General features: G+C 38.2%; 7 protein-coding genes, 1 long non-coding RNA gene and 1 pseudogene across 10 annotated transcripts in view; 5 read left to right on the plus strand and 4 right to left on the minus strand.

Annotated features, from left to right (window-relative positions):
• Nucleotides 1-8,655: 8,655 nt before the first annotated feature.
• Nucleotides 8,656-11,089, plus strand: LOC149389309 (uncharacterized; annotated as a pseudogene).
• A 1,603-nt stretch (nt 11,090-12,692) lies between these two features.
• Nucleotides 12,693-14,817, plus strand: LOC149389310 (uncharacterized). The gene is made up of 3 exons (XM_089621885.1): nt 12,693-12,945; nt 13,365-13,709; nt 13,848-14,817. Exons 1-3 carry the CDS (start codon nt 12,763-12,765, stop codon nt 13,893-13,895), a joined length of 576 nt encoding a protein of 191 aa, XP_089478011.1. The 5' UTR covers nt 12,693-12,762; the 3' UTR covers nt 13,896-14,817.
• Nucleotides 14,818-27,852: 13,035 nt separating this feature from the next.
• On the plus strand, nt 27,853-34,457 carry LOC149389311 (CDPK-related kinase 5-like). 2 transcript variants are annotated; one of them, XM_089621984.1, is made up of 12 exons: nt 27,853-28,683; nt 30,715-30,845; nt 30,967-31,008; nt 31,093-31,201; nt 31,835-31,913; nt 32,000-32,099; nt 32,157-32,296; nt 32,699-32,811; nt 33,240-33,347; nt 33,447-33,509; nt 33,627-33,794; nt 33,887-34,457. In XM_089621984.1, the coding sequence occupies exons 1-12, from the start codon at nt 28,162-28,164 to the stop codon at nt 34,025-34,027; spliced, it is 1,716 nt and encodes a 571-aa protein (XP_089478110.1). In that variant the 5' UTR covers nt 27,853-28,161; the 3' UTR covers nt 34,028-34,457. The 2 variants fall into 2 exon arrangements, with proteins under 2 accessions (XP_089478110.1, XP_089478109.1); XM_089621983.1 differs by having other exon boundaries at nt 27,854-28,683; nt 32,000-32,296.
• Nucleotides 34,458-38,314: 3,857 nt separating this feature from the next.
• Nucleotides 38,315-41,269, plus strand: EMB2745 (Tetratricopeptide repeat (TPR)-like superfamily protein). The gene is made up of 2 exons (XM_089622947.1): nt 38,315-40,000; nt 40,447-41,269. The coding sequence occupies exons 1-2, from the start codon at nt 38,540-38,542 to the stop codon at nt 41,209-41,211; spliced, it is 2,226 nt and encodes a 741-aa protein (XP_089479073.1). The 5' UTR covers nt 38,315-38,539; the 3' UTR covers nt 41,212-41,269.
• Nucleotides 41,270-41,317: 48 nt separating this feature from the next.
• On the minus strand, nt 41,318-42,936 carry LOC149389313 (PIF / Ping-Pong family of plant transposase). Its single transcript, XM_089622948.1, has one exon. It carries the CDS (start codon nt 42,657-42,659, stop codon nt 41,427-41,429), a length of 1,233 nt encoding a protein of 410 aa, XP_089479074.1. The 5' UTR covers nt 42,660-42,936; the 3' UTR covers nt 41,318-41,426.
• A 7,965-nt stretch (nt 42,937-50,901) lies between these two features.
• LOC149389314 (uncharacterized) lies at nt 50,902-51,792 on the minus strand. Its single transcript, XM_089622607.1, has 2 exons — nt 51,377-51,792; nt 50,902-51,214 (listed from the first exon to the last, which is right to left on the minus strand). Exons 1-2 carry the CDS (start codon nt 51,790-51,792, stop codon nt 50,902-50,904), a joined length of 729 nt encoding a protein of 242 aa, XP_089478733.1.
• Nucleotides 51,793-55,013: 3,221 nt separating this feature from the next.
• On the plus strand, nt 55,014-57,291 carry LOC149389315 (C2H2 and C2HC zinc fingers superfamily protein). Its single transcript, XM_089621604.1, has 5 exons — nt 55,014-55,251; nt 55,475-55,675; nt 56,329-56,413; nt 56,521-56,616; nt 56,796-57,291. The coding sequence occupies exons 1-5, from the start codon at nt 55,243-55,245 to the stop codon at nt 57,125-57,127; spliced, it is 723 nt and encodes a 240-aa protein (XP_089477730.1). The 5' UTR covers nt 55,014-55,242; the 3' UTR covers nt 57,128-57,291.
• A 6,485-nt stretch (nt 57,292-63,776) lies between these two features.
• Nucleotides 63,777-66,279, minus strand: LOC149389316 (uncharacterized). 2 transcript variants are annotated; one of them, XR_016300801.1, is made up of 3 exons: nt 66,138-66,279; nt 65,346-65,450; nt 63,777-64,953 (listed from the first exon to the last, which is right to left on the minus strand). It is a non-coding gene; the product is annotated as an uncharacterized LOC149389316 (long non-coding RNA). The 2 variants fall into 2 exon arrangements; XR_016300800.1 differs by lacking the exon at nt 63,777-64,953 and having other exon boundaries at nt 65,133-65,450.
• Nucleotides 66,280-67,016: 737 nt separating this feature from the next.
• LOC149389317 (uncharacterized) overlaps nt 67,017-67,295 on the minus strand; it is a 483-nt gene continuing 204 nt past the window's right edge. Inside the window, exon 1 of the mRNA XM_089622608.1 lies at nt 67,017-67,295. This exon is cut by the window's right edge and continues 204 nt beyond it. Coding sequence (XP_089478734.1) covers nt 67,017-67,295 — 279 coding nt within the window.

Raw genomic sequence — 67,295 nt, forward strand, 5'->3', positions numbered from 1 at the left:
GGGTTTATATTTTGTTTTGTTGAGAACCCACGTCTAGTTTTTAATCATATAAAAGTATTAGTGTATAACTAAATTACACTGTTGAATGTCTAAAATTTTACAAGTCAATTTACAAATCTCCCGCAGTGACCAATCTTTGTATCCTTCAGTTGATCGCTATGCTATCATGGAAATAAAATCAAATCAAAATAATCTATAATTAAAGCTCCGGACACGAGATATTTGACACACTATTTCTCTCTCTCTCTCTCTCTCTCTCTCTCTCTCTCTCTCTCTCTTTTCACATAAAAAATCCAAAATTACATTAAATTTTGGTTACGACCTAAGTTTAATCGCGTAATTCAAATACTCGAAGGGCAATTCACTAAGTAGCTCGCCGCTTTGATGTCGCATCTTCGTGGTATTTTTCAACATTAATTTTAATACTCTTAAATTTATTTCAAAGGACTTGTAATACTCATAAATTTGATATTCAATGTATTGTGTTGTAAGATGTTGATATATATCTCGATGGTTGATAATATGTTTTAGTCTCGTTCGTGACTCCTATATACTAAATTTGCAATATAACACAAACCCTAAAAGGCCCTGGATTTGAATGAATTGCATTGTTTATTTGTTTTACTTTCAAATATTGGAACTAATTATTTTTAAACAACCTCTTACAAAATTAAAGAGAGAGTTATACATGTTTTATTTAGACTCCTACGTTAAAATGAGCTTATATGACACATTATAAGTGTGGCGAATGATTTGAGCTATATTTTAAACATTTAAATCCTTGAGTTATAATTTTAATACACGTTATAATATATATTAAACCAGCTCTTACGATTATTAAAAGGGAGAATTAGACATGATTTATTTAGACTCATACATTATAACGTTAGTTTAATTATCTGATGATTTAAAAAAAAATATACATCTTCACCTTATGTGCCACACTATAAGATTGCTTAAATAATCTTAGCTACATTTTAAATATTTAAATTGTTGACTTATAATTTTAATTCACGTTATTAGATTGTCACTCGAGTGGCGCAGTTGTAACTTATGTTCCTGTAATGCAAAATTTAGCCGAAACTTGATCCTCCTATTCTGACGCTTCTTGGTCAAACTCAAAGATGCTTTTAGAAACTTCAAATTAAGTTTCTTCAATATATGCGCCAAGTTGATTGAATGAATCACATCTACTTTCCACTAGATCACTTGTAACAAAGGAGAAAAATAATATTGCTCCTCCTCAGTCTAGAGTATAATCGCCTTCTTTTCTGTCATGTTCGAAGGATAGTCGAATTTCTTCAAAGGATAGTCCGTCAAAAGTAATGTTTGTTAGGTTTACAATATATATATATTTTTTTTGAGGGAAACCAAATTTTCATTAAAAAAGGGTAAAAAAACCCATCAATACATGAGAATAACACCCTAGTACATGGAACACCAAGACCTAAGTCGAAGTGAATCTGACACTAAGTTCCGGTAATCGTACGTTTTGTGCATGCTTCCGACAATGGTAAGAACGACGAACACAAATAGAGTACACATGAGGCTCGTTCAAACCAAAGATGGTCGATGGACAAATCCAATCAACCTCGGTCCGATGACCACGAAGAAGATGACTCTTCAACCTGCATAGAACAAAATCTAACAGGACATCCACTACGGGATAGGGGACGACGGATAACCCGACTCCAAAACAAACCAAAAAAAGCAAAACACAACAATAAAAATAGAGGTTCATGACAACACCGAAAATTAAATAAACTAAAATGAACGTTAAATGAGCAACCGAGATCTGATAAAAAACACCAAGATGATGGACGAAAGATGAACAAGAGGGGTCCCGTCGCACCACCGTCGCCGACGAACCCAGCCGCACTGCCAACGTCGCCGAGCCCAGCTGCACCTCCATCGTCGCCGAGCCCAGCCGCACCGCCATCACCAGCGAGCCACTCTGCGTCACCATCGCCGACGAACACAACCACGCAGCCACCGCCAGCGGGCCACTCCGCACCGCCAAGGCTGACGCACTCGGCCGCGCCGCAAGCGTCGACGAGCCACACCGCACCACTGTCGCCGCCAACCGTAGCAACGCCGTCGCCCGAGGAATCCGGCAGCGCTGCCTCCACTGTCGTCTCCGTCGCCAGCGATGACCCCAAACAAAGACCCCATCTTCCATCAAACTCGGATATCTCTTCTCTTCCATCAAACTTGGCTAGTTTATGCGTGAAATTTTTTTTGGCTAGTTTGTTAAGTTTATGGAAACTTTAGCTACTTTACAATATTGAAGTTTTAAGTGGTTTAACCCATCTAATTTTTCATGGATTTTAGGTTTAGCTTAATATAAAAGTCATCAACGGTAAGGGATAAGTTTAAATGAGCACGATATCATTATTTTTTAATTAGGAATTATTCCTATAAACTATAACTTTGACATCCTCAATACTTTTTTACCAAAATCTAATATATCAAAATTAATCCAAAAGTATGACTTTTTTATATGGGCAGTGTAGCAAAATAGCAAAAATGAAACTATGAAATTTGTTTTTAGCCCATGTTTCACAACTTTCAGGGAAATAGCTAACATGTTTATGTGACAATAATTAAGGTATGTTTTGCCCTTATTTATTAACAAATTCGTAATTTTTCTCTCTCCTATTTTTTTCCTACACTTTTTTTACATAAAAAATTCAAAAAACCATATCTATCTCATATGAACTCGAAATTGAGTGATTCCAAATCCTACGGATTCATGACGCCGAGATCTTCAAAAATAGATCCATTGTGTTTGATGAAAAATCATGTTTAATACCATAGATGTAGAAAAATCACATTACTACATTAAATATGGAAATAACTGAAATTTTTTGAAATTATCAAAAAAATAAATGGAAACGTAAATATGATGCATTAAACATAATTTTTCATCAAACACAATGGATCTATTTTTTGAAGTTTTGATGCAAAAAAAATTATTTGAAAAAAATAGGAGAGAGAAAGTGACGAATTTGTTAATAAATAAGAGTAAATCAGACTTAATTATTGCCACATAAGCTATTTGGTTATTTCCCTAAAAATTGTCAAACATAGGCTAGATCCAAAATCACATGTTTAAAGTGGCTTAGTTAGTTACAAATCTCTTCTTATATTTGTTTGTATAAAACTACACTCAATGAAATATCTATTTAACTTTTTTTTTTTTTATATTTCGTCAACCTAGTTTATTTACATGGTCATCAATAATCTATAAAAGCAAAATAATATGCGGAATGAATAATTCTCATTAACAAATAAAGGGGTATTTATACACATACAATCAGGAAAACCTAATCAGACTCTAACTAAACCCTAAATAATAAAGCCCATCTAACAATCAGCCTATTGGGCTATTTAATGATAATACACGTTAATAAGCAAGAGAGGAACGAAATTACACAATTAAACAATGTACATTACGTGATTTAACACTCCCCCTCAAGTTGGTGCAAAGATATCTATCATGCCCAACTTGCTTATAAAGTCTTCAAACTTCAGCTTGTAGAGCCCTTTGGTGAGAACATCTGCTAGTTGTTCTGATGTTGGGACGAATGGCATGCAGATTTCTCCCCTTTCTAGCTTCTCTTTGATGAAGTGACGATCTATCTCCACATGCTTGGTCCTATCGTGTTGAACCGGATTGTTGGCAATGCTGATGGCAGACTTATTATCACAGAATAGCTTCATAGGAGTTGTGAACTTGATTTGTAGCTCATTCAAGATGCCTCTGATCCAGAGGATTTCACAAATACCTTGGGCCATAGCTCGGAACTCAGCCTCTGCACTACTCCGAGACACAACAGCCTGTTTCTTACTCCTCCATGTTACAAGATTACCCCACACAAAGGTACAATATGCTGATGTTGATCGCCGGTCATCTAACCACCCGGCATAATCAGCATCTGTGAATACTTCAATCTGCCTCCCCTCACTCTTTTTGAAGAGAACTCCTTTTCCTGGGCTTCCTTTGAGGTAGTGAAGAATGCGATACACTGCCTCTAGATGATCATTGGAGGGGTTGTGCATATGCTGACTTACAAGACTTACTGAGTAGGCAATGTCAGGCCGAGTGTGAGCTAAGTAAATGAGCTTTCCAACCAACCTTTGGTACCTTGCTTTATCTGCCGGATCCTCACCATCTGACTTTGAGAGTTTATGGTTTGGATCAATTGGAGTAGAGGCAGGTTTGCAGCCGAGTAGACCTGTCTCCTTGAGTAGATCAAGCACGTACTTTCTTTGTGAGATTGCAATCCCCTTTGATGATCTGGCAACTTCCATACCTAGGAAGTATTTAAGGCTTCCTAGATCTTTCACCTCAAATTGCTGAGCTAGGAACCTTGTCAACTTGCTGAGTTCAGCCTCATCATCACCTGTCATCACAATGTCATCCACATAAACAATCAATATGGCGAGTTTACCATTTAGAGAGTGTTTTTAGAACATGGTATGATCACTGTGGGCTTGTGTGTATTGCTGATCCTTCATTGCCTTTGTAAATCTGCCAAACCAAGCTCGTGGAGATTGCTTGAGCCCATATAACGCCTTCTTTAGGAAACACACTTTCCCATTTGTATTCTGGTCAAATCCCGAAGGGGGCTGCATAAAGACCTCTTCTTCTAGTTCTCCGTTGAGGAAGGCATTCTTGACGTCAAATTGTCGTAGAGGCCAATCAAGATTCACGGCAAGAGAGAGCAGAACTTTGACTGTGTTGAGCTTGGCAACCGGAGCAAAGGTCTCCTCATAATCAAGCCCATAGGTTTGAGTGAACCCACGAGCAACCAGCCTTGCTTTGTACCTGTCAATTACTCCCTCAGCATTATACTTGATAGTAAAGATCCACTTGCAATCAACCATTTGTTTTCCCTTAGGTAACTCAGTCATCTCCCAAGTCTCATTCTTCTTAAGAGCTCTCATTTCCTCTAAAACAGCTTCCTTCCACTTAGGACTACTTAGAGCTTCATGTATAGAACTAGGAACCTCATCAGTCATAAGATTAGTGGTAAAGGCTCTAAAGGTAGGAGAAAGGTTTTGATATGAGACATAATTAGATAAAGGGTACATGGGAAACTTTTCGGCTTTTCTAGTGGTGCAATTTATGGTTCCTTTTCTAAGTGCAATAGGCTCATCTATGCTTTCTGACTCATCTAGGCTTTCTGACTCATCACTCCTTTCAATGGCTATGGGTGAATTATGGATGATAGGAGATGTGTTACCTTGGCCTGAGCTCGGTTCTGATGATGACAATGCTGGAGTTTCTACTTCATTCTCTGATTGCACTCTTGAGTTAACACGGAAATCAGTACTTGGTTCCTCAATTGAATCAGTTCTATTTTCATTAGATGATGAAATAACATTGGGCACACGTGTAGGTAAAGGTACAGAATTAGGTAAGGTGTGATTTAATTCCCAAAAACATTCTTCATTACCATTTATCTCCCCCTGAAGAGAGTTTTTCTCAAAGAATGGTTTGTTTTCAAAAAATGTGACGTCCATACTTACAAAGAATTTACCCGAGCTGGGATCATAACATTTAAAACCTTTTTGAGTTGGTCAAAAACCAAGAAAGATGCATTTTATTGCTCTAGGGTCCAATTTTCCTCATTCATGATTATGAATGTGAACAAAGGCAGTACACCCAAATATTTTTGGAGAAAGATGTGTGAAACATTTATTTTCAGGAAAATACGTTTTTAGTGTTTTAATGGGAGTATTATAGCTAAGAACTTTGCTAGGCATTCTATTAATTAGATATGCAGCAGTTAGTAAAGCATCTCCCCAAAAACGTTTTGGAACATTCATTGAAAACATTAGAGCTCGAGTAACTTCAAGTAGGTGTCTATTTTTTTCTTTCGGCAATTCCATTTTGTTGAGGTGTATAAACACAAGAACTTTGATGGATTATGCCTTTTTCAATTAAAAACTCACCAAGGATTTTATTAAAGTACTCTCTACCATTATCAGTTCTTAAAATCTGTATCCGGCTATTAAATTGAGTTTCAACCATTTTGTAAAACGTTTTAAACATGTTTTCAGCCTTAGATTTATCCTTTAAAAGGTATATCCATGTGTTTCTAGTATGATCATCAATGAAAGTAATGAACCAACGTGTACCAGTTATATTTTTTACACGTGATGGTCCCCAAATATCACTATGAATTAAGGCAAAAGGTTTTGATGGATTATATTTCAAAGTAGGAAAACTAGACCTTTTGTGTTTTGCTAATTGACAAACTTCACATTGCAAAAGATCAATATTCTTATTTTGAAATATAGAAGGAAACAAATGCTTTAAATAACTAAAACTTGGATGACCTAAACGAAAGTGCCATAACATTATTTCATCAGATACTGAAAATAAACTAGAACAATTTGGTTTCTGAATTTGTTTACTCAAGGTGTTCTCAGATGTGAAGTAGTAGAGCCCTCCATATTCTTTAGCACTGCCAATCATCGTCCCCGAGCTTAGGTCCTGAAAATCATAACAAGAAGGCACAAACGTGAGTTTACATTGTGAATCAATTGACAATTTATGGACAGAGATCAGGTTATAGGCAAGTTTAGGAACATGAAGGACATTTAATAGGGTCATTGATGGGGATAAAATAATTGAACCTTTCCCAGTAATTGCAGCAAAAGAACCATCTGCAATTTTTACTTTTTCATGACCAGAACAAGGATAATATGTGTGAAAAAGATAAGATGAGCCAGTCATGTGGTTTGTAGCACCTGAATCTAAAACCCATGGATTGGAATTTTCTAGGGTGGTTTTTAGGGCTGCTACATGAATACCTTTGTGTGCTAGGTTTGATGAGGGCTGATGAGATGACCATAGCTTAAACAATTGCTCTAAGTTGTCTTTAGAGAAGGAAATCTGATCTTGAGTTGAAGATGAAGCTCTAGGGCTGCCTGGTTGAGACTTTGGCGGCTGAGACCACTCCATGAAATTACTTCCATTCAGCTTATGAGAAGTAATGAAATTAATGGAATGGGAAAGAGAAGAATTTTCGCCTGGGTTGATAGAATTAATTCCACCAGACTTAGAGGAATTTCCAGTAAAGCTGGAATTATTAGAATCGGCCATGAGAGTTTGGTCACGAATTCTAGAGGTGTTTAGGGAAGGGTTTGCGATTTTGTGGCTCTGATACCATAAAAGCAAAATAATATGTGGAATGAATAATTCTCATTAACAAATAAAGGGGTATTTATACACATACAATCAGGAAAACCTAATCAGACTCTAACTAAACCCTAAATAATAAAGCCCATCTAACAATCAGCCTATTGGGCTATTTAATGATAATACACGTTAATAAGCAAGAGAGGAACGAAATTACACAATTAAACAATGTACATTACGTGATTTAACAATCTATCATATTTATTGACATTACAATTTTTTTTTGGAAACTGAGAAAATCTGGATGTAGGTTCAAAATTACAAGCAAACCAAACAAAAATCAACAACTACGCATCCGAATCAATCTCGTTTCGAGCCTCTCTCCATTTATCGACGAAGATTTAGGTTTACTGGTCATGGCTTTTAACTTTCGAGTTTGGGTTTGAGTTTTGGTGTTTTTTTTTGTCATGTTTGATGGAGAAGAACAAGAAATAAATAAATAAGAAGAAGAAGAACATAAATCTTGACGGAGAAGAAGATGAATCAATTTAGAGGCGAAGAGAGAGAGAGAGAGAGAGAGAGAGAGAGAGAGAGAGAGAGATTTATGTCCATATCAGCGTGTTTCACGCTTCCACTCTCTCCAAAGCCTAGTATATACCTAATATTATGAAAAATCTGGGAAACAAAAAATAGACTTGAAAAAACTAGAAATTCGTTTAAAGATTTATTGACATTTTGTTTTTTATTGACATGAATGTCAATAAATCTTCAAACAATTATGAAAAATTCTTTGAAGATTCATTGACATCGTTGTCAATATTTTTTTTTTATATGTCAATAAATTTTCAACAGACCAAATTCTTTGAAAATTTATTGACTTCCAAAAAACTTATTGACAACGATGTCAATAAATTTTCAAAAAATTTTCCAGAATCGTTTGAAGATTTATTGATATCTATGTCAATAAAAAGACAAAATGGCAATAAATCTTCAAACAAATTTCCAAATTCTTCTAACCATTTTTTTCCCGATTTATCAAATTTTCCAAATTTTGTTTTATTTTATTTTTTATTACTTCGCAGACCAAACGAAAAATAATCTCTAACTTTGCTTTTGTGACCATTAAGTAAATACAAAAAAAATTAAAAAAAAATATATTATGAAGGATATTTTTGTAAAAATACATATAAAAAAATGGCCATATGGTGGCAAAAATACCCAAAGTTTGAACATATTTGCATTTTCTTACCTATTGTTTCAAACCTGCGGGCAAAATACCTAAGGTTATATTTCATCAACTCCGTTACTACCTGTGGCGTTAAATTGGATGGGTATTACAGATGTCATCATCTGTGATTTAGTTGTATTAAAAGAATGAAATTCCGAAATATTAAATACATTTTATTAAAAAAGAACGAATTAAGAAAGAAAAAAACAAATAAACATAACGAGACAAAATAAACCTAATTTCTCGTTCAAATTCCCGTTCGAACGAACGAACGATGGACGAGCCTGAGTCGTCTAAGAATCCTGGCGTAGACAAAGATTACATGGCGACGAAGAACAATCCTGAAGACGAGGCTGTCGGAGTTGAAGACTTTGATCTCGCGGAGGAAGAGTTCGAAGATCCTGGGGAACACGAAGAAGACATGGCAAACACGAACAGGCCTTGGTGGCACATAGTCAATGAGGTCTGTCATGAAGGAGAGCCAGGAGAGGCGGGCAGTGACGACTCTGATGAAGCAAGAGACGAGAGCGACTTGGACAACCTTTGTAGCGATGAAGAAGAAGATACCGTGAAGAAGAGTAAGCAACGATACAATCCACGCACAAGGACAGAAGATTTCAAATTTAAAATAGGTATGGAGTTTCCTACAATTGATGATCTGAGGCATGTGTTAAAAGAAGAATTTATAAGGGGAGATAGGGAGTTCAGGTTTATGTTCAACGATAAGAGTCGGCTAAGAGCAGTGTGTAAGGGAAAAGGCTGTCCATGGACATTGTATGCAAGAAGACTTCATTCAGAGTCTAAAACAGTCAGAATTAACACTCTAGTGGATGAGCATGACTGTGGGATTGTTTTTGATAATAAGTTGATTAATAGTCAATGGTTAGCTAATCATTTTCTAGATCAGTTTAGGCTTAACCCCAATATGGATTTCCCGAGCTTTAGGGAAATGACAAAGGCTTCAAAGTTCAAGGATGTATCAAGTACAGTTTTCTACAGGGCAAAATCTAAGGCTAGGAGGGTATTAGAGGGTTCTATAAAGGATCGGTATGCCATTCTTGATAACTACTGTAGGCAGTTGATGGCTACAAATCCAGGAAGCACTGCTATTTTGAAAACTAAAATGGTGAATGGGAAAAGAATATTTGAAAGAGCATATGTCTGTTTAAAAGCATGCAAAGATGGGTTTAACAAAGGGTGTAGACCGTTGTTAGGCTTTGATGGTTGTTTTTTGAAGGGTTATTGCAAAGGAATGTTGCTAGCTGCTGTAGGAATAGATGCAAATAACTCTCAATACCCTGTAGCTTTTGCAGTAGTAGAAAAAGAAAACACTGCTACTTGGGGATGGTTTCTACAGCTTTTGAGTGAAGATTTGCAGATTGAAAACCCTAGAGTGTTCACTCTTATGAGTGACAGGCAGAAGGGTCTGGAAAAGTCTTTGGCCGAGACATTTCCAGGTGCTGAAGGCAGATTCTGTGTTAGGCATCTTCATGCTAACTTCAAGCAAGAGCATGGCGGTTTGTTGCTCAAACAGATGCTCTGGGGGTGTGCAAAAGCTACAACAATAGCTGAATTCTTGAGGAGAATGAGAGAGCTCAAAGAAGAAGACACAGCAGCATATGAGTGGCTAGCTCAGAAGAACCCTAGAGAATGGAGCAAGTCACACTTTAGAGAATACGTAAAGTGTGACATGCTCCTTAATAACTTGTGTGAGAGCTTTAATTCTACTATACTGCCTGCCAGAGACAAGCCGATTGTCACCCTCTTAGAAAAAATAAGATTCTGGTTGATGTGTCGGTTTGAAACCAAACGCCAAGCTGTACTTAAGTGGAAGCATGACGTGGGGAAGAGGATTATGGCCATTATAGAGTTGTACAAAAAATCAGCAAGGTAAATAATCTTTAATGTTTATCTCTTTCTTTTTCTTTCTTTGCAATTATTTTGTAATAATCTGTAATGGTATGGTCTTTATAAATTAGGTATTGTATGCCTACTCCAGCTGGAAATGGCAAGTTTCAAGTCACATTCATGGGTGCTTAATCACTGGTTGTTGACCTCAAAGAAAAGACATGTTCATGTAGAAGCTTTGACCTCACAGGTATGTTAATGTTTGAGTTAGTTAACCTTGTTAATGTTTTGACTTAATTTTGGACTGAATTAACCTTGTTTGGACTGAAGGTTTACCATGTCATCATGCCCTCTCTTGTATATGGTCATCCGGGTTAAATATTATGGACTTCATAGATCCATCATACAAGAGAGAGGCATACATCGCTGCTTACAGTGGTGTCATCCAGCCGATGACCAGTCCTGACAACTGGCCTGAACCTGGACTAAACCCCATCGAGCTTCCTGAAGACCATGTCATGCCCGGCAGACCAAAGAAGAAAAGGAACAGATCTGCTGATGAACCACCCCCTGCAGATGCAACAAAATACCCTAGAAGAGGCCAGAAGAACCACTGTAGTGTGTGCGGTGAAAGGGGACACTCTAAACGAACTTGTAAAAGCAAAACCCCACTGGTACGAAGTCTCGAATATTTTTAGTTGTACACTGAATTATTGTTGAGGTTAAGTAACATAGAAGTTGTTTTATTGCAGGTCAAAGCAACCAAAAAAAGAGGTAGACCAATCAAGGAAAATCCGGCACTGGAAACAGTCAAAAGAATTGAGAGAAGAAAGAGACAACAGAGATCAGCTGTAGAATGATGTTATTGTTGCTGAATTATGGATGTTTTTTTTTATGTTATTGTTGCTCAATTATGGATTTTTTTTATGTTATTGTTGCTCAATTGGTCTGGTTTAATTCACTATTATTGCTGCCTTTGCCTTTTGTGATGTTTATTGGTCTGGTTTAATTCACTACAATTGCTGCCTTTTGTGATGTTCATTGGTCTGGTCAAGAATCGTAATACAATTCACACACAACAGATTACAAACAGTACCGGTCTATCCATTCAGCAAACAGTCGGTCTCAGACTCAAAGATACATTTCCTCAGCTCGCTCCTCAGCTCGCTCCCCAGCTCGCTCGCTCCTCAGCACAGCTCGCTCCTCAGCTCAATACTAACACAAAGCAGTGGTCTCAAACTGGTTTGGTCTCAAAGAATCAGCTATCAAAATACATTTCATTTCAACATATTACAAACCAGTGGTCTCAGATTCAAAGATACATTTCAAGTATCATAATACAGTTCAAACACGAGATTACAAACATTCGGTCTATCCATTCAGGCCAAGATACATTGCAAACACAACACTAATACACATACAAATAAGGCAGCTATCATAATACTGTTGTCGCACGAAAATGAACAACTATTGAAAACCTCGGGCGGTTCGATCCAAGGCCGGACCAAGTGATCGCACCCGGGCCAAGAGTGTGAACTCGATAGTCTCGAGCTAGGGTTTTCTCCGATCAACCCGCCTCTCGGGAGAGGTAGGGGGTGAGGAGGAGGAGTGACCGTGCCTTGGTTGTCGGCTGCCTACGTACCCGTGCGTGGGATCAGGTCAGAACGTAGTTCAAGCGTGAAAGACGCAGTATGAGGCGTAGAACCTCGGCGGAGAAGCGTACTCGACGAAGGAGACGGGGCGCGAGGAGTCCTCGGCAACGTCTCAGAACCTCGGAGATCGCGTATGCGTCTAGCGTGTTAGACGCGCGAGGGGAACTCTAGTCGAGAACCCTTGGGGCGTGCTTGAGCACCGGAGAACGTTCGGTCAGAGGGAGCGACGTCCGGGAAGTCCCCGTGAGTGCTTCGGAACCTCTGAGAACGGGGGAGAGGGAAGAGAATCTGCTTCAGGCCAAATATGGCATCCAGAGAAGCAGAGAAGAGTAAGAAATCGAGCGTGTCGATAGGAGATGAAGAGAATTTATTCGATGGCTTTCCCCTCAATGGGAGGGGGTTTATATAGGCGTTTGAGGGCCTTAGAAGGGTCCTTTGGCGTCCATGTGGGACTAGGAACGCACCCCTCTTCAAGAGGGGGCGCATAACCCGCGGCGCTCAGGGCGCGGCGCACGGCGCGCAACCCGCGACAGGTTTGAAACAATAGGTAGGTATTTTGCCCGTAGGTTTGAAACAATAGGTAAGAAAATGCAAATATATTCAAACTTTGGATATTTTTGCCACCATTTTCTAAAAAAAAATCATACTTTCAGATCAGTTTTGACTTATTAGATTTTGAACACAATGTATCGAAGAGGTTATAGTAAGGTCTCGTAGGTTGAAAAGTAAGGTCTAAGGCGGGCCTTAAATCAGCCATTAAGCTGGGGCCTCAAAGGCCTTAATAAACGACAGTGAAAAGATAAGAAACGACAAGTTGGTGTGGAGAGAGAGAGAGAGACGGGGAGAGAGAGAGAGAGAGAGAGAGAGAGAGAGAGAGAGAGATGAGCGTGTTCGGAGGAGATAGTTGGGGAAGAGAAGCTCAACAACGGAAGAGACGGGTCGAGGATCTCGTGGCCGAAGAAGCCATTGATGAGAGCTCTTCCGTCAAGAAGCTCTCTAATGGAAAGTTCGCTTGTCTCGTCTGCCCTCACAATCCCGTCCTCGATTCTCTTCTCATGTTCTCTGTATGTTTTCGATTTGTATTTTTTTTTTTTTTTTTACTCCGTATCATATATTTCGCATTCGTTCTTGATTCTAACGATTTCGTTGCCACAAACACAAAAATACCTCATATTGGATGGAACCTTAAATACATGGTGTCTATATCCTAAAATGACTTCGAGAGAGTTTTATTTTTTATCTTCGATAAATGGTTGGTTTATGATTGAAATGTTTATCATTGATTTGATTCATCATTGCCTAAAACAACAAATAACATTCAAGAGGCAAAATAAAATGATTCTCATTTTATACAATGATCTGTTGAGGAGAACTTTTATTAGAGACATTACCCAGTCTTGCTGAGCTGATCGATCAGTAATTTCAGTATGAAAAACATCACCATTAAGATAATTAAATTTCTTAATTTTTTTTTTCCATACAGACACATTGTAAAGGATCGCGCCACCGAGCCGCGGAGTCGAGGCTGAAGGAAAGGGAATCGAGGAGAAGAGTCGGACCTTCTTCTTCTTCTTCCAATGTCAATGGCAGTAATCCAGTGATGAAAAAAAGACGAGAAGCCTCGTCGATAAAGCGAGACTATCGTGACGAAAATAGGCGTGGGAGCAGAGAATCGGGCTCGTCGGCGTTATCTCTCGCCGCAGAAACTTCCGGCGAGGGTGTTTCTGGAGAGGATTGGAAGGGCCGGGCATGGCAGGAGAGAGAGCTCAAGTTCACAGCTTCTGGGTGGAAGCGGGATTGCCATGGAGGATGGTACAAGGATGAGAATGTGAGGGTTTTAATTATTACTATTATTGTTCAGTTCTCTGGATTTGAATCTGTGATCTCTGTCAAGAGTTCGGGCTTTACGTGTTTTCTCTTTGTTATAGCTGTACAAGATATGGTTTAATTCATTTTTGTTTGGCAGGTTGAATTTGACTCTGACGAAGAGGACCCAAATGTCTGTCTCCGCTGATGTCTCACCGGAAAACTTTTGCGTGGGAGCTTTGTAACGAAGCAAGACTTTCGGTGAATTTCTGTTCCAAATTTATTTTTAGTGTACAGTTTGTAGGTGGTAAGCTCGAATGTGTCCCGATAGCTGGCACAATTCATAAGAAGAAAAAGTATATGTTCAATGAACTGGTTGGAATCGTGAAAAGAAAAGAAAAGAAAAGAAAAGAAAAGAAATCTCTATATAAAAAGATATTTTCGTTACTAAAGTTGGCAGAGGTATGATTTTTCATATAAACAAGATTCAGAAAACACACGGAAGACCAGATTAGAGCAAGCCGAAGAAAAGAAAACAAGGAAAAACAAAGCTAGAGAAGGTTGCGAAAAAAAAAGAGACACAAGACGGGTTTAAGCAAAAGGAAGATCGTAGGAACAAAAGTATCAAATCTCGCAGAGTTGCGTTTCATGTTTGGCCATTTAAACGAGTCGCAATCCAATTGATGAAGAGAGTCCGTTTGAGAGAAAGCACATAGTTGAACATTCCTCGTCCTAATAATGGCCTAAGGGCAAGCGAAGCCAAAAAGCACGCGAGATTTGGAGATGGAGAGTATCAGAGTAGAGTCGCTCTGGACCCAACTATACCAACGAGCCAAAGGAACCTTTCAGAAACTAATGTCATCCATCACGGGAGCGGAAATGTCTTTCCAAAAAAAAAAAAAAAAAAAACTGTATTATCTGAAGTGCTTTGGTTTGAATAATCTGAGCCCAGATATATATTCCGAACAACCATTCAAGGGTTGCTTTGTAATTGCATCCACACCGGAGGAAGTCGAGCCCTTCTGCGAACAATGACACATACTCGTATTGCTTGACGTAGACTCATTTCTTTTCTTGGGAAATTCTGATGTGGAACTAGAGTTAGTTAAATTAATACACTTCAAAATAATGTACCATATTGATAATCTGATCGAACTTGGAAATATAAACGAATAGTCGCATAGTATATATAGTTGATTACCAAAACCTTCTCATTCTTTAACTAGCTCAACTTTGCATGCGGTGAGACATTTAGTCAGTTAATGTTAGTTAACCATGGTAAATAATCAACTAACCGGATTGTAGTATTGAAGTACACTCTCCAAACTAGATATATATATATTACCGTGAAACTTATAGTTTGTTTAATATTCCATTTCGACAGTTAGTATTAGGAAGAAAACAAAAAAAAAATCATAAATAAATAGGAACTACATGCCGTACGTATGTGTGGATGTGTGTGTGTTTTCTGCGTTGTAATTTCAATGATTAGTCATAATTCCCTACACCAAACATGAATAAATAAAGTTAAGGTCTAAGCTAAAACTAAGTAGGATCCTTTTTTTCTTCTTTTGTCTTCTTTTTCCTTGTTTTGGACTGAGAAAGGATAAGAAAATATGGAAAATAACGATAGGACGTTTTCGTTTTTTCGACTTCGTCAATGAAGTATCATTATAACTGAGCTAGAAATTGCCAAGAACGTTCAGAAGAAAACATACAAGGAAAGATATATTGTGGTACACTGCAACAATGACACAGCGATAGCGTAAGATCGCAATCAAAAAAATAATATACGTATTATTGTGGTGCATGAGAATTGTAAATACGTGACATTTCGAGGCTCATTCGTGTCCATGTTAAAAAATATATTAAAATGATTGCATGGATCGTTGTCAGAGAAATACGGAGAAAAAAAATAATAATAATAAATAGAAGAATAGCACATGTAGAAAACATCCAAATTTGGGTACCTTTTTACTCCATAATACATGTGTTTGATGCAAACTTGAGCTTCCGTTGTAAAAAGATGCTTCTTCTAGACCAGTCACATTTGTTACCTTTTCAAAATTAAAATTAGAATAATAATAAAATGCAAATTTGTCTCGGAATGACCAAAGTAGTTCTCCATCCATTTAAAAATGAAATATTTCTCAGGAATAGCTATTGGACTTCAAATATAAATGACTAACATGACCAAAAAAAAAATATAGGCGTTGCATTATGTGTTACATCGTTTTTTCGATTAATATTTTAGAACACGTACGTAGAAGGATTTGGTCATATATTTTGTCTCGAAAAGCCAAGATAACTTTTCTAAACTTCTGAAGGCTAAAAAAAATCGGAGTAAGAACCAGGAATTCGGGAGTTCCAAAATGATTTTCGAATCGTGATAAAAGGGGAAGAATAAACTCCTTTTAAAGCCGAGAAAGAGAGCAAATTTTTTAACCGAACAAGAAGCAGTGTCATGTAACAATCATTAGCTCGGTTCCTTAGCCAACTTTGATCGTTCGAGAGATTCCAAACCTGACAAGAGACTAACTAGGCATTGTCCCGCTAAATGAGCATAGTTAGACCTTTTGATACTTAAAAGACTATTAATAATGCGCCATAAAGTTAATTGGTAAAAATGAAGCTTAGGTGAAATTTTAGGGATGGTAAATATAATTTATTCTCTTTGTTTCGTATATTTTCAAAGTGCTTGCCAAAAAATGATATAATGTATTAAAATGCAAGTAAGCTAAATCATTGAGAAAATGAACAGTTAGAAGTGATGTATGGATCGTACAAACATTTCAAAATGGAAAGAATGTGACGCAATGAAGTTGAATTATCTCTGATTCAACGACAATTGTAATATTTTACTATTCATACAAATTCATAATGGACTAAATAAATTAGACCGCTTAAAACGTTGAGATTACAAAATATCCAATACTTGGAAAGCCTTAGAAAAATAGCCAATTTGTGTGACGTGACAATGAAATCAATTTTTCAATCTTAATTTTAATTTTGTTGTATTATTTAAAAAATATTATATATTTATAATTATCTCTCTAGTTTTCTCTTATCAAACACTTTTTTTTCTAAGTTTTAAATTTCATAATTCAGTATCTTCTTTCTCACTCTCTCGTTCCATAATGGTATTTATTTTTATAGTTCAATTTTGTTTCATTTTTCATAAGATGCTTGAGAGAGAGAGAGAGAGAGAGAGAGAGAGAGAGAGAGAGAGAGAGAGAGAGAGAGAGAGAGAGAGAGAGAGAGAGAGAGAGAGAGAGAGAGAGAGAGAGTAATTGGTAAAAACATGGTATTTTATTAATTTACTTATTTACTTTATTATTGATCAAATGATTTTTTTGCTTCTCAGTTTTTTGTTTTTTTTCTCTTTTTTTTTATTATGTTACTCAAAAAATAAAAATGTGGGCTAGTAACCATAAGGGTATCAATGTCTTTATTAACTTATTTATTTTCATTAATTTTAAGATTGCAAAAATAACGAAATGTTGGCTAGTTTACAATTCAATGTTTGCTAACGACTACTTTGATAAACTACCCTTGAATTAATTTTTTTAACTTCACATAACCCAATAAAATATTTTAAATTTATATTTATTATTATCTAAGCATATTAATTTCTAGCAAAATAATGTATTTATAAAATAAGAGTATTTAATTGGAGATAAAAGTAAAACATGTTATTATTTGACAAAAAAATGGATTTTGAAGTGTAAGATACTATATTTTGGAGTTTATAAGCTTCTGATTGAGGTGAGAGCATGATGGCATGGATGCACCATTTATTCAGCAGTTCATGTTCCTCGAAGCTCGATGTGGAATCGATGACAAAATAGTGACCGAGGCAACAACACTCAAAGAAATATATAAATAAGATTGAAGTCTCCTCGACGGCATCTAGGACCCGAGACATCCTAAAAGGTTGCAATTTTATTTATTTAATTTATGTCGCGCTTTCTATTTGTTCACCGTGTTGTCACGACCACTTTTTCTTCGGACTTTCATGAACTTTGTTTCGAGCCTATTCATCACTAGATAGGTTTTCTATTGTTGTAATGGTTCTCTATTTACTACTGCAGAAAACATTTCTTCCTAAAAAAAAATCAATAATCGTATAAAAAAAACAATATAATAACAAATTTCAACACCTCGTTGATTATTTAAGTTCTAATTCACTTTCGTAAATCAATATTTTAACGGGTTATTAAGTTATATAGCCACACGGTTATAGTGAATTGGATATAGCACACATTTGGTTAATTTCTTGTAAATAGCCAAGTTAACTTATTAACAGATTAGTAAAAGCCTTATTTAACTCAGCCAAACATGTAAAAAAGGTAGTTAATATGCTGCCACGTATGCAAGTTGGTTATTTACAAAGTATTTACCAAAGGTTGGCTAATTTACAATTCTTATAGTTTAGGTAGCTTACGTAACCAATTTTTTGTATTTTAAATTAGAACAAGTCCTTAGAAATTATTGTTTTTTTTTTTTAACTTTTGTTCTGATTTAAGGAGGGAGGGTGCTTATCACTAAACTAGTCTCCGTTGTGAGAAGTTTGTTATTTAGAACAACAAGAAGCTTATTTTTTTTTTGTGGGGATTGAACCCACGACCTCCACACAGGAGGTGGTGTGGAATTACCACTAGGTTATCCTAGGTACCACACAAGAAGCTTATTTGATTGTACCAAAATATTATATGTATTTAATTGAAATACGATGGAGACTATTTTCCTAGTTTTTAGGAATATCGTATGTACCTCTATATTTCACTATATATTAATAGCATGTCCATATTTTAAAAGGCTTTATTAAGTAAAATGTGATATTTTTTTTTATGACTTTTAGCTAATTTTATAAGTAAAAAAAAAAAAAAGAATATCTAAAATACTCAATTCTTTTATTGAGAACCCAATTAATTTTTCATGGGTGAAATGGAACAACATTGCAATTTGTGGGACTAATCACGGCATCAGACATACTCTATAATTTCGGAATAAAAAGTTATTTATTTTCACCTAGTTTATTATGTAGGCTATAACTATTCTTATAGCATAGATATTTATATATACCTGGCTTCATCTTGTATATATACACATATTATATAGGGTAATTTAGCAAAATAACCAACTTAAACGTTGAGAATTGCTAAATAGCCAAAATTTGGTAAATAGTAGGTAAATAGCCATTTTTATATATTTACAAACGTAAATATCAAGTAAATAGCCACTGTCATATTAAGTCACGTCATCATATATGGCGATTTACTTAATATTTACCAAACCTTGGCTATTTAGCAATATCAAACGTTTAAGTTGGCTATTTTTCTAATTTTTTGTATTATATATGCCCTTAAAATCATTGATCATACTTTTTAGCAAGTTGACAATTTTTCAGAATGATTATCGTATTCATTTTCTCTTTGCTTTTCGGTCGTCAATTAATGATGATTTAAAGGAAAGGGGTCACAAATCGATTAGAGATTGGATCCTATTAAATTTGGTAAATTAAAAGAAGATAAAAAAACGAGGGACCACCATCGGCAACAAAGAACCAACCACCTTTTCTCATTTATGTTCATTGCTCAAGTGAAGAAAAAAAAAATCGAAGAAAAAACTATCAGAATTATACAATATTTCTATAAGCTGCAAAACAAAAGAATAATTGAAACCTTTGTACTATTTTTGGAGAATATCGTTAAAAAGTGTCGTCAGGGTGTTATCCTAATAAAACGAATATATCCTCAATTTTAATGATAAAGTTATATTCTATGCTTTCAGTTTGATGCCAAATTAACATTCTCATAGTTTATTGAAAAGAAAAAAAAAAAGCGTTTTGTATAGAACAATTGATCCTCAAATTGTATATCACAATTTCACGTTTCAGATAGGTTTTTTTTTTTTTTTTTTTTTTTTTTTTTTTTTTTTTTTTTTTTTAATAAAACGTTGATAGATACAACATTTAGAATTCGTTGCCAAATTAAATTAGATTTTTCTTTTTTGTTAATTATTCGTTCTTTTAATCTACAAAGTTAATTTTTTTTTTATTACTAAAAAAATGTGGGGCGGAGTATCTCTATCCTAAAGTCTTATGTATCGCTCAGTGGTGCGACTAGATGGCATTTTATGGCCTTGCTCGGTGGCTTACCACAACTTGGCCATAGTTTGCTTAGACGACGTTCTTTGGTCTTGCCCTTATCCAAGTTCTTGTCGCGTGTCATTTTTTTGCTGTTGAAGGGTTGTTTTTCTTCATTCGAAAAATGACGGCATAACAAAGGATTAAAGTCAATTGATAGCTCTTTTTGTATCAAATATTCTAGAGGCGGTTATTCATTTTCCGAAATCAAAGCTAAATTGAATGAAAAAGTGATGCTCAAAATATGTTGAAAAACATCGCAAAATTGTGAAGGAATATATGAAATTGTTATGAAGGGGAATGAATTTGCAAACGTACCACATAGAAGAATATGTGAATTCAGTAATGTGTATGGACTTACCTTGGTCCCCATCGGTGACTCAACATTGTAGAACATGCGCGGACGGGCCAAGCCGATCTCAAGCTAGAGCTCTATGGGGTCCTGGGGGCGAGCTTGAGCTTGAGCTCGCTTCCACCCAAAGTCGAAATTTTTCCTTCATAATTTCAAATAATATATTAAACGTTTCTTAAAATTGCACATAATTATTTGGGTACTGTAGATTTTTAGCCTAAAATAAACTATTATATTTGTATATAGCCAATGTTTGAGAAAATGATAAAATCTAGCTGCACGCCCGAACAATTATAATTGTATATACCTGTTTTGCCCTTCAACAAACAGCAAAAAAGAAGTCGTATTTATTAGCAAGAAAAAAAACAATTAATGAAGCGTGCAATTACTCATGTAAATCAAGAAACGAATGATATATATATGCAGCCATTACTGTATTCGATATAATTACTCATATTATGAAAGGTGCCGGAATTTTTGTCCTGGAATCATCCGAGAAATGAGACGGAACTTTGATCCCTATTTAGCACCATCTAGTACCAATTTTTTAAGTTGTATTTTTTAATTGAAAATATGAATTTTTTTTAATTGCATTCATGATTATAGTAAAAGGGAAAAAAGTATGAGAAATATGAAAATCTCGAAATTGCGAAATATGGTATCGAATGTTCACGGTACTGTGGAAAATGGTTATATTAAAAGGGGTTTTTCGGTACCATTTTTTACCGTTCCGTGAATTTCATTTCTTACAAAATATGGAATGGGACCATGAGATCCCATTTACCGAGTTTCATATGATCATCTTTACTTGTGATAGAACAATTATAACACTTTATAAAGAATGATGACGACGTCTCTTTCTTTTCTTGAATGAGTTTAAGGTTTTCTATGCAATTTAATAATTCCCAATTATCTATTATTATTTTGTTTGATTTTTATAATCATAAGTGATTAGTTTGCTATAATACTCGAAATTATTTTTTTTGGGTGGTTGATTTAATAGTCTTAAAAAAAATATAGTTATCTAGTCAATTCCATACTAAATATCAATTTGTTGGCTTTTTAAATTCACATGGACCATATTAATTTAATTTCACACGAATATACATAAGCAAGCGCTAAATATGTGTAGATCGTTTGGTTGATGTCATTTAAAAAAAAAAAAAAAATTAACGGTTGATGTGACTGTATAATACAGGGCTCACAAAAAGAGAAATTGTCTAATTTGCCACCAATTTTATGACATTTTCTCATTTTCCACCAAAATGATATTTTTTCTCAAAATGCCACCATCTATGTCAACAATGTTGACATCTAATAGTGAAGAGCAAACATAGATGTCAACATTGTTGACATAGATGGTGGCATTTTGAGAAAAATTAGCGTTTTGGTGGAAAATTGAAAAATATTATGAAATTTGTGGCAAATTAAACAATTTCTCCTCACAAAAACCCTAAAGAGATAATAAAATGCAATCACAGCCTCGCAGGTATATTATTGATTATATTGTTATAGAACAAAATATAATCAACAAACCAAAAACAACAAAACAAGAGGAAGGAAAATGGGGGGGCTGAATTTGGGAATTTGAAGCAGTTTGGAGGAATATGTTTGTTTAGGTATGCCATTATCGATGTCGTGTTAGTGGATGACATATTGTTTTTGATTGCTTAAGAAGTGAATTTCTCATTTCCCAAACCCTAAAAACAAAACACAGCCACGACAAAACTGTTGATCTGAAGTCCCTTGTTGCCAATTGTCCGTATTTTAAGGGCTTTTCTAGACGTTAGGTATATATATAAAATCTTTAATGAGGGAAAACAGTGTATACTAGAATTTACTATATATATATATATATATATATATATATATATATATATATATATATATATATATATGAAAATACAATAATTTTATTGAAAAATACTGATTTGAAATTGACTTGTATAAATAGAAAAAGCTTTTCAGTAGAACAAGAAATAGAGAAAGTAATACTAATTGTGTTTGACATAACTTTGCTTTTAAAAAAAGCATTTTCAGATTATGCTTTTAAAAAAATTATTTTTTACAAAAGCTACAAAAATCTAGTTTTTCAATTTTATTCTATATTTTGCAAAAGCACTTTTCAATTTTTACTAAAAGATGTTTTTACTAAACATTTTAAAACAGTTGGATTTTTAAAAAAAGTTAAAAACAAATAAGCTAAGTCAAACACAATCAGTTTATGTGAAAAATAATGTAATTTTAACAAAAAATCGGTTAATTGTTTTTTTCTCTCCGTCCAAAAAAACAATTATCAGGATTTTAATTATTTTGATGTCGTCGTTTTTGGTCTTAATCATCATAGAGATCTCGTCTTCAGAGAAATTTTTTTATTTTTTTATTTTTTATCTTACGAATTTGTTATTATCAATTTCTGTCAAGTTTGAGATGACTCTTCACGATCGTCGTCTGGAGCTCAAAGTCGTCGTCATTCCAAATATTACGAGCCCGTTTTGTCGTTCATACCAACATTAGTCAAGTGCGTATTTTATCATTTTGCCCCCTTTCTCAATTTTTTTTTCAAATTTGTCCCTCCTCATTGAAATTTCTAGCTCCGCCACTAGTGGTACGTGCTATATGAAAAGACGGGTAATTTACATTTTTGTTGTATTATTGTGATTGTATTTGTGATGTATTTTTTTTTTCTTTTTTAAAGAAATTTTAAATTTTTCGTTGAGCTTGAACAATATAAGTCTATTTAATTGTTGTCAATATATGCGAGGAGCCTTTGTATATATATATATATAAAATGTAATTTTAACATAAATATCACGAGACATACAAAGAAATTCGTCAATGGCCACAGAATACAATTAATATGTTTTACAAAAAATTATCATTATATTACATATATTAAAATTTTGTCTACAGAAAAATCTGACTAATAATTATCACGTACATGATTCAAAGTACTTTCTACGTTTGTAATTGTAATAATAAAAAACTATTTGATTTAGTCGGACTCGTATCAAATTATATATTTTAACTAAATTCGTGACTATAAGATTGTGCCATGAAAACCCCATAAATATATTTGTATAGTGGTCCTTCCATGATCCGCGATTAGAAAATTAAGGATTGATTTATTTTTATTTATTTTTTTATTTATCAGTCTGTAATATGAACGCATTACTGATTATAGGCCAAGTCCACCCATGCATCCCATACTCGTCTAATTATTGAGTTTTTCTTAACCAACGCATGTGTAGTTGCTTTGGTTAAATAAACAATATATATAGCTCGGATTCATTCAATTATATTATATGGGCATCGATCCAACTGTACGTTTATGCAAAAATGTATCTCGATAATTTGTCCTGTTTGCTATGTATTTGATATGTTAATCAAGGATATCTTAGTTCTTAATTCAAAACAATAATTAAGAACCATATGTAAGAAAACCACTTAATAATAAACAAATATTCCTCATGCTTTATAATTTAAAATATGTGTACAGCTAAACGTAGGTCATTATATCAAAATACTCGAGGAATTTGGCTTCAATATATGTAAACTAAAAACGTTAGTTAAACAATAATAAATAATATGGGACTTTAGCAAAGTAGATGAATTGAAATTTTGCAATTTTAATTTAGCCAATAGTTTAGAAATTTTTTAAAAATAGCCAGTACATGTTTTAACTGCCTAATTTTGACACAATCGCCCCTATACATGTTATAATAGATTTTTCTAGAATTTTTTTTTCACATGCTTGAATTTTTTTTAAATCATTTTTATATTCTATCATAAATGCTCCCTGAGTTTAAATTCGTCAATGCATCTAAATGTATACAGTATTGATATGCAGAGAAAAACAATCTGTTTAAATTTTAAATAATACCAACTCTTTTATTTTAAGCTAGAGAATATCAGGCAATTGCTTAAATATAATATTACATATTTTTTAGAAAAAAAAAAATTGATCGAATATAGACAAATGAAAGTAAGTGTACTTCTTTAGGTGTATGTGTATATATTAATTAAGACACCGTATGATGAGCAAGGTTGTCCGTCGTTGTTAATATACATGCTAAGTGCTAACGCCAAGTGCATTACGTTAACCCTTCATCCATGTAGTTAGAGATATTAATTATTATTAGTTGTTAATCCCAAAATCATTAGTGAATGGAAGAAAGAACATACATCGTGATTCTGAAGATTTGTAGTGATATATTTGTTTCCATGTGATCTGATAAAAAAAACCATACTATAGGTCATGTATAATTATTTTTTAAGAGCATATAGGTCATTTATTATTAGAAAGGCGTCATTAGGTCTGGTCTTATTAACAGAAAGCGTGTAAATCAAAAGTATAAATCCGTACGTAACGTCAGTTTTGACGTAAGTTAAATTTTTTTTTTCTTATGCTAGAATCGTACATCGTTGATGATATGCCTAAATATTCGTTATGGCATATAGCATATCATTAAATATATATATATAAATGACACTAGGTAAAATTATATGGTAATGGATTCATATGTAAATATTCAATTACATAAATATTGTATAATAAAAAAAGATAGGAATTTGTAAGTGACTAAGCTTATTCAAACCTAAGAATTTTATTTTGTCATACGTTTAAGTTTTTTTTTTTTTCTTTTTAGACATTCTACTTATGTGGCACATTGTTTATACTATTTTTACCCTTATTAATTAGTTAATATAATTTATTTTCGTAATTAATAAATCTAATTTATTATTGAAAATCTTTAATTATTAGGATATCAGTTATCTCTCTCTATTTTCACGTTTACTCTCTCTCGACGCATTTTTTAGCCATAGACAAAATGTCAAAAAATATTAAAAACGCAATTAATAATCGTTAATAATTGTTAATAGGTTTTTGTTTTAAATAGTCGTTAATAACTGTTAATAAGATTCTACCAGAAACCTATTACCAGTTATTACCGACTATTAACAGCGATGCTGATTTTTTTTACTTGCGTCATGGCTAATAATGTAATGAAGAGAGAGAGAGAGAGAGAGAGAGAGAGTATTTAGGTATAGATAAATTATTTTCATTTGATTTATTTTTGACAAAGAATGAGGAGAAAAAATAAGAGTAATTTTGTCTTATTGCATTAAAGATTTGCTAATTGCCAAATATTACTAAAACATTGGCTATTTCACAATTCTAAGTTTTAAAAAGGCTAGTAAGTTAAAGCGCCGAAAAAGATATTTCATATTGTAAACCTAAAAATTTATTAAATATTTGAAATTGGACTTTTGTCTTATTTTTGAACAAAAATAACCTTTCACACAATTTTTTCGAAAAATAAAATATAAAATTCTCACTACTCTATGTGACTCTCTTGGTTCTATCTCTTTTTGATGATCTCTGATGATCTCCAATAATTTTCAACAATCTTCGACGAACACACGCAAAATTTATTTATCTAAATAATTTTTTTTCATTTTTGACTCTATTATGAAAGATAATACTGAATTTCATGGTAAATAATTGCAAATCATAGCAAAAATTGAAGAATATTGACCTTTTTTTTTTAAACAACGACTACATAAATAGTCGTTGTTGCCTTAATTCCAATGACTTCAATTATTTACGAGGTTTTGCGAGGGAATTCAATGGATTGCGATGACAATCAAGGATTTAAAGGGTTTAAATCGCTTAAAAAGTTTTGTTAACAACGACTACAAAAAGGTCGCTGTTGATATTAATTTCAATGACTTCCAATTCTTTGCAAATAATTATGGCTGTTTTCGATGGTTTGCGATTATTTACGATGAATATTACATATATAAATTCCTTAATGGGCATTTTTGTTAAAAGAAATTGAGCAAAAAGTATAGTTTTTGTTAGAAGAAATGGCGGCAAAAAGATCAATATTTACGGGCTGTAACACTATTAAGTACCTATTCTTTAAAACTTGCGAGAAAAATACCCAATGTCAATAATTTGTTCATCCGTTAGTATTCGAACCGTTAAATTGGATTAAATGACATGTGTCACCATCTGAATTTTTTTTATAAAATTAATTATTTTAAATTAAAAATACTCTCTCTCTCTCTCTAAAAACTACACACATGCATATATATATATATATATATATATATATATATATATATATATTACAAATATACGTGCATATTTAAGTGCTTGAATCATTTCTAGATTTATCAAAGACTTCACTTTTGATTTTTTTTTTTTTACTTTATGTTTCAATGTCTTTCCTATTAAATATATTAATTCAGCCTCATGTAAAAAAAACCCTCATTTTGTCATTACTTGCATTTCACTATCATTAATTCTTCAAAATCTTAAATGTTTATTATATTAGACGTGTCATATAGATATGTTAGATGTTAATAGTTGTTGCTGCAGCTTTATTCTAATATATATGATAAAGTCCCACGATAAATAAAGAGACCGTTTTTTTAAACATAATTATTTTTTTATTTTGAGATGGTGACACGTGTCATTTCATCTAATTTAACGGCTTGAGTATTGACGTAGGAAGAAATTTTTCGCAACTTTTAAAGAATATGTACTTAAGTGTTACAACCCGTAAACATTGAGTTTTTTTTTACCGCCATATCATCTTTTTGATATTATTAAAATAGCGAGTACAATCACAATATTTTATTATTTTTGATGTCTGTAATATGAAATTTGTCTTGTAAAATATACTACAACAGGTAAACAAGCCCTCGCTAGACCTCGTCCTCTATTCCCTACCACTCGATCCTCACACAGGCCTTCACCAAGCAATATCTTCACTACGCTTGAACTCTACCGTGAGAGAACCAAAAGCTCTCGTACATAACCTTTAATGAAAGATCTAATATCACTCGGCTCTCGCAAAAAACTTGGTACTCGCTCTTCTCTTTTAACACTAACCTTCGAATCAATGCTCGACATTCGCCATTTCGCCCAGGAGAGACCCTTAAAAACGTTAATATTGTTATTTAATCAACATTTCAAATATATTTTAAATATGGTCACTAAATTTGACGTGACGAAGTTAATTTATGTTATATTTTCAATATTTATATATCGTTTAATTTATGTTGATGGATATTGTGCAAAATTAACAGAACGTTGCCTATTTATCAAATTTAAATTTGTGCATGGTTAGTTAGCTATAAAAAACTCTATAATTTTATAGCTATAAAAGTAAAAAAATTTATTACAACCATAACCTTATAATAATAATATTAGTAATAATAATAATAATAATAATAATAATAATAAGATAGCTATTTTTTTAAAATAAATCTTAGAATTTGATCATATGAAACCGGACAAAAAGTGAAGTTTCGGTTAAATCTTAAATTTTTTTATGTCAACCTTAAATTTTGTCAAAATGAAGTCTTATAGTTAGATTAATTTCAGAACTATATTCGATGTAAAATGAGAAAAGTATTGATGAAAAATTACTCATGCATTTCAACGATTTGACTTGAATGTATTTCTGATGCAATTTATTTTTACTATAATGTATAAATATTTTTGTAAACTAAAGAAAATGAAAAAAAATTCACATCGATTGTATTGTTCATGGAAAATCCCTGCCACTCGCAGGTTAGAAGACCAATCCGAAGCCCCAAACTTCACATTAAAAAACAGAGCAGTCACTTATAGTCAGTCAGTCACACTCACACCAAAATATATAAATAAAAAAAAAACTCTCAAGCCCTCTCTCACGTGTGTGACACGTGGCCTATAACATCATAATACAGCTCACTCTCTTCTTCTTCTTCACCACCACCACCATTCTCATCTCTCTCTCTCTCTCTCTCTCCTGCAAAACCAATCTCTTTATATTCATTATTTGCATTTCACCCCCTCTTCCAACATTTCTTTTAATTACGCCCCTCCATATCCACTCTTACCGAAATCCTCGCTCTCTGTCTGAGATCTCAAACCCTCACACTCTCTCTTTCTCTCTCCATCTTCTGAGCGACGCCATGGGAGTTTGCACTTCGAAACCTCCGAAGCCCAACCCTTACGCCGCCGGAGAACCCGAGGCTCTCTCCACCGAGACGCCACGTCGTCGCCGCGGCGACGAAGACCCCGGACGGGCGGCGAAAAGCTCGCCGTTCTTCCCGTTCTACAGCCCTAGCCCCGCGCACCACCTGAAAGGCTCTCCGACGGGGACTCCGGCGACGGAGAGAAAGAGCGCCAGCTCAACGCCGAGGAGATTCTTCCGCCGGCCGTTTCCGCCGCCGTCGCCGGCGAAGCACATCCGCGCGGTGCTGGCGCGACGGCAGGGAAAGAAGACGGCGGCGATCCCGGAGGAAGGGGACGAGGAGGGAGAGAACGGAGTTGAGCTCGACAAGAGGTTCGGATTCTCGAAGGAGTTCGCGGCGAGGTTGGAGATCGGCGACGAGGTTGGACGAGGGCATTTTGGGTATACTTGCGCTGCCAGGTTCAAAAAGGGCGAGCGGAAAGGTCAAAACGTCGCCGTTAAAGTCATCCCTAAATCAAAGGTCTCTTCTTCTCTTCACCTCCTTCATTATCCTAATTATAATAAGAGAAACTTCATCTTATTTTTTCCCAAGTCCGTGTCATATTTCTAACGAAGAATAACCAAATTATGTTTTGAAAAGAAAACTTGGATTGCTAAAACTGGCATTTTGTGTGTATGTATCTGGATTCACTGTATACAATATCACAATTTTTCTTGTTAATCAATCTTGCTGGGCATAAAGATTCTCACTTTTTTATATTATCAATTCTAGTTTTAGTTTTTTTTATTTCTTCCCTTTTTCTAGTCAAATTTTTCTTGATAATTGTGTTTGTTGCTAGTTTTATTAAGTACAATTATGGCTTATTTTGAGTAACGGGCCAGGGGAGAGGACTTTTATAATAAAGGTATATTAATTATTTGGAACTGTAGTTTTATTGTCATTTATTAACATTTTCCTATTTGGCAATGTAGGTTTATATAATTAATAAGTGCCCATAAGACTCAGCTAAACATAATACTTTAAAGAAATTTTTTATAGAGATTTCTTGGTATCTAATCCAAAATTATTTTTGCATAGTGTTCTTGGTGTAGCGTGTGCACATGGATTTTTTTTTTCGAACAGTGATCATGTGATTCATGTCATGTATAACTGGAATTCAGTTATTTTAAAAGCCTTTGATTGAAATTGGATCAAATATCAATTTTTTGTTCATTTATTTACAGCACAGTTATTGTAATTTGTAACACACTATCTTGGGACAACAAACACATATGCATTAGTGGGAATAGTAGGCGTAGTTTGAAACGTTACGCTACATAATAACATAATTAAACGTTTTTTTTTCTTTCCCTTTTCTCTTTGGGAGCATATAAAGTGACCAACTTGTTTGTTTATTGCTTTCTCTTTTTTGGGTCAAACATTTGGAACCGATCTCTCTTGCTCAGTCAGCCCCACATGAAGTGGTTTTGTTGCACTGTTGTGATGTTTGATGTAACTGTCTCGTTTGTATTTTAAAATAGTACATTTGTGCCCAATAAAAGAGAGAGAGAGAGAGAGAGAGAGAGAGAGAGAGAGAGAGTAAGTTTGCGTGGCTTGCAATTGAAACGCATAAAGCTAACCATAGGAATAAAACTTTTTAAGATATCTATGACGCAAAATGACCCCTTTGGCCAAATCTTCTTAATATGAGAATTTTAGCTTCAATGTGTGTCATTTGTGTCTCTAATTTAATACAGTTTTTGTTTTAATTTTTGAAGTAATGGTTTCAGAATTTGCTACTTTTTAAGTACTGTATATACATCATTGACTCTAATTACATGAAGTTTATTTTTCAATCTTCATATTTTATGTACGCTGTTAATAAATTATTTGCCCTGCAATTCTCAAACTTAGTCATAGAAGGTAGTATGGAATTTTTTCAGTGGTTATAGCTTCTTTTTTTGCTTTAAGGGAATCTGTAGAACAAGTTCCCATTGTGTAAGATGTGAGATTGTAGTCCACTGATTTCACATTACATTATTGGTGGACCAAGTCACTAAGAAGAGAATCATGGTCCAACAAGGGCTCTTTTCCCTTTTGATCAGGGCCGATGATTGAACTGTATCGAATGGCTGACACTGCTCCGTTTGTGTCCATGCTAATAATTGGCCAAAAGCTTTGTGCATTCTCTGTATATCAATCCGGATAAAATGCATTTTAACAACCAGACCGGGTCACTCTCAGTGGACGAACCTTCTTCTAAAAGGACAAAACACCGTACAACTCTTTGATTTCATTTGTTTTGTTTGTTTGTATTTTTATAATCTCGTTGACCTGGAGTCAATAATTAAAGACATCACAGATCAAGTAAAGTGGATTAGAGCCTTATGTTTAGGGTCATTGTGGAACATGATGAGGAAGATAATCTTTGAACCATAGTGGTCCATAGATAATCTTTAATTGCTAGCTCCCATTTAATTGATCAATTTAAATTACCACTGATGATAATGTGGATAAAATAAGCTCGTTTCTGTACTTCATATTGAAAGTTTTACTGATTTTTACTACTAGATGACCACTGCCATAGCGATAGAGGACGTTCGAAGAGAGGTGAAGATATTGCAAGCTTTGACGGGACATGACAATCTAGTGCAATTCTACGAAGCTTTTGAAGACAGTGATAACGTCTACATAGTTATGGAGTGAGTAAGCTCAGAACCTGCATTCAGATTTCTATTCTCTCGTTTTACTATTTACAGAAATGATTGCAACTTAGGATTTCACTAAAATGGTCTCTGACAAGAATGTCATGGAAATTTTCAGGCTGTGTGAAGGTGGTGAGCTTTTGGATCGAATACTTTCGAGGTTTACTAAATTCAAAATCTACTAAGCTGTTCTATTTAATGGTTTATTGGCTACTTTTAAGTGCTTAATCAGCGTGTTTTATAGGGGTGGAAAATATACAGAAGACGAGGCAAAGGAAGTCATGGTTCAGATACTTAAGTTCGTTTCGTTTTGTCATCTTCAAGGGGTGGTTCATCGAGATCTTAAACCAGAGGTGAAACAATACTCAATTATAATCTGTAGAAATTGAACCATAGGTTTGTTGTTATATAGGTAGTTGCCTACTTGTAGATTATTCATATTTAACAGGACTTAGGATATTTAAAAAAAACGTAAATTGGTCTTTTTATTATAACTGAACTAATGATAAGAGACCAGATTGGCCTGCAATTCAAAAGGTAGGCAATCTTTTTCTCTAGCTATGGCCCACCCTTCTACAATAATGAGAGATTTATGCTAAAATATCACGAGATTACTAATTTTCCCTAGTTAGGAGACCGCTAGATCTGAAAAAGTAATATATTTATCTTTTATATTTTCATTTATATAATTATATATATATATATATATATATTTTTTTTTTTTTACGTAAATAAGACGTTAGGGATGGGTAAGTACGGTTATGAATAAAGCTGTTATTTTATTTGTATTATTTTCCCTAGTCATAGAGTAACCTAATTGAAGAGATTGGCTCACCTCTTGATGTGTGGACCGAATTTATCAATAATATTAGTAATTTGCGTTCGGAGCTAATATGGGTTGTATCAGAGACTTAACAACCTCCTGCCAAGTTTTCATTGCGCTTTTTCCGGTACACTGATTGAATATTATAATTTCTGTGAATCAGAACTTTCTGTACAGCTCGAAGGACGAGGATTCTGTGTTGAAAGCTATCGACTTCGGGTTATCTGATTTCGTGAAACCAGGTTTGACCTTTTTTCCCCTCCTTGGACACGATACAATGTCGGGTTCAGGATCCAGTTCTAACGGCTATGGTGGGTGTGTGTGGCAGATGAGAAGCTAAACGATATTGTGGGAAGTGCATATTACGTGTCCCCCGAAGTTCTACACCGAGCTTACGGAACAGAGGCCGATGTGTGGAGTATTGGCGTGATAGCCTATATTCTGCTGTGTGGTAGCCGTCCGTTTTGGGCTCGTACCGAGTCTGGGATATTTAGAGCGGTCTTGAAAGCCGACCCGAGTTTCGACGACCAGCCTTGGCCTTCTTTGTCTCTCGAAGCAAAGGACTTCGTCAAGCGCTTGCTGAATAAGGATCCTCGTAAACGAATGACCGCCGCTCAGGCTCTAAGTGAGTTTCTGCGTTTTAGAGCAATTTTTTTTTTTTTTTTTTTTTTTTTTTTTTTTTTTTTTTTTTTTTTAAATGCGGTTCCTTTTAACGCAAATAGTCACCGGAATCATGTTTGTCCGCCCTTTCGGTCCCTAAACTTAATTTTTGCAGCAAAATGGTTATCCAACTATTTATTTTGTAGGATTTTAGTCCCTTTCAAACATACTTAGTGGAATCCTAGATATTCAAGACTTAAAATTGTTACAAATCAAGTTTCTTTAAAACACAACCTTACTCTAATGATCCAAGATTGATGAACTTCTATCTAGTGTTTTTATGGTGATTGTGCATTTAATATTGGTCCGGTTTCATTTTTTTTGTCGTTTTGAATGTTGATATCTTAACTTGTGTGCTTTTTATCAGGCCATCCTTGGATCAGGAACTTCAAATATGTGAATGTGACAATTGATATCCTCATTTTTAGGCTCATGAAAGCTTACCTACGCTCGTCGTCGTTGCGGAAGTCTGCGCTAAAGGTGCATTAAGCTTTTTATTTTTTACAAAATGACCTTGTTAATTTTTTTATTCCTGTTATAGACCATTGCAAATTCCAAATGAAACTGTTAGTGAAATCTATGTTTGGAAGTCGAACTAGGATGATTTTGTTTATTTATTTTGGAATTAGTGACAAGTTTGAATTTAATTTTACATACTTGTCTGCGAGGGAAATCAAAATCCAAGTATTTCACTTATCTGTTCTATTATTCAGAGACGTGACCTTTAATTCTTACAACATTCTCTACTACTTGGTACTTGCATATTTTATCGAAAATTTAATCCAAGTAAAAATATTATTAAGTTCTGTTTCATATATATGCCTCTAGTGCAAGAGAACTTTTATTTGTAGTATATGGCATGATTCTATCGGTATGAGCTTAACAAATTTCACTCTGTGATCTGACAGGCCTTATCAAAGACATTGACTGTAGATGAACTCTTTTACCTGAAGGAGCAATTTGCCCTCTTGGAGCCGAGTAAAAACGGCACCATCTCTTTGGACAATATCCGAATGGTCAATATTCCCTCTCTCTCTCTCTCTCTCTCTCTCTCTCTCATTGAATTGATTTATTTTTTAAATTAAAAAGTAACCCTTTTCGCTCGATTGTCGCAGGCATTGATGAAAAATGCAACAGATGCAATGAAGGAATCTCGCATTTCCGAGCTCATTACATCGGTATTTCTCTCGCTGTCTTACTCATGCACTAGATAGATGATTAGTGATAATAATAATAATAATAATAATAATAATAATAATAATATATTCATGTATTTTTAATTTGGGTGGTGACAGCTAGGCGCGCTTCAATACAGAAGAATGGACTTTGAAGAGTTTTGCGCAGCAACACTGAGCGTCCATCAACTCGAGGCCCTCGATCGTTGGGAACAGCACGCTCGGTGTGCCTACGAGCTCTTCGACAAGGACGGAAACAGGGCTATCGTCATCGAAGAACTTGCCTCCGTGAGTTACACTTGTTATTTATTTCCGCCTATTCGTTGGTATAGCGTACTTCAAAACTGAATTATATATGAATCTGTATCTCATCATATTAGGAACTGGGGCTTGGTCCTTCAATCCCGCTCCACGTCGTTCTTCACGACTGGATTAGACACACGGACGGAAAGCTGAGCTTCCTGGGATTTGTCAAATTGTTGCACGGTGTCTCTACACGCACCTTTGCCAAGGCACAATGAGATCGGTGGATTTAGAGAAATACGTATTTCAAAGTTCGCCTGAGTCGGAACTCGATTCAGCTCACGCCGAATTCCGTGAGAGACCTCTTCATCAAAACCTTTCAGAAGTGTGGGTAGGCTCGGTCTCTTATGATTGTTGCGAGAAAAAAAAAGGTGAAGAAAGCTCATTTTCACTTTTTTTTTTCTTTCCAATTATTTGTTTTCAGGAGTGTAAAGTAGTGATCAGTTTTGTCTGTAAAATATTTTCTCCACTGGTAGAAGTTTTCTATACATGTTGCGTCCATGGTGTCTAGTGTTTTTGTCTCTTGCCAAAAGCCTGGGTAATTTGGTGTATAAATGTGCATTGTGGTGCAATTTTCTTTGTGATGTAAAAGTAGGAACAAGTGGAAGAAGAGTGGTGAAATTAATATATGCCAAGTCGTCGTTGATATGACTGCATGAATAAATTTCATATTCTACGGTAGACACTAGCAATCGTTATTGATGTGCGACTTCTGTCGGCGTGTAATCAAAATGATTATCAAAAGTCCCGTCATTTTTTCCTCGATTATTTTCATAAATATCATAATCAGATACATCTGCTAATGTCGTGTTAAAATGTAAGAAATTTTGACACATATTACCAACTCGTGCTTTTATTGAAATTAACTAAAATTTAAAATTATACAATTTTTTTTTTTGATAAATTTACAAATTTATTGTTATATGAGTTATGTAAAGATTGTAATACTCTATAATTTTGTGAAATGTCGGTCGTGTCAGTTCGATCATGAAATTATGTACTTCGTGATGTTGCATGAATCTGGACAACAAGAAGATATAGGTATAGACCTCGGTATTGTTCCCTCTCGAGTCATGATCGATACCTAAACTCGGAGTGTGCGAGTAGAAAACTCATGATAGTATAAAACCATCTTCCATTGATTCCTCGTACTTATGATCAATAAATACCTCATTAAGAGTCTAAAACTTCACGATTTTAAAATTTCGTGACAAATTGATTACGAAATATGAAAACGATCACGACAATGGTATTTTGTAAGAAAATAATTCTCTCTTCTTATTTTAATAATAGAATTGTCAAATTTTAAGTTTTGTTTAATTTTGATAAGACGAGTAGATGACGTAGTTTAAGAATGAGACTTGAACTCCTAATGAAATAATGAGCATAATAAATGAAGGTAGGTGGCTGGTAAGGAGCCGACGTATTGTTCATTTTCCAAAACTCTTATACAACTCGTAGTCTGCGTTAGAGAGGGTAGGGTGCGGCCGAACGCCTAGCACATAATGGCATGTGTTTGCGTCCTAACCATTATCCAAGTTTGGTACCGATGAATGTGATCTACGGAGTTCCCTTTACGCTATACTGGGCTGTAGGAAGCGTGCCAAAACTGTCACCACAATCATCAACAAGAATAATTCTAAAAAAGGAGGTCGTCGCGGTTACCACTCAGACTCGAATGGACCCTTGGGAATAGGGTTCAGATCTCTTGTTCTTAAGTGCCGTGAGAGAAAGAAAGACAGAGGGTTGTACGGTAGTCAAGCATAAGGAAATAGTAGGATTTTAATCGTACACATAAAATAATTGGATTATTTGTTTAATTACATGAAACTTCAACCTATATTATAATTTTAAAACATATACAAGAATTTGATGATTTATTTTAATGTATACCAAAAGATATTTTATTCGCACGAGTAACAACTTGGACCTAACTAGGCCATGATATTTTTCTAAGTGGTAATTGTTTCAGGCCTTTTTCATTTTTAATCACAAAAATAATGTATTCAAAATTTTTACTGCGAAAATAATGTTCTTAAGTGGTAAAGAGTCATTTTTCTTTATTTTTTTACAATTTTTTAACTTTCCAAAATACCCTTAATAAATTAAATATTTATTTACAATTTTATAAAAAAAAATTCAAAATCACACTTTATAAAAAAAATCCCTAAATTTTTATAAAGAAAGATTTAGATTTTTTTTTTTTATATATAAAATAGAAAATAAAGAGTTATTTCATTAAGGGTATTTTGGAGAGTTTAACCTTTTTTTTTTATAAAAAATAAATAAAAGAGTCGTTTGCAATATAATATATTTTTAGGGTAGACATATGTCATTTGTATTAAATTGATGAGAAATGTTTGATATTTATGAAAACTGAAATGATAAATCGCGTATTTTAAGGAGATATTATTGATATTTTCTCATATAAACCTTATTTAGTATTTTAGGTTCTAATTGACAGTTTACAATTTCATTTATAGGAAAAAAAACTATTTAACGTTTGAAATAACTATTTTTTAAGGATTTAAAATAGTCGTTGTTTTGAAAGTATTGCACCTTAGAACGCTTATTTTCATAATTTTCTCTTTTTCTATTTTAAGTTGGATTTATGAAGCCTGGTTAATCAAAACCAACCCCCGCCCTTTTTAACTTTTCATGGATGAATAGCATCTAGCTGAAGTACGGCTACCTTATGTCCTTATCCAATCTCCATTATTAATTATTGCTGGCCTACCAGTGATTTCCCACGTCAACTGAGGCAAAAATCAGCCTGAATATTTGGCCCAACTTCGGCTTGCCCTATTTCGAATTGTTTCTCCCTTGAGTGAGCAGTCTATTTTATAGTGAAGAGAGGGTTGAAAAGAGCTCAAAAAGTCGAAATAGGGGAAATCAAGGCATGCGCTTCGATCAAAGGTGCACACGCTGGTCCGTGGGTCCGAGTGTCGCGCAAAAGCTCGAGTGCGTCAAGGCATGCGCATGCACTTGCTTGTTTCTTTTGGCCTTTTTGCCTTTGTGTATCCTGATCGGGCTTTCTTGTGGATCTCCTTTGGGTCTCATTTGAGGTTTGACATGGAATTCCTTGCAACTCACAAATAATTTAATATTTTAAAAAACGACCGACAACAGAGGGATCCTTCCTATTTTATCTAAAAATATCGTACCTGCACTCAGATTTTATGGGTATACCAAGATATATCAAGGATTTAAAGGGGGTATCTCGTGAACAAAAGTATAAAATGTACCAATTGGATTTACCGCTTCCGATGAAACCGGTGAATATCGAATTTACCAACGGGTTTCAAGTGAACAAATAAATAATATTACAAAATAACTCATCAAAGTATAATAATAATAATTATTATTTTCTAATATATATATATATATATTACTTAAAAAAAGTAGTATATATATATATATATATATATATATATATAAGATATACCAATATAACATTGAAAAACATAAATAACAAGTCTATAATTTGTTTTAACATAACGATAAAAAATATTAAAAAAATAACATAGGTGTCGCTGGTTGTTCGCGTGTTTAAAAATTTAAAAATAGAAAACAGAATAGAAAGTTATGTGGGCCCAAATTTATCTCTCTCTCTCTCTCTCTCACACACACACACACAGACACACACACACACACACACACACACACATTAAACCTACCTAATTTTTTAAGCCGTCATTGTTTCCACATTTAAGGTTTGAAAATTTTAGAAGCTTGCATCGTCCAAACACCAAAAACTTGAGAGAATCGGTGAAATTCGAAGGTATAGATGGACGGTTCAAGAGCACATCGACGAGATTTCTTCGACTTCTTCCGAACTTGTTTTTAGATTATGGCCCGAATTTCGATCTAAGACTCCGATTTTATGAGATTTACACTGCATGGACGAACTGGATTTCTTGAATCGGGAACTGGTTAACTTCCAGTCTAATTTATCCTAGTATTCCCAAGAATTTTCGATTTTGTTCAAACCGATACCATAAACCTCTAAAAACTCGAATTTCGACCAGCTCCCCCGAGATTTTTTAAATAAGCTTTCTTAGATTTTTCTCTTATTGCTGCAAATTAGTTTCTTCTTCTGCAATTTCTTCGCCACCATTATCATGGGACTGCGATTTTGTTTCAAAATTGCTGTGTTCACCGACCTGAGCCGCCGATGATTACAAAGCTCTTATTTTCAACAAATGTTTAAGTTCATCTATTATTTTTGAATGTTTTATTAAACGAGTTATTATATTGCTCTAAGTACAGTGTACACGATGTGCCATCAATCTATTTTAGTTCCGAATCTTATTCAATTTGAGCCCTACATATCTTTTGTGGGTTAGTGTTTGATATTTGTACATGTAGATATTTTATCCGTTATATGATGAAAAGCCTCTTATTTGTTTTCAAAAATCACAAGCACAAAAAATTTTAGTGTATTTTTTTTTTTTATTATCAAAACACAAGGAGTACTATCTTAGTGAAAGCTCTGGTTACTTATTTTATTTTATGATACTCTTTTAGTTAACCTCACTACATCCCATTTCTTTCCTTTTCCATATTTCTGTCGTTTCATAACTTCATGTCGTTTCCATAAACCTCGTGCCTTAACGATCTCTTCTTCTTCTTCTTCTTCTTCTTCTTCTGTTGCTCATGTCCGTCTCTGCAAGCACACCAATGAAGCAGCCAACACAGAAGAACAGACCGGATTGATCATAATACCCAATATGCCCCTCTTGAAACGCAATGTACCATCTCCCGCCGACGTCAGGCTCGCCGTCGAAGCCGCTCGCTTCCTCCGACGTGAACCGAAGATGCTCGAATCTATCTCTTCCGATTTTACCCCTGAAGCCGCGTCTTATTTACTCCTCAAAGCCCAGTCCCACAGAGCCCTGACTCTAAACTTTCTCGACTGGGCTCGGAATCGCTCCTTCTTCACCCTCCACTGCAAGTGCATAGCTCTCCACACTCTCACGCGCTTCAAGCTCTACAAGTCCGCGCAGTCCCTCGCCGAGGAAGTCGCCGGAAAAGTCTCCGGCGAAGGAAGCTCGTTCTTCGAGTCCCTCAGCGAGACCTTCGACGCCTGCAATTCCAGCTCCGCCGTCTTCGACTTGGTCGCGAAGTCGTACTCTCGCCTGAACATGACGAGCGAGGCCATGAACTTCGTGAGCCTTGCCAAATTCCGCGGCTACACGCCGGGGGTCCTCTCGTACAACGCGATCCTGGAAGCCCTGACGAAGTCCAGAGGCTCGGTCCAGTCCGCACAGAAGGTGTTCGACGAAATGACCGAAAGCGGAATCTCCCCGAACGTGTTCACCTACAACATAATGATCCGCGGATTCTGTTCGTCGGGGAATATGGAGACTGGTCTGCGCTTCTTCGCCGAGATGGAGAGGAAAGGCTTCTCGCCGAACGTGGTCACCTACAACACGCTCATCGACGGGTACACGAAGCTTGGGAGAGTCGAGGAAGCTCTGGGGATCTTCCGATCAATGTCCGCGAAGGGCCTCGAGCCGAACCTGATCTCCTACAACGTGGTGCTCAACGCTCTGTGCCGTGAATCGAAAATGAAACAGACCGAGAGCGTGTTGGAGGAGATGAAGAAGAAAGGGTTCATCCCTGATCGGATCACGTACAACACGCTCGTGAGCGGTTACTGCAGAGAAGGAAACCTCCACCGAGCACTGATCGTCCACGGCGAGATGGCGAAAAACGGGTTGGCGGCGAACGTGATCACCTACACCGCGCTCGTCCACGCGCTCTGCAAGGCCAACAATCTGGACCACGCGATGGAGTTCCTCGCCCGCATGAAATCCAGCGGGCTCCGCCCCAACGAGAGGACGTACACCACGGTGATCGACGGGTTCTGCCAGCGGGGCATGGTGGGCCCCGCGTACGGGTTCCTGGACGAGATGCGGTGCGCCGGATTCTCGCCCTCGGTGGTGACGTACAACTCGCTCATCCACGGCCACTGCGTTGCCGGCGACGTCGAAGAGGCCATCGCGGTCCTCCGGGGAATGGCCGACAAGGGTTTGGCTCCGGACGTGGTGAGTTACAGCACGGTGGTGTCCACGTTCTGCAAGCGGCACGAGCTCGGGAAGGCCGTGGAGATCAAGAACGAGATGGTGGCCAACGGAATCTCGCCCGACGTCGTCACCTATTCCTCCCTCGTTCAGGGTCTTTGCCAGGTACAGATTGGATTAAGGTTTAATCTCAATTAGTAACCATCATGGTTTGTCACTAAAATTACTAAAAACTCGAAACTTTGACCATTTTGCAAATTATTAGTAAGCTAGATAATGGGGATACCAGGTAACCTATCAATACATTTTTTGACATCTTTGTTAATTGCTTCTTGTAAACAGAGGTCGATGAAAAAATTTGGACAAACGCTCTTTCGTGAAAAACCGTAAAATTCGGCTATTTTGCTTATAACAAGTTTTAAATGGCTGTTTTGTATAGTCTATTTAATGCAGAAAACAGGTTAGCTATTTTATAACCAGTTTCGATTAATCTTATTTGAAATAAAACCGGTTAAAAAAAACATTACCCGAACCTACCTGAAAAAGCAAGGTTAAAATGTCCATCTTACTGCTAGTTAAAGCAAGTTTTAAATGTTCATCTCTACTCTCAGGAGAATAAGCTCAACGAGGCTCGTCGTCTATTTAAAGAGATGGTCGACGAAGCGGGTCTCGTCCCCGATGAGATTGCGTACACAGCGCTGATGGACGGGTTCTGCGGGGACGGCGACCTGGACGGAGCTCTCCGGCTGCACGACGAGATGGTCGAGAAGGGTCTTTTCCCGGACGTGGTGACCTATAGTGTGCTCATCAACGGGCTCAACCGGCGGGCCCGAACCAAGGAGGCGAAGCGCCTCGTCCTCATGCTGTTCTACAACGAGTCGGTCCCGAACGAGGTCGCGTACGGCCAGCTCATCGAGAGCTCCCGCGGGGCCGGGGTCGAGAGCGCCGTCGCGCTCCTCAAGGGGTTTTGCATGAAGGGCTTGATGGAACAAGCAGACCGGGTCTTCGAAACCTTCCGCGGCGGGCCCGACGAGGCGGCTTATAACGTGATTGTCCATGGGCACTGCAGGGCGGGGAACCTCGAGCGGGCCCGCGAGCTGTACCGGGAGATGCTGGTCCGTGGGTTCGTCCCTCACGCGGTGACTCTCGTGGCGTTGATCAAGGCGCTCTCGGCCGAGGGGATGGGCGACGAGGCGAGCCGGGTCGTGAGCCATGCTCTGAAGGGGTGCGATCTCGCCGAGGCCGAGCTTTCGAAAGTGGTCGTGGAGATGAACCATAAGGAAGGGAATGTCGACGCCGTTCTCGACGCTCTCGCCGGAATGGCCAGCCACGGGTTTCTTCCTAGTACCAGAATGACTGGGTTTCCAGTGAGATAGAATAGTACATATTTCTATTTTATTTATCTACAAGGATTCTTATTTTTTTTACCTACAAAGATCCACCGTCTCAATCCTGTGCCCTCTAGTTAGTGATTTCCATCAAGACGAAAACAATCCATACTACAAACACATGAACAAACATTTCGAACTTCCAATCCAGTTACAGAATCCATAAGTTGACAATGACGATAAAAGAAAAGAAGCAAAGACGGTCATACGGCGGAGTTGGGGTTGGAGTTGGAAGAAAGCCTGCGGTACAAGTCATCGGCGAGGAGCTGCCTGAGGGAGTCGCCCATGTAGTACAGGGACTTCTCGGAGTCCAAGACGCGGGGGGGCCCGCCTTGCTCGTCGGGCTCCTTCCAGATGTCGGGCTCGGGCTCCTGCGCCACCTGGCAGAGGTTGTGGAGGACGCAGCAGGCGACGATGGTCTGGGGGGCGTGGGTGAGGCCGACGTTGAGGTCCCTGAGGATGCGCCAGCGGGCCTTGAGCAGGCCGAGGGCGTCGACGACGGCGGAGCGCGCCTTGATGAGCATGGCGTCGAAGAGGTTCTGGGCGGGGGTCCCGGCGCCGCCGCGGGAGAAGGGGGTGAGGAGGAAGGGGGCGAGAGGGTAGCACCAGTCGGCGACGAGGTAGGGGCGCACGGGGGTGCCGTGGACGGAGACGACGCGGTCCCAGGCGACGTCGCCGGAGGTGAGGCGGGAGTAGAGGAGGCTGTCGCGGAAGTGGGAGGCGTCGTCGGAGGAGGCGGGGGCCTTGACGCAGACGTCCCAGAAGAGGCGGCGGCGGTCGGCGACCACCTGGAGGAGGACGGCGTGGGGGGCGGGGGAGCGGCGGGGGCGCAGGGGGACGGCCGAGGAGTCGATGGCGCCCGCCACGTTGGGGAGGGAGGACAGGTCTTGGAAGGCGCGGGTGGTGTCCGCCAGGCGGCGCCGCCCCACGGGGACCTTGATGAACTCGGGGTACAGCTTGGTGGCCAGGAGGCGGGTCACCATGTTGGTGATCTTGGACACCAGGAAGGGGTCCAGGGAGTATCTGGCGGCGGCGGCGCGGGCGGAGAGCCCGTGGGCCAGGCGGGACAGCACCATGGCCACGGCGTAGTCCGGCGGGAGGGAGAGGCTGGACAGGGCGATGTGGGGGCGGAGCTTCTCCACCACCGTCGTGAACACGGGGTGGGAGAGGCCGTACAGGGACCGCCACTGGGCGTCGCGGAGGGGGGCTTCCAGGGACCAGATGTGCTCCGTCGACAGGGCTCGGAACGCGGCCAGCGTGCAGTCCCCCGCGGCGGGGGGTTTCTTTTTGCCGGACGCCGCGAAGGACAGGACGGACGCGATGGCGAAGAACAGGAGCGGGGCGGCGGCGGAGGACGAAGGGTTCAGCTCCGACGGGTCCAGGGAGTTTTGGAGGTGGAGGAGATTCGACACCATCATCAGGAACGACTGCTCCATATCTTCTCTTCTCTCTCTCTCCGATCGCCTAACAAACCCTCTCCTCCGATCCCCCTTATTTCAAACCCCAACCCTCATTCCTCCGTCTATCAAACGACGAGTCGTTTCTTTTTTCTTTTTCTTTTTTTTTTTGTTCTTTTTTTTTCTTCGGTGGTGGCGATTGGAGAATAATTCATTCTTAGATGGGACTAAAAACTAGAAAGTAAAAACATTCTTAGATGGAATCATGGAACTAGGGAATTTACATGGCTTAGCCCCTATGCCCCTGAACAAAAATACTTGATTGCTAAAATGGACTCGGACGATAATTTTTTATTTTGTCATGGAATGTTTCAATAGAAGATATTTTAACCTAATATGTTGAACTTCATCCATATATATCATCTAAATAATTTTAGGTAAGTTAGACATCATCACTTACCATCAAATTAGAGACACGGAGACAAGTCACAAGTGAAATAGTTGCAAGTTACACAAGTCGAACAAACATATAAGTTCACGTGTTCGGATGAAGTAAGAAACGCGAAGACTTCAACATAGAATGGAACTAGAGAAGCTTGGGCGAAAGAATCTAGAACCTAGTATTAGAATGACTACGGAAAGAGTGTGTTCTAATCCATTGAGACCATTTTTTTTATTATCTAAAATCACTTTTAAAATTGACGAGAAAATCACAAAGAAATCACATTCGCTTTAGGGATTACAGAAATGTACGAAAGAAACTCGCTAGGTTTCAAGCGTTCAGAGAAGAGACTGACCTACAAATCCAACTTTGAAGTTAGGATTAGTTTTCCCAAGTGTAGATGTTTTCAAGACTGCTGTGAGAGAGTATGTAATATGTGCCGGTAAGGATATTCACTTAAAAAAGAATTACTCAAACCGTGTTCGAGCTGAGTGCAAAGACCCTTCATGCACATGGACTTGTTATGCCTCACTCATGGGGGACACATGTTTGTTCATCATCAAGACATTCAGAGACGAGCATTCTTGTCCTAGGGTTAACAAGAACATAATTTTCACATCAAAATGGTTGGCAAAGACCTATATGTAACAGTTCAAAGATAGTGATTCGTGGACATCAGCTGATTTTATGAACAAGGTACATAAGGACTTCGTACTTGAGTGTAATCGAGCAAAGCTTGCCGGGCGAAAAAGATTGCAACTCAGACTATGAGTTGTTCCACGTCGAGGAACACACATGTCTCACAAGTATGTCACTGTCAAGTGTGGAAAATGCGGTCAAACCGGTCACAATGCAACAACTTGTTTCCGTATGCAACTATTACAACAGGTATGGTTTAATAAAAAAATGTGATTGTAGAGATTAGAAAACTGTTTTATAGTCATTGTTGACCTATTGTATACGTATCATTTGTGACAGACACAAAAAAATTCAAACGCAGGTCAGGGAAGTCAAAGAACTCCAGCAACACAACCATATGAAACACCAAGTCAACCGCATGCATGCCGAAGTCAACCAAGTGCATAGCCAAGTCAGCCAAGTGCACGCCGAAGTCAAAGCCAAGCCGACCACGTGCACAACAAAGCCAACCAAGTGCACAGCCACCACAACCATCCCCAGTAAGGGTAAAATTACCTATATTATTTGCATACAAACGTTTTCAAATTTATAATTCTAAACTTTACGTTATCCCTATTAACATTTGCAGAGAAGCCCCAGATTCAGGAACAATGCAACAAGACAACCGACAATGCAACCAAGAGGATTATTCAGGGACATATTCGGTTGAATGTTAAAGGGTGTCATTTTGGAATTCTGCCTACTTTCTTTAAACTCTTTTGATGTGTCTTGATATATATTCAAGACTTTTTTTGGGTGTAATATGCTACATTATTTACTGTATTGAATGGTTGAATGAATGATATCTGACTTATGTACTTAAAGCCTTTTTTGTGTGCAATATGCTACATGGTGAAATATTTCTCTAGGTTAATAGTTTCTGAATTATGTACTTAAAGTGTAAAAGTGAACATAATTAATATATATATATATATATATTAGCTCTTAAGTTTTAAAATTTTGGATAGGCGAGTTCCAATGCCATGGTTTTAAAAACCTATAAATTATGATAGAAGAGGTAATTTTTTTTATTTTTTTATGAAGAAACGTGGGCGGCACCACGAGGAAATAACATAAACACCATCAGGTATGGCGGAGGAATACCGTGGTTACAAGGAAACAATATCATTAAGAACACCACAGACTGCACAAGGTGGGACACACCCCGACCACCGCGCCTCCGTATCAACAAGAAGGGCATATTTAGCCAAATTATGAGCAATCATGTTACACGAGCGGGGAATAAAAATAAAAGTAGCATCCAAGAAAGTATACGAACTAACCTTGATGTCTTCCAATAAAGTGCCAAGCTCCGTAGAAGGGTTGTCTCTTTTCTTAATCGCATTAACCACACGGAGGCAATCGGAGTGCACCACCACACGTCCAAGCCCCAAGTCTTTAGCAAGATCTAGCCCTCTAAGGATGGCCGTCGCCTCCGCAATCTCCGGCGAAAGCCCGAGAGATTTAGTCGCGATCTCCGAAGCCAATACCATTCCCCGGTGGTCTCGAATCACACACCCAAAGCCATAGCGCTCGCCCTTCGCATCAACCGCCGCGTCCACGCTAATAGCACACACCCCGGGGTTCGGAGGAGGCCATACCGAGACCGACCCCTTGCTGTCCTCCCTTTGTCGGGGCTTGTTCGCCTCTCTATAGGCCTCAAGAAAGCCTCCGGCTCATTTGTTGTCAATGGTGCCCACAAGAAGAGTTGTAGTCTTTACTTTTGTACATTTGATGTAATAAAGTCTCACGAAGACTCTTGCTTGTAATTGCTTATTCATTAATAAAAGTTGAAACGTTCATTCATCATTCCTTATCTGAAGCTTTATGATAAAACCTTAGTCTTTAGTCCATAAACAAACCTAACAACATATGAAGAGACAAACGTAGATTTGCATGAACAAACTCTTCATGGTTTGTTTAAAGCAATATATTCGCAATCTAAAGATCAAAGGACTATTGATCTCAGTACGATTGTTAGGAGAATCTATGATGTCTGGTTATGGGGCATTGAGAGTTGGAGACTCTATAGTTCTTCTAGTTATCTCCCGAAGGTACTGAATTGACCAGTGCACTTCTAGAGACAAGATAAGAACAAACCATTTAACCTCTTATGTCTCGAAGTCACTACGTATGAATTACACCATGCTTACCTCAATCCTGAAATGAGACATGTCATTTCATAGCTTACGTATTCTCATTTGAAAAAGTCAGAGTTCGGATTCACTATGTGATTCTTAACAGGACCTATTGGTGAAGTACTAAGTTATGAAGATGTCATGAGTAACTTTGTGAAGATCTCATAGATATGAAATTCATGTACAAGATTGCTGATATGCAATGTATATCACATCATGCTCTGTTCCTTGGAATGTGAATAAATGAACTGGCCAGTGTCCAAATTGAGTCATGACTCTTTTGGATGAAACAATGTGACTTGTTAGCTCCTCGTCAATACATTGTTTCTAACTTATTCACAAGCGACAAAAGGAGTTGAGGAAATAACAACTAGAATGGTAAAATGGTAATTTTGTAAATCCCGACTGGCTGATGATATTCATGAAGGGTAAACTTAGATAATATTCAGTGGATCCACTCATCACAATTTAGTTGAATTCTTGAGTAGAAAATAAATTCATTTGAACCGAAAGATTCTCAGTGTCAACTCTTTAGTGGAGTCAGTTGACATTAAACTAAACTTGGAAAAGGTTTGTGAACTTTTGAGTCCAAGTATTTTAGCTCAAGCTTTGTTCATTTGGATCCATGAGGTCACTGTCACAAATCACATCGAGTAGGAATAGTTAAACTAGAAGCTAAGTCAAAACAAGAACGAGACAAGTTTATCGAAAATTGTCTAAAGAGTATTTTTGTCTTTTAGGACATAGGACGAAACGAATGTCAATAATTTTTTTTTGACATTGTCATATGATGACAAATGAAATTTAAATCACACGGCCAACTTAAAGAATTTGGGCCTTGAGGATTTATTTCATTTCATGGAATTTTATGTGAAAATTCTTAATGGGCTTTTCTTATATTGTCGTGAACAAATAAAGAAACATCTAGAAGCATGTTCTAGACTCAAAATTTCGTGCATACCATAGAGAGAAAGAGGAAATTATTTTGTGCATTGATGTATGAAGATACTTGCCAAAAGAAAAAGAGGAAACAAATTTCCTCTAGAAGGAAAGCTAATTTTCGGCCAATTAAGGAGCAAACAAATGAGGAAACAAATCCAAGGTGTCATGACTACTATGTTGGACGTCCATGAGGTGTAGAAATGAGGAAATAAGATTTGCTCATGAACATGTGATATTCTATAGAAAAGAGGAAACTACCTTTTGAAGGTAATCCTCCTCCTATAAATACCTCACCTCATTCTCATTGTTTATCATCCCACATAAGTTAAAGATTGAGAGCTTCTCTCTCTAGACCTTGTGGCCGCCCAAGCTTCTCTCTCTCTCTAGTTCTTTTCGTTTTTGTTTTGGCACTAGGTCCGCATTTGACCTAATATTTTAGCTCTTCGACTTTGAGACATGTTCTTGAGTCGTCGTGTTTAAAAGTGCACACACACTAATTCCTTTATTTCTCGAGTGATTATTGTGATAGAAACTTTCGTGGTTGCTCGAGTTCCCGAGTAAAGAAGAGAGATGTGTTGCGAGGGGAGACAAACGTTTCAACCTTCCTAAGGCTTCTCAACGTTCAAGCTTCTCAAAGGTTAGTAAATATATAATGCTCATTTATAGTTTTAATTTATATGTACTTGCTCTTTGTCTAGGTTAGTAAAAACGTTTTACTTGTTTTAAAGAAATTTTTTAAATTCCGCCGCTTGCTCGAAGCGTTAAATCTTTTCTTAACCCTAGATCAATTCCAACACCATTCCACAAGAGCCTCGGGAGTCCACTTAGTGGTACCGGAAAGAACCTTGTTTCTATGGTTCCATATCTCCCACATCAAGACAATAAAAAATTCAAAGTTACTAACCTCGATGGCTTCCGAAATTTTAAGGAAAATTCCCACCACATCCTCCACTAGTACAAAAAATAGCAACAGGTGCGACTTTTTTCGCACCTGAAAGTCAATTTTCGCACCCAATGATACCTTTGGGTGCGACTTTAGGTGCGACTTTTTCGCACCTAAAGTCCGCACCTAAAGGTCTTGGGTGCGAAAAGTCGCACCCAAAAGTCATGACTTTCGGGTGCGATATGTGCGACTTTTCGCACCCAAAATCGCACCCAACTTTACGCAAAACATAGTTGAAAAGGCGGGGGAAAAACATCGGGTACGAAAAATCGCACCCAAAAATTTGGCGGTAGAGCTTTGGGTGCGAAAAGTCGCACCCAATAGTCATTCCCGCCATAAATTGGTGAGAGTTAATTTACTGTAATTTTAGACGTCACTCTTTTAAAAAGCGACGTCAAATCTATGAAAAACATAATAAATATCTGTATTTTTTATGTCAGTTTATTTAAAAGTGACTTGAATTCCTATTTCGGGTTTGAAAAAAAATAAGGCAAAGCATCAATTAAAAATATAATTTCCCTCTTGTTGACCTCCTCAGGAGTTTCTCCTCTGTGAAGTATCTTTATGGCAACAGCCATGTTTTTGTATCTGAATCAGTACACAAGCTTGTAAATCTAAATGAGAAGTGAAACCAGTAACCAGTGATTAAAGAGAAACAAAAAAAAGGAACTCACTTTCCTTCATAGACTTTGGCGTGAGCTCCTTCACCGATTTTGGGGCCCACAAAGAGATGATTTGGATTAATAAGCCATTTCTCATCCAATCTGAGCTCATCAGGCGAGTAAAACTCGCCCTCAGATTCCATTTTTATTTTTTCCCTTCTTACAGTGTCTCTGAGTCTGAACCAAGATCAAGGGAATGATCAAACATTTTTTATAAAGGCTATCACAGACCCACACAAACAGAACACACAAAGGCTAAGAACCGGATTTGTGTGTGGAGCAGAGAATCTACAATTTAAAAAAATTATTAGAGCACACAGTAAATACACACACACACACACACACACACACACACATACTCAAAGACATGAAAGAACATGAAATATTCAAATATCCAAATATCACAGACTTCAACCTGTAGGTGTGAGTAGTGATGGCTTGAAGCAATTGGGGAGAGCTCTTGAGGCAGGTGAGGATCACGGACGTGACTTCCTCGGTCCTTCGTAAGCAGGGAAGGAAGTGTGAATCTTGTCGAGCATGTGGTCGGCCAGAGACTCGCAGGCCTTCCTTATGTTTCTTTCGCGGGTGGTCTCGATGAGGATGACTTCGTCCGCGGACTTGTTTCCGCTGAAGCTCACGACTTTGGTCAAACTCAAAAATCAAAATCAATTGTCCAAATATCCAAAAACGATCCATTGTAAACACAATTTTGAGCATAATTGCAATCCGAGAATCATCAAAGCACGTCCAAATCAAAACCCCCAAATTTCAAATGAACAAACCCTAATTTTCGGCCAAAACTTTCAAGGAAAAACCAGACAACAATTTCAATCCATGAATCCGAGTTCTAATCATCACCACCAAGCTTAAACAATCAATCAATTTCACCAAACCAAGAATCCAAGAATCCAAAAACCCTAAAATCAATTCCAAACCCTAATCCTAAAATCCATCTCAAGTTTGATTTCTTACCTAATCTTTGTGAGATTCACTCTTCTCGGGGGTTACTCTATCTTCCTCCGGCGTTCTTTCTCGGGCAGCGGCCACGGCGAGGTCGCGGCGGTGGCGCTTTGCTCGGTCGAGGCGCGCGGTGGAGCTTGGTTGGCGCGCGAGGAACTGAGCTACGTGAAGACGAAGAAGATGAAATGAACGAGATGTATCGGCCGATACTCTTCTCTCGGCTCTCTCTCTCTCATTCTCTTGGTCTCTCTCTTTCCCTTTCTCTCTTCTTTCTTTTCTTTCTTTCCTTTCCTTTCTTTCTTTCTTTTTTTTTCTTATCTTCTTTCTTTTTTCCTTTCCCGATTCTTTCTTTCTCTCGTGTTGGTGAAAACAAATAAGAGGAAACAAAATCCCGCTAAATTTTTAGACGAAATGTTTTGGACTTTTGGGTGCGACTTTGTCGCACCCAAAGGTATGATGAATTTTTGGGTGCGACTTTTCGCACCCAAATTTAAATAAAACAGCGAAATTTTTTGTGCGACTTTAGTGACTTTTGGGTGCGAAAAGTCGCACCCGAAAGTAGTTTTGGGTGCGACTTTTAGGTGCGAAAAGTCGCACCCAAGAGTCATCCGCACCGAAAAACTGTATTTGTTGTAGTGCTCCCTTTGGTTGTCTTTAATGACCTCGTCGAGTCTCGTGAGCAGCCGCACGTTTTTCACCCACCTACAATCCCATATAGCATGGTGAACCGTTTCCGATCCTCCGTGACATAATGGGCATCGGGCATTATTGGCTACCTTGCGCCGATGGAGGAGAGACATCACCGGGATCCATCCTTTGCAAACTCTCCAAACAAAGAGTTTAACCTTCGGGGGGACCGAGAGCTTCCAAAGTCCGTTCCACCAAATCGCCGAAGTCCAGGGGGTAGACGGGCTCGGTCTCGCCAAAGAAATACACGCTCGCCAATAGTCACTCCTCACCGAATATTCGCCTTCATCGAAAAAGTGCCATCGAAAAACATCGGCCGTCCCCCCATTACTTGCAGGAATTGCAAGAATCGCATCCGCATCCTCTTTCCCAAACATGTCTCGGACCAAGGCTTCATTCCACTTCCTGTCGTGGTTTTTTAGCTCCGTCACGCGCATATCATCGGGGATGAATGAGGGGTCGATGAGAGAGAAGTTAGAAGATAGGGAATCCACTTATCCTTCGCAACAAACACCGATTCACCATCTCCCACTATCCATCTCAATCCCTATAGAATCACTTCTTTGCCCCACATTAAGCCGCACCATAGGTTAGAGCCATACGAGGGACACGAGGCCTCAAGAAGGTTGCCATTCGGGTAGTAGCTCTCTCGTAAAACCCTCTCAATGAGGCTGCCCTGCCGACGGATAAGACGCCACATACTCTTGACGACAAGGGCTTGGTTGAATTTCTCCAAGTCGCGGAAACCATGCCCCCCCTCGCTCTTATGTCTCGTGAGCTCCTCCCACTTGCGCCAATGGATTTTCCATTCCTCCCCGCTATTGCTCTACTAAAATTTGGCCACCGCTTTGTGAATAGCGGAAATAAGAGTTTTGGGGAGTCGGAAGCAACTCGCCGCGTAGCTCGGAATCACTTGAATGACCAACTTGATAAGCACTTCGCGTCCCGCTTGCGAGAACCAAATCCCTCTCCACGCTTTAAGTTTGGCCCAAACTTTCTCTCGGATAAACGCGAAGACCTCCACTCTCCTCTTGCCGGTGAGCGTGGGTAGACCAATATACCGAATGTGGAAATCCGTGATAGATACCCCGAGATTCGAAGCGATATCGAGCTTAGTCTCTTCTGCCACGTCCTTCCTGAAGCTGATATCGGATTTGGAGAAGTTGACAAGTTAACCGGAAGCCGCGGCATAGGTCTCAAGGCAGCCCCTAATAGCCTCACTCTTATCCACACAAGCGCGGAAGAAGATGAGGCTATCATCGGCGAAGAGTAAATGAGAGACCCGGAAATCCCCTCAGCCGAACCAGACTCCGGTGATGTCACCCCTTCCTTCCCCATCTTTGAGGAGACCCGAGAGGCCTTCCGTGCAAATAAGGAAGAGAAAGGGTGAGAGCGGGTCCCCTTGGTGAAGGCCTCTCTCCGGAACCACCCTCCCCCGGATCGAGCCATTAATGTTGAAGGAAAAGTTGACCGACGTGACGCACCGCATAACTTTTTCAACCCATTCCCCGGCAAAGCCCAAATTCAACATCATGGCCTCGATCTTGAGGGCCGCAAAACCTCCGTTCTTGAATCTACCGCTCTTCATCGTGTGAATTCCCTCGAAACACACCATGATGTTGTCGAAGATTTGACGCCCCCCTACGAAAGCCCCTTGATTTTCCGAGATCACTTTCTCCATGATGAACCTAAGCCTCGACACAAGACACCGAGAGACCATTTTGTAAATCACATTACAAAGACTTATGGGTCGGAACCAAATATTTAAAATATCGATATCGATACTCATACAGAGGTTTTGATTTTACGGATATATCGACGGATATTCTATAACAATTTTAATACTGACTACCGATTATATCGGTGATATATCGATGATATATCGATTATCGACGGATATATCGACAAAAATCCTATAAAAATATATATAATTTAATGATACATATAACAATTATATTTTAAATAGATATATATATATATATATATAATATATCTATATATATTTATATCTATATAGATATATACGTATATTTATATCTATAAATATACGTAATGAATGAATATATAACATTTATTTAGCTAACAATAAAGTTCACCTTATTATGAAATTAAAAAATTTAAAGAAATCACTCTATATAAACCTATGTAGTTATATGAATTTTAATAAGCAATAATGTGTCTTCATCCTCCCAGGAACTCAAGTTCAAATTTTGGGCCTGTTTAGAGCTATGAAAATAGGTATTTCAGGAATAACTTTTCTGTTTTGGATGTTGTAGGAATGTTTTTTTTATAAAAACGATATTTTGGGAATAAAACGATATTTTAGATGCTATATTAGTTTTTTTTTACCGAACTTCCTGTTTTTCCTTAATATCGTGGATATAGCGGGATATATCGTCGGTATTTTGAACCTTGGTCGGAACTCACTAACCTTTTCAGTGTTATCGACTTTAGGGATTAAAGTGATGATGGTCTCGTTAATCTCCTCCACCGAGTCACCGTTGTTGAGGATGCCCAAGCACACAAAAGGGCCTGGAATCCATCGCTCTCCGGGGCTTTGATGGCCCCCATCGAGAAGACCTCTCTAGAAGAGATAAACTTATCCCGTGATAATTTTACATTATCTATATAGTGAGATATCTGGCCGTATATGCCACTAACAAACAAATCTTAAACTTAACTAATACGAACATAAATCTTTAGACTTAGGAAAAATGGTTTTTTTTTTTTTTTTTTTTTTTTTTTTCAGAGAGAGAGAGAGAGAGAGAGAGAGATATGAAGTGAAATAAGAAAAATCAACAACTTCAAAAATAAAGATGTACGCATGAATATTTTGTTGTTCGAGTGTCCAAGTGGTATGATATTCAAATTTTGGCACTAATGTGTTTAAATTCGTATATACGAGACATTGTAGTGGTTAGAAACTCATGTTTCTCTTTAACTTCATTAATGTAAAAACTAAAAAAAAAAAAAAGTTTCTTTCACAGTTTAGACTAAAAATGCTCCTTAAAAACTCATATATCGTTTTCTAGAAAATTTTCATGTTCCACAAACATTTGTCTCTCCCAAAATACAATAAAATTAGTTTAGTGCTATGTTATGTGAGATTTTTCCCATATTAAAAAACATCAAAGCCCAATCCAAACGAGTAAGTATTGTGAGTCCGGTCCAATGAGTACAACCCGAAATTAAGACAAGTCAGGCTCGCCCTCAAAGGGACACCCATCCCCTCCTGACGTCAAGGGTCAACCCATGCCTCCATGACATCCAGCCTTAGCGTCAAGGTTCGGCTTCCACCCCGACGACGAGGGTCGACCTCCACCCCAGGGACGAGGGTCGACATCCACCCTCACCCAGCCTTGGCGATGAGAGTCGACTTCCACTCCGACGGCGATGGTCGACCTCCACCCTAGCGACGAGGGTCGACTTCCACCCCGACGACGAGGGTCGAAATCCACCCTCACCTAGCCTCGTCGACGAGGGTCGACTTCCACCTCGACGACGAAGGTCGACCGCCACCCCGGCGATGAGGGTCAACCTCCACCCTCATTATAGAGGCCTCCACTCTCGCCAAAGGCGACCTGCCTCATAATGGCGGCATCCATTATCGTCAATGACGACCTGCCTCGTCATGGCGGCCTCCCTCATATCGACGGCCTCCCCCTCATAATGACGGCCTCCCTCATAACGACCGCCCCCCTCATAACGACGGCCTTCCCCTCATAATGATGGCCTTCACCCTCATAATGATGGTCTCCTTCATAACGACGGCCTCCCCCTCATAATGACGGCTTCGCTCATAACGACAGCTTCCCCTTCATAATGACAGCCTCCCTCATAACGACAGCCCCCCTCATAATGACAGCCTCCCCCCTCATAATGACGGTCTCCCTCATAACGACGGCCTCCCCCTCATAATGACAACCTCCACCCTCATAATGATGGTCTCCCTCATAACGACGGCCTCCCCCTCATAATGACGGCCTCCCTCATAACGACGGCCTCCCCCTCATAATGACGGTCTCCACCCTCATAATGGCGGCCTCCAATCTCGTCAACGACGACCTGCCTCATAATGGCAGCCTCCACTCTCGTCAACGACGACCTGCCTCATAATGGCGGCCTCCACTCTCGCCAAAGGCGACCTGTCTCATAATGGCGGCCTCCACTCTCGCCAAAGGCGACCTGCATCATAATGGCGGCCTCCACTCTCGCCAAAGGCGACCTTCCCTCATAATGGCGGCCTCCACCCTCGCCAGTGACGACCTGCCCTCGTAATGGCGGCCTCCCCCCGTCCGTGACGACCTGCCCTCATAACGACGGTCTCCGCGCCGAGGTCGACCCACTCCCTCATGGTAACAGGGATCGGCCGCCACCGAGGAAATGTCGGCCTCTACCTCGGACCCGAGGAAATGACGGTCCTGCCCCGACTCATCACATCTCTATAAATACCTCTAATTTTCTCATTTGGAGGTAAGTTTGCTCACACTTACAAAACCTCTGCTTCTCTCTCTAGAACTTTGAAGCACGACACCTAGACTAATGTTGAGCGTCGGAGTGCCCGCCGGAGGAAACCCCTCCGCGGTCCTTTAGCTCACTCTTTTCCCTTTTCTCAGGTGACGAGTCGTCGGAAATCTCTTTCCGGCACGGCGGAGGTACAGGTGTTGGGACAACTTCTCCGTTTGACCACCGCGCGGTCATAGGGTCCGACCCTAGACCGAACCGTGGACCGGTTTTCGTGTTGATCCATTTTCAGGCATTAACATGCTCAATCATTAAAGCTATATAATAGTTTACTCAAATTTTATCTCATTTAATAACAAATTTGAACTAGTATGTGAAGTTTTGTGACGTCTCGTTTTCGTAAAATATTTCATAGGCAAGTTTTTTTCCGTTTATATTTATCTATTTCATTACATATTTCGAATTGAATAGTATCACGAAATATTTCTTGCGTAATGTAAAGATGAAATATTCGGAATAAAAAAAGAGTCCATTGCCCACATAACGACAAGCTATTAAAAAAAAACAGCAATCACATCGGGGGATTTGTCGAACTACGCTACGCCGCCTTGTCTCGCCGGCTGAGAATCACACACAAACAAGGGTTTTGTTAACAAGAACACCAAGCTCGTCAACTCGTGATAGACCTCCAAAGATCTTCGCAACCATGACAGAGGTAATCTTTGTCGCCGTTTTCCCAATCTCATCTTTGTTTACTTTACTTTCATTCCTTTCATACAAAGATCGCGCCTTTTCTCTGTCGCCCAAAATGGGTATCTCCGAAAGTTAATCAGTCGTCGTTTGAAATAGCTTTACCGGCGTAGAAAAAGAAAAATTGAAATTCTTTTCTGAAAAATGGGATTCTTTGTTTTGATTTTGCGGGTGAAAGTGTGTTGCAGTATTGGGTGAGCCAGGGAAACAAGTGGTGCGATTTCTGCAAGATCTACTTGTCCAACAACCCGGCGAGCATCAGAAATCACGAGCTCGGAACCCGCCACAAAGATAATGTCGCCAAGAAGCTCGCCGACATGCGCAAAGACAAAACCGCCAAGGACAAAAAGGAGAAAGAGTCCCTCAAACTCCTCGAGCAGATTGAACTTGTGAGTTCATTCCCTTTGCCTTCTCTTAGTCGGTATTGGATTCGGTGAATAGCTGAAAATCGTTGCGGTATAGACGTTGATTTGCCAACAGATTGGATTTCGTGTTTGAGGTTGTGCTCAATTTCATTTGTCCTAGAAAAAATCAGAGGAGTTTTCTTTTGGTCGATGATGATGAATTGAAACCTTGGAAATCTGGCTAACCTAAAAAAGTATTGAATTATAAGGCTTGTGATTAGGATAAGATCACAACTTAGGGTTCAATATCCTATTTTGTCTTAAGAGATCAGTGGAAAAAATATTATAGTATCTAGACAAATTCAGGATTATTTTTAGGTTATAAGGAATTAAAACAGCAATTCACAGAAACCCCTTTAGTGTCAGTTTTGTTCTGAATGTACGTCTACCGAAAGCTAACCAGAGTTTTTCATCAGGACATGTCTAACCTTGGTTAGTGTTTGAGTTCTTATTAAGCTTGTGATTAGGATCGCACTACAATCCATATAGGCTCGAGTGATCGGTGATTTTTTTTAGGAAAAATTGTACAAAATCTTAGAATAGTGAAGGAATCTTAGACAAAAATTAAAAGGAAATAGCTCTTGACAATGTCAGTTTGTTCTGTATACTTACTTTTCAAGTTCTAAAACTGTCTACAGAAAGCTAACCGGAGCTATCAGAAGGACATTGCTAACCTTAAAGTTGCCCGGAATTCTCATGCTCTAGATGAAGATTTTCAAGAGCGTAAGTTCTCACTCTCTCACTCTATTCGTTGCCCTTTTTTCAGTATTTAGCGAATTTGAGCAGCTCAGAATGATGCTTATAACGGAAACAGCTCTGACTGATGACAGAGTGGGAACACGACGCCACTTCGGGGCATTACTACAACAAAACAAACGGCTTTTACTATGATTCAAATTCAGGCTTCTATTACTCTGATGCTATAGGTAAATAAATATTTGGGAAATATCATCCACATCCGAAAGTTTTATTCAAATACTGCTTTTCCAAAATATACTTTTATTGGTTGATATTGCTGTGAAGTTGCCAAAATGAGCATAATAAGATTCCTTCAGTCTTCTTGGTATTATATTGCGAGAAATTACGGATGAAATAAATGATGCAGGTAAGTGGGTGACACGGGAAGAGGCATACTCGACGGCTCAGTTTTCTTCAAGCTCGGGAGTCAAAGAAAAGACTCTGCGAAAACCGGTATCGGCTTCAGAGTTCAAAGGAAAAGACAGCCTTGCGCCGGGACCGGTTGTTTCGGGGGTGTTAAACCCTAAGCGTTCTGTGAAAGGCGCTCCATCGTCGCTTAGTGTTGGAAAGAGGAAGAGACCCGATGAGAAGCCAAAGGTTGTGTCCAAAGAAGAAGCCGCGGCGCTCAAAGCGAGAGAGGCTGCGAAGAAGAGGGTCGAAGATAGAGAGAAGAGTTTGCTTGGAATTTACAAAAAGTGATGGACACTTTTTAGGGGGGAAAAATGAAGATCCCAAGTATGACTTTTTTTTTTTTTTTTTCCGCTCTAAATGAGCTTGAATGTTTTAGAATCCCTATTGTAAGTGTAAACAATGGTTAAATGTTTTTTTTTTTACGGGGTAATGCAGAGGATTTGATTGGTTTATATTTCATACATTTAAGCGCAAAACGGGAAAAAAAATTGATTCCTAAAATCACTGAACAGAGAACCGGACTGAATCGTTAAACAACCTAATCGAATTTTGTGATCCGATTCAGTTCTAGTGGAAGCAAGTGGACAGCAGAATTTCAAATACAAATATTAATTTATTAAATTTATATACATGTGCGTGTGTGTGTGTGTGTGTGTGTGTGTGTGTGTATATATATACACATACAAATAAGTTTGCTTGTGTAAAATTGGTTTGGGTATAATTGATTTGGTTTGTGCTTGAAACTGAAATAATCAAGAATGTTGTATTGAAGGCGCTTCTACCCTTCTGTTATGAACTCGGGATCTTGAACTCGAGATAAGTGCTATTGTGATTAAATTCCGTTAATTAGAATACCCAAGAATGCGAATCTCCACCGGAAGCTAAACTCTTTTCGTTTTGAGAGAGATTATCTTATTTGGTTGGTACTATTAAAAAAACTTATTTGGTTGGAACTAGGGATGGCAATTTCGTGTTCGTTTCGTAATCGTGTCGTGTTAATCGTGTTTGTATAAATAATTGCTAGAACCAAATCCGACCATTTATTAATCGTGTTTGAAATCTAGATCCAAATTCGACCATTTTTTTTTATACAGATCCATAACCGTTTAATAGTCGTGTTAAATGGGTATTTAACCGTGTTTAGACATTCGGACTCAATTAGTTGCGATATAATTATAAAAAACATAACAGTCATAAGATCAGAATTGTCCTCTTTCTTTTTGTACTAACTTCCGATACATCGACACTGTTTGTTCAACTGACTTAGAATCACAATCCATTTATAGCCTGTAAAAAAATAAAAATAAAAACACTTACACCTAAAACAAACACACTTTAAACTCAAGCCAAAATCAGAAGTTCAACAATGCCCAAGACCAGAAGTTCAACAATACCGAAAATCAAAAGTTCAACAAGTACATAATCAATACCCAAATTCACATTCACATATTCAACAAATACACTACGAGTGACTCTTTAACCAATACTCATACGATTTAAAGAAATTGGTATACTATTGACTATATGTTATCATACGTGAATTGATATTTATATGAATATACTTTATTTATTACATCATGTTTTCTAATATCAATTTTATGTTTATAATTATAATTTTATGTTTATATTTATAATTTTACATATATAATATTAATCGTGTTTAAATGGATCGTAATCGTGTTATTACTCGTAATCGTGTTAATTGGATCATATTCGTGCGGGTCGTAATTGTGTTTCGTGTCGACCATTTAATAATCGTGTTAATCGGCTTTTTATCGTGTTACCGTAATCGTGTCGTTTTGAACCATTATTTAATCGTGTTAGCGTGTTCGATCCAATTAAGAACCGACCCATTTATTGAGATCCAAATCCGCTTTAAATCGAGTCGTAACCGTTTCGTGTTTCGTGTCCGGACCAAATTGCCACCCCTAGTTGGAACTATTTTCATTAATAAAAGAGAGACCCATTTATAAGCAGGTCTAAAGCCAATTCTGGGATAACATTATTAAACTCTAATTGTCTAATTAAAATCCTAAATTCGTAATAATAAAAATTCATAATTAAAAATAGTGATTGCAAGATTTATGAAATTCTGATTAGTCACGAAGACAAGATGTCGCACACAATGTATTGACAATGTGTCCGACAACTTGCTTGAACACAGATAATGGATAATCAACAACAAGTCCGATAAAGAAAAGACACATAATATGGTTACCCAGTTCGGTGCAACATCACCTACGTCTTGGGGCACTCTGCCAGTGGAAATAAATTCACTATATAGTAGTCAATAGTACAAGCAACGTCTTATATGATTACATCAACAAAACAAAGCCCTAGAAACTATTACCACTAGTGAATACCAAGACCAGAGACTCCCCCTGAATTTGAGAACCCTCTCAATTCCATTCTTCGAGCACACGTCTATGCTCGGTCGACTTCAGTCTTCAACGCACGTGAAACTACAATCACGTAAACACAGAACCCAAATATCGCAAACACTCAGTCTTCTGGAATAGTTTTTGAGGAATTACACCGCTCTTATCAATACACAAAGTCTCCCAGTCCGCCAGTTGTGCACGTCTAGGAACCCTAAGTATTTTGATAAAACGTCAAAGGCTGCTAAGGGGGTAGCAGCCATACAAATCTGGAAGTGAAACTAGGGTTTCCTTACCCATACTCGCAAGAATATCACGCAATAAAGTCACCAGCGAGGCAATCTGGTAAAACTGGAAACTTGCCAGAATAATAGTCTGCGCAGAAGAGGAAGGATGTCTTAACATAAGCTGAAACATGATGACCGACATCTTTCCTTACAACTTGCTCTAAAAATAAAGTCAACTGATAATGTAACAACAATATCCCCCTTTGGCTATTTTTTAGGCAAGCATTTCCAGAGTAGTTCTTAACCAAGCACCATGACCAAAAAAGAGCGTCAAAATAAATGACCAAATAAATGACCTCCATGACACCTCTCCCCCTGATTGCCTAAAAAACATACCAAAGGCAAGGATAAACCAAGACAAGGAAAGGCAAATATCTGAATAAGCACACGAGAACTGAAGCAAACAGCAGATAATCATCACAATCAACATAGTCTGAATACACATACCGAAGATGAGAGCAAAGGCTGATCACCAAGAGAAGCCAAGTAGTGGATCAACCAGAGCATCAACAACTAAAGGTGACCAAATATTCAGATAGCACAGACCAAAAAAAGAGAGACTCTAGAAAGTAGGAGTTCCGCCAGAACCTTCATCATCGTCATCTTCATCTTCCTTTTCACCACAATCGGCCACATCTTCTTCCTCGTCCTCATCTTCAACTTTATTCTCTTCATCTTCTGGAGCAGGCTGAGCAGTCTGTGCCGGCTGCGAGGTAGAAGCACCATCAGTACAAGGAAGAGAAGTCATCACCTTAATAAGACCCTCACAAACAGCTTTTCGACGAGTAAAAGTCTTAATGATCTCCTTGAGAGCAGAGACTTCCTGAATAAGAGCCTTGAGAATGTCACTCTGCACAATCTCGAAAAGAAACAACAACCTTCAAAGTTTCACCGGCGGCGACAGATGTCGCGATAGAAGGCCTGGCAAGATCACGGACATGTTTCCATTCAACCAGCTTGTGACTGAAAGTCAGTTTACTCGGAGCCTTTCCAACAACATCATCAGTACGCAGGGCGTCTTTCTATCTGATAAAAGAGACATGCCAAATCAGACTTGATGCCAGAGCCGTGAGAGAAATGGGCCCAATTTGCAACACCAATCTTATATAGTACGGAGAACTTGACAGAGCGATCTAGGGAACCTTTCTTTGGTCAAGACTTCTTCTCGTCATTTGAGAGCTCTTTGGCCACAGCTTCCATGGAAGGTAGACGATCAACCTTAATAATCTTCCCACGACTCAAGAAGTCGTTGATCACAGAGAGAGAGAGAGAGAGAGAGAGAGAGAGAGAGAGAGAGAGAGAGAGAGAGACATCAAAGCAGTGCCCACGCACATAAACCTTTTTGAACTCTGGATAATGCGGTTGATCAATAGAGGCATACATGTTCACAACAAACTCCTTCACCAACTAGGGATAGTAAGGACCAATTTCTATGACAGTCTTGTGCAACTGTGCACCGTTCAGAAGCTCCATAATCACATCAATCTTCAGAGCCTCTTTAGAAAGCTCTTTCTCAGGAAACACAGTCATATGAAACACATACCTCCACTTCCTCATACGATCTTCTTCGTGGAAAGAGACATTGTCCAGATGGGCAGGAGGAACACCCTTATGAAGCTTTTGGCCTCCAACAGATCTTTTATTAGCCAAGGATAAGCTCACATGACGAGCTACCTCTCATTCTTCCTCAATGTCGTCCAGGATGTCAGTGACTTCTTCCTCAACATTCCTTTGTCTCAGCTTCTTCTTGTTCAAACCCTTCTTCACATGCTTGCTTTTCTTCTTCTTCTTCTTCTTCTTCTTCTCAGGAGTCTTGGTCTTCACAAACACATTCTATTTCACAGGACCCTTGTCCTTTACAGTCTTCTTCTTCTTCTTCTTCTTCTTCTGTCATAAAGGATGCCAACTTCATCATCACCAGTGTCTTTCCTCTTTCCAGAGGTATTTTCAGAAGGTCTCTCAGTCTCAGAGATAACCTTATCAGTAGTACCAGCAACAACAACTTCTTCTGCTATCCCCATAGTTGTATCACTAGGAGGCACACTTAGTTCCTCAGTTTCAGGACAGATGCAAGGACATCTTGTGCGACATCCTTCTCACCGACCGAATTGTCAGCAACAACATAATGAGATAGACCAAGAAATCCAATAATAGCATCAGCATGTGGGGATCGGAGGAAACAAGTAGAGATCCCAAGTTATAACAATCACTCTCTACAATACCTTCATCCATAGCACTAGGTTCTGGGTTCTCATCAATCACATCAACATTCCTAACTTTCTTTTCTTTCTCAATCACCCCGGGGAGTAGGGACGAAACCAGAAATACCTTGATTCCGCACAAGAGGGGCTTCACTTGGAGAAACTGAACCCTGTTCTTTGGAGGGAACATCTTCATCGTAGTGATCAGAGACGATGACTTCATCGCTCTCTTCCTTTTCAACAGACGATTCCTGGAAGAGACAGACCCAATGATATCTTGGATTGACAAAACAGCCTTCCTTGGAGCAATCATCACACCATTCTTCTTGGCAATAATATTTTCTCTTGTAGGGAGAGTTTTTTCAGGTTGAGCACCTCCGGATTGACAATCGGCACTCTTCCTAGATGACATTCCCTTAACACGAACACCACGTTGGGTGATCTGAAACTCTATGGCTTCCTTCACGACAACTTTCTTTTTCGCCATGACAGATGTTCTCTTCACGCTTCTTGTTCCAACCACTCTGACAAAATTTGCAAGATAACCTCCATAAAATAACACAAAGCAAATAGTAGTTACATTAACCAGAAAATCGTCAATTGCATGATCTAAGAACCAGAGAAGTACAAAACGACGTCGTGAGATAAACTGGGCCAATGGATTACTCAAGCTCAAACAATAGGGTTGTATATACAAAGTGACACTAGGGCAATGAACGACAGAGTTTTCCCAAACAACCAAAGGAGAGCAACTGGGGGTAGCGCAATGCTTTTATAGCATCATATAAATCTGGAAGTAAAACTAGGGTTTCCTTACCCATACTCGCAAGAATATCACGCAATAAAGTCACCAGCGAGGCAATCTGGCAAAACCGGAAACTTGCCAGAATAACAGTCTGCGCACAAGAGGAAGAATGTCTTAACATAAGCCGAAACATGATGACCGACATTTTTCATTACAACTTGCTCTAAAAAATAAAGCCAACTGATAATGTAACCATAATTTAGAAATAGCCTAATTTCATAATTAGATAGTCTAATTTTCATAAATAAAACCTCGAATGTCTAAATCTAAATACGTAACATTATTCCCCTCCTCCTCTTTGAGCTTATCCTCAAGCTCAAACTCCGGACCGCCTCCTTGACTAGTAGCTCGTCGAAAACCTCATTTCGTTGTGCCAGAATCCCAACTCAAACGTTGGTTGATTATTCATCGGACATTGCAATACCCCTTGTGTAACGTCCAGTCGCTACCACCATCCATTCCCGACCTATTCCCGTCGATGGTGTTATCCCTTGTTGGCAGTGACAGAGCTAGGATTTCAATCAAGGGGGCAAATTTGAGAAATATTTTTTAGGAGGGGCATTATTGAAAAAAAACTTACAAATTTGGGTCAAAAACATAATTATTAGTAAAATTTAGGGGTAAAATTATAAAAAAGTATAAAAATTTGGGATTAAAAAACTAATTTTCAAAAATTGAGGAGGGGCATTGGCCCACCATGGCCCCCACCTGGCTCCGTCACTGTTTGTTGGCCAAGCTTCAATCATAGCAACACCGTCCATAAGGAGGATGACCACACGATCTAGGTTTTCGTTTATGCCAATTTCGCAAATCCGCAAGTCACTCATCCTCATATCACCGCTTGCCCAAGCCACCCTCCCATTTTCGCGAACTCCCATGCCACCCAAGGTGTCGCTACCATCTCCGCTCCCCAAACCCCATCTACCAGTGTCACGACCCGCGACCTCTCGTCGCCGGTTCACGAGCCGCGACGGTAGGTTACGTCACAAGTCACAACGTCACTATAATAATATATCTCATATCCACAGGAATAACATTATATAACCATAATCAACGCAATACTTATATTAAACATAATACGATAACATATAAGTATTATAAGTCGTTATATAAAACCTGGGTAAATTTTTCGTTTTTCTCAATTCAAACTTTGAGTCTCACTACGACTCTAAATATTTACATAACCGCTCTTGGGTTTACGTATAATTACAGGAAATAGTTTTAGGAGCGTAGTTTACGGAAGTGGTTCAACAAAATATAGTTATAACTATAGAAGAGGTTGATCCCGAGTGAGTCTCCACTAGCCCAAAGGTCAAGAGATACACGTCCGGTCTTCGTCTTCAGTTCTGTTATTCACATCGCCGTCTTGCCCTTCTCTACATTACCAAGGGTCATAAAACTATGAGTCGATTGACTCAGCAAGTGGGAGTCTAACTTAGAAAATAAAGCGACTAAATGCCATGTGATATCATGTGACGTGCAAACAAGCAAATAATAATGCATGGATGCAAATCTAACAAGTCTAGAGCATGACTCTTGTGTATACACTTTAACTAGAACTTGTCGTCTTTAAGGTTACACACATCCCCCGCTATAACCTTCAGAACGACAAGAGACCAGCCTTAGACTTCGAGCAGCAGTCGTCCGGCGGCCTAAGAGTTTTAACGTTTGTCTGGGATCCACTAATGGTACCAACTTCATTCGGCGTCGGCGCAACCCCCAGGCCCTCATAGCCCGTCAAGGTGCGTCCTTCAGGTCCTCATAACCTGGCATTAAGATCGGGTGCGACTCTTGGTCGACTTCCCGATAAATGAGTACTCAGCGCCATCCCCCAGGCCCTCATAGCCCGTCAGGGTTCATTTCGTTTTGGTACCATCGACGCAACAATTCTTTAAGGTTCGGGTACTCTGCTGCACTCAGAGTACACACCTATGCTACTTACAGGAGAGCGACTCAGGATAAATCCTGAAACAAATTTCATTTCCCTTTTATGCTCGTTAGTGTTTTAGGTTGAAGACTCGGGATATGACTCCCGGTACTTCTACCCTCGATTTGAATTCGAGAGTTAAACACGGCTCTCCTGTCTCCCCCGTTCTAACGGGTCATCACAGCTAAGGAAATTATATCACATATCAGAGGCTGGGTTTCACAAATCTCATGTTTGAACTTATTGAGCGAACTCACGCTAAGTTTTCAGGAAAAGCGGCCGAAGCCTTAATCTTTGAGATTATTCGATTTTAAAGCTTTTCCTATTCTTGTTTACTAACAAACAATAATGCAAGTAAACAGGGTTATTCCCTTGGTATGTAGTTGACTTAAGTCTCCACACTTACCCGGAAAAGATCGTCTGAAAATCTATTGACTTCCGGAGTTCCCTTGCTTTTCACGCTTCCCGACACTCTACACGTCCTGGAGCGTTATCACGTTCTGAAGCGTCGAGAAACTAAAACCCAAAGTTGAAATCTCATCAGTCAATGATCCGGAAGGTGATGACAAGCTTAAGGTTCGTTATCGGGATTCATTGCGAGTCGGTTCAGGGGTTCGAGAATTTAATTCACTTATTTCCCGGCTTTTCGGAATTTAAACTTATTCAAGACTCGTACGAATTCGTACCAGAGAATGAGTACGAAATAAAATCCAAATCCTTATTTTAACGAGTCTTAAATAAATTAAAGAAATAATCCGAAAATAGTACAAACCGAGAATTCTAAATGAATTAACCAAAATTAAATTCTCGAACATCTCTTAATTAAATAATTGATAATCCTTGAATACAAATCTCAAATCCAAAAATCAAGACTCGAGTCTAACGCTACAAAGCGATAAACGACTCACGAGTGAGATCGAGCTTTAAAAACTTTTTCTGAATTCACTATACTTCGGCTTCGACGCGTTCAGTTCTGCCGGCTCTCGCTCGATTCTATCCGATCTGTGACTGAGCTGTGAAATTCAGAAAACAAACATCGCGATCAATTCCCAAAATCAAGTTCCCGACTCGAAACGAACATCTAACTCAAACCTCAACGTCACAACATTTCCAACTTGTCATAAATTCTCAAACATGTCAATAAACCATATAACTTGTCAACAAATCACTTTAGTTGACATAAACTTCACATTTCTATCTCAAAAACCACTCATAGAAACCGAGCCTACATATATCACATCTCAAATCCCTTTCATCAATTCCAAATCAAATCACGATAATCAAAATGAATCACATACCCAAAACAAGTCTCACGGCCAAGTAAACTCACGGCCACAACAAAGAACCACACGGCCATCATCAAATTCCAAATCAAACCACATCAATACATGACTTTAACTCCTTACCCAAACATTTAACAGTCACATAAATGTCTTATAATCATCAAACAACTCCAGAAATTCAAGAGCCCCAACAATTCAAATCTCCAAACCACTTCATGAAATTCGGCCAAAAATTCAAACTAAATCCAAGATATTCGAGTTCAATACTCCAATTCAAATTATCAACATCACCAATCAAGCTCAAACATCCATAAATCACATTCAATTCCTCAAGAATCCCCTTAGAACTCGAAATCCCCAAATCAAATTCCAAATCCCTAAACTTCAAAATTGATTTCGGAGAAGAAATTTCCTCACCTTGCTTGCTATGAAATCGATCTCCTCGGCACGTTCTCACTTGATTTCCGGTGTCCTTCCTCGGTCAGCGGCCACGGCGACTCGACGGCGGCGACTCTTCTCCTCGGCGAGGCGCGCGCGCGGTGGCTGTGAGTTGCGCGAGAGGCAGAGTGACGAAGGAGAGGAAGACGAGGAAGAAAGAAGAAAGGACGAGGTGGTGGTGGCTGAGTGGCGCGGCTGGTGGTGAGCGGCGGCGATTGAATTTTTTTTTTCTTTGTTCCTTCTTTCTTGCAGGTCGCGCGATAGTGAGGAAGAGAAGAAGATAAGTTTCTTCTTTGCACGTGAAGAAGAAAAGAGAAGGGGAAAGAACATTGGAGAAGAAGGAAAATAAATTATTTATTTATTAAATTCACTTTTCCTCCATCTTCTAAAATCAACCCCACTCTCACGTTTTTATTCTCAAATAGCTCCAAACACGTTACAATCACGTCCTTGTCACAAAATTTTGTGACTAAAACCCGTACTCGCTCGAACTTTTAATTAAGTTATTCAAACCGAGACTTTCCTCGTTCATTCTTGATTAATTTAAATATATTTAAGGTTTCTCGAAAATAATTCTCGTCCTTGAGAATTTATTTCTTAAATTAAATTCCGGCATATTTCCTCGGAAAATAATTTATTATTCGAGACGAACTCGATAAATCCTTTATTTATTCCGAGATTTTCCATCACCTTAAGATAATTTAAATTAACTCGATAAACTTCAACGTCTATAATTCATTCAAGAACTTACTTGTAACACACGAAAGCTCATTTATTAACCGTAAATTACAAACGGCGAGATTCAAAAGTTTATCCTTTACAATCCCTACCCCCTTAAAAGAGTTTCGTCCTCGAAACTTAAAATAGAGTAGGGTACTTCTTTTGCATCTCACTCTCGAGCTCCCATGTAGCTTCCTCTACAGCATGCCTCTTCCACAAAACCTTGACCAAAGGGATGGTCTGGTTCCTTAAGACTTTATCTTTGCGATTAAGAATCGCTACAGCTGGCTCTTCATATCTGACTTCAGGAGAGATCTCAACCTCTTGCTCTTGTAGAACATGCGAAGGGTCAAACACATACTTCTGTAACATGGACACGTGGAATACATTATAAAGGTTGGGCATATACGGCGGCAA

The sequence above is a fragment of the Urtica dioica genome, chromosome 8 (assembly GCF_054948205.1).
Source record: "Urtica dioica subsp. dioica isolate 48M chromosome 8, U.dioica_male_clone48M_v1_H2, whole genome shotgun sequence".
Lineage (NCBI taxonomy): Eukaryota > Viridiplantae > Streptophyta > Magnoliopsida > Rosales > Urticaceae > Urtica > Urtica dioica.

Coding starts and splice junctions, on each gene's coding strand:
- LOC149389313 (XM_089622948.1), bottom strand. CDS start 42,659: ATGGAGCAGTCGTTCCTGATGATGGTGTCGAATCTCCTCCACCTCCAA.
- EMB2745 (XM_089622947.1), top strand. CDS start 38,540: ATGCCCCTCTTGAAACGCAATGTACCATCTCCCGCCGACGTCAGGCTC. Junction 40,001..40,446: donor TCGTTCAGGGTCTTTGCCAG/GTACAGATTGGA, acceptor CTCTACTCTCAG/GAGAATAAGCTCAACGAGGC.
- LOC149389315 (XM_089621604.1), top strand. Junction 56,414..56,520: donor AGATGAAGATTTTCAAGAGC/GTAAGTTCTCAC, acceptor GACTGATGACAG/AGTGGGAACACGACGCCACT. Junction 56,617..56,795: donor CTATTACTCTGATGCTATAG/GTAAATAAATAT, acceptor TAAATGATGCAG/GTAAGTGGGTGACACGGGAA.
- LOC149389314 (XM_089622607.1), bottom strand. CDS start 51,792: ATGGTCTCTCGGTGTCTTGTGTCGAGGCTTAGGTTCATCATGGAGAAA. Junction 51,215..51,376: donor GGTGACATCACCGGAGTCTG/GTTCGGCTGAGG, acceptor ATCCGATATCAG/CTTCAGGAAGGACGTGGCAG.
- LOC149389310 (XM_089621885.1), top strand. CDS start 12,763: ATGAGCGTGTTCGGAGGAGATAGTTGGGGAAGAGAAGCTCAACAACGG. Junction 12,946..13,364: donor ATTCTCTTCTCATGTTCTCT/GTATGTTTTCGA, acceptor TTTTCCATACAG/ACACATTGTAAAGGATCGCG. Junction 13,710..13,847: donor GATGGTACAAGGATGAGAAT/GTGAGGGTTTTA, acceptor TTTGTTTGGCAG/GTTGAATTTGACTCTGACGA.
- LOC149389311 (XM_089621983.1), top strand. CDS start 28,162: ATGGGAGTTTGCACTTCGAAACCTCCGAAGCCCAACCCTTACGCCGCC. Junction 30,846..30,966: donor AACGTCTACATAGTTATGGA/GTGAGTAAGCTC, acceptor GGAAATTTTCAG/GCTGTGTGAAGGTGGTGAGC. Junction 33,348..33,446: donor CTTTGGACAATATCCGAATG/GTCAATATTCCC, acceptor CGATTGTCGCAG/GCATTGATGAAAAATGCAAC.